The sequence below is a fragment of the Sarcophilus harrisii genome, chromosome 5, assembly GCF_902635505.1.
Source record: "Sarcophilus harrisii chromosome 5, mSarHar1.11, whole genome shotgun sequence".
Lineage (NCBI taxonomy): Eukaryota > Metazoa > Chordata > Mammalia > Dasyuromorphia > Dasyuridae > Sarcophilus > Sarcophilus harrisii.
Window position 1 is genome coordinate 288043167 of NC_045430.1, and position 72089 is coordinate 288115255.

At 39.4% G+C, this 72089-nt stretch overlaps 2 protein-coding genes across 2 annotated transcripts; both read right to left on the reverse strand.

Annotated features, from left to right (window-relative positions):
- Positions 1-14909: 14909 nt before the first annotated feature.
- LOC100918227 (zinc finger protein 420-like) lies at positions 14910-37894 on the reverse strand. The gene is made up of 7 exons (XM_023505504.2): positions 37671-37894; positions 35942-35994; positions 32888-32939; positions 31205-31257; positions 21977-22103; positions 20278-20373; positions 14910-17926 (listed from the first exon to the last, which is right to left on the reverse strand). Exons 2-7 carry the CDS (start codon positions 35972-35974, stop codon positions 15996-15998), a joined length of 2292 nt encoding a protein of 763 aa, XP_023361272.2. The 5' UTR covers positions 35975-35994; positions 37671-37894; the 3' UTR covers positions 14910-15995.
- A 15280-nt stretch (positions 37895-53174) lies between these two features.
- Positions 53175-67305, reverse strand: LOC105750802 (zinc finger protein OZF-like). Its single transcript, XM_031940784.1, has 5 exons — positions 67124-67305; positions 65653-65701; positions 58667-58793; positions 57086-57181; positions 53175-54504 (listed from the first exon to the last, which is right to left on the reverse strand). Exons 2-5 carry the CDS (start codon positions 65680-65682, stop codon positions 53288-53290), a joined length of 1470 nt encoding a protein of 489 aa, XP_031796644.1. The 5' UTR covers positions 65683-65701; positions 67124-67305; the 3' UTR covers positions 53175-53287.
- Between the last annotated feature and the right edge of the window lie 4784 nt (positions 67306-72089).

Sequence of the window (72089 nt, forward strand, 5' to 3'; positions counted from 1 at the left end):
AAAGACAGTGGCAGTTCACCCTATATGGAAAAACTTGGGATTTAAAAGATGCCTTGAGTTGTCTCTTTGGAAAAGGTCACAAAAATCTTATTAGCCTTGGAGAAGAAGCTGCTAAAAGAATGTTGTCCCATTCTGACTAAGTAAGAGAGATCTCAGTATCCAGGGTGCTGGGGTTTAGATGTGTGTTTTTAATATATAAGTGATTTTTATTGGATAGATTGACCATTGATGGTAAAAGTTATAATATTGAATATAAAAAAGTTTGGATGGAAGTTCTACCTTTGAACCACCTTTAGTCTCAGCAGGCCCTGGCCTTGATTCAAAGTGGGTGGAGGTGATGCAATCACCTGGTACTTGACAGGAAGACATAAGAAAGCTGGCGAAACTGCTGTGAGGACCTGAAGACAATAAAGTTTAATTGGATGACATGACTTTACCAACCCTCCAAAAAGTTGGACATGACTGAATGACTCAATAATAGCAACAACAAATGTTCTATAAGCTGACAGCCTCCTTTAAGGTGAGACTAAGCACTGCTGGGGGGCACCACAGTGTCCAGAGCCCTGCCTTTGCACTCAGGAATACTCAATGCCAGAGGTTTAAATCCTGCCTCAGACACTTATCGGGTATGTCAGCCTGGCCAAGTCACTCAAGCTTGTTTGCCTGTTTCCTCATCTGTAAAATGAGCTGGAGAAGGAACCCACAAGCCATTCTTTGTCACCCCAAAAATGCCTGAACCACAAATCACATGATAGCCTGAAGCCCATTGGGTTTAAGGGGACGACGATGGCTTTCATGCGGTACAATATGATCATGTACCACAATTTGTTAGACATCCTTTAACTGAAGAGCATCTATTTTGTTCCTATTTTGCATCTGCCTTTCTCTCCCTCAGTTCCTTCGAGTTTATGCATTGAGTTCTCTGTGGCACATTTGATCACCTTTTAGTAAGTCCTAATAGCAACTGGCTTTTCAGAAGAGTTGGACCAATTCATAGCTACATACATGTATTGCTCCTTAGCCTTCTTGGTCCTGCATCCAAGGTACTTCCTTTTGCTCAGAATAAGAGCTCAATCTTCTCTAGGAACTGGAAGCTCTGAGCAGGAAAATCAGTTAGAGATGAAGATGCAGAGAAGTTTGTAACTTAGGTTTCCTTGGGGAAATGGTGAGGCTCCAGAGCTGCTCCACTTTGTGAATCACCACATTATATACAGACATATCACTCTATATTCACCCATTAGTGCTTTTAAAGAAAATAATCTAAAAGAGAATGTGCCACAATTTTCTGTTGTACAACTTGAGAAAGAGCCAAATGTACTTTCCCCCTCCTCCTATCCTGTTCGACTCCATTCTGGCAGAAATGTCTTTAATATTTCTCAAGTTTCATTCAAACCAAACATTGTTTTACACATTTTTTTCCCCTAAAGTTTTGGAGTTCTAGGCTCTCTCCTTTTTCCCCACCTACTATTCATAAGCCACTTGTGGAGTTCTACAAAATATATTCATAAAAGTCAAGTTGTGAGGGGGAAAGCCCAGATATCTCCCACCTTAATGAAAATAAAACCCCTCAAAAATTAATTAATTTAAAAAGAGAGAGAGAAAGAGAGAGAGTGCTTCAGTCTACATCTAGACAAAATAATTTCTTTCTCTGGGTATGGAAGGAGTTTTCATCATAAGAGTAGCCAGGGATGATTATCCTGCTGAGTTTGGCACAATCCTCCCCAGCTGGTCATCCTGGAACATCAATATTACTTTGTACATGGTATATTTCAGAGAGAGACAGACAAAGACACACACACACACACACACACACACACACACACACACACACACACGGAGTAAGAAAAAGTGAGAAACAGAGATTCTGAAAAATAGGGAGAGACAGAGCAAGAGTCACAGAGAGCCAGAGAGTGAAAAAAGAGAAGGAGAGAGACAGAGTGAGTCAGAGAGGCAAAGAGAAATACAGACACAGAGAAGAGCCATTTTAATTCACTTCTCCAAAGGTGAATGTATTAAATAAAGCTTTTGGCGATTTCCTTTCTGCTGTTACAGATTGTTGCCACCGGAGGGAGAACTTCATTCAGTTTTTGAGTTTTAGCACAGGCCAAAACTCTTAACCCAGAAGGGAGAATCCCGTAGCTTTGTTTTTTTGTTTTTTAAATGTGAGTTTTGGCAGCCACAGAGAGCATGATGGGGACTGAATGTGCATTACAACATAGCATTTCCGCCTTTGTTGATGGTGGTGTTTCCTTGGTGGTGTTTTTTTCCTTCTCTTTTTTCTGCCTTTTTGATCTGATTTTTCTTGTGCTGAAATACCCAGGTGAGAGAAAACAGGGCAGCCAAAATAATGAAGTTTTAAAAGCGTTTATTACTGGCCAGGATGATCCCCCAACACCAAGACTGGAGGGGTCAGTAATGAGTGGCCTCAGGGCCATATATTTATAGAAAGAAGAGAGAGATAACAAAGTGTTTCTTGATACATTTGTCATAATAAAAGAATTTCTATTCTAAACAGGAAACAAAAAGTTATTCCTTTAAGGGGGTCATTCCCAGACAGCAACAGCAGTATTTCTTTAAGCTTATCAGCTTATAGTGTTCTCTTCTTTTTCTAATATATATGATGGTTCTCTGGGAGAGCAGCTTTCCTGGGGAGGTTTTCTGGAGGCAGCCTTAGTTTCAGTTCAGAGTAATAATCACCTCAAATGCAGCCAGGAGTTAAAATCCAAATTTTTATTGTCTCTTCCAAAGTATCCCAGTTAGCTCTCATTGCTAGTCTTTTGCCTCTGCCAGCTTCTGCCTCTAGGTCAATTCCTACTCCTGGCAATCTTCTGACAACTGACCGACTCCACTGACTCAGTTCCTTTTTATGTTCTTTTAGAAGTGTAAACTCAAAGGTTGACTCCTCCTCTGAGAGTGGGATTATGGGAGGTGTGAATTTGGATATCTCATACTGAACCCTGCAATCTCCCAAATGTGTGAACTAATGTGTGAGCTAATGTGTGAACTCTCAAAGGTGTTAACTTAAGCATTGTTTCTATCAATCCTAGTGACTTAACACCTCGTAAGGATTTGCTCTAATGTGTGAACCAATAAGCATTGTATCAATTCCATTGAGTTAACACTAGGATTCTAACAGGCACTGAACCCAGATGAGAATAAAGACTCACCAAGGTTCCAGAGGAACAGTGAGAAGAAACATGCTGCCTGCCACTTAAAGGTAGAAGACTGGTGCAGATTGAGGAGCATTTTGTAGGATATAGTCAATGTGTTCTGTTTTATTTTTCAGATTCATGGTATGTTGCATGCAATGGAATTTGTTTTACTTGTTTTCTCAATGGCGGGGGAGCAGGTGATGTAAAAAAGGGGAATCTTGATTGATACAAATGTGTAAAACAATGTTTGGTTTGAATGAAACTTGAGAAATATTAAAGACATTTCTGCCAGAATGGAGTCGAACAGGATAGGAGGAGGGGGAAAGTACATTTGGCTCTTTCTCAAGTTGTACAACAGAAAATTGTGGCACATTCTCTTTTAGATTATTTTCTTTAAAAGCACTAATGGGTGAATATAGAGTGATATGTCTGTATATAATGTGGTGATTCACAAAGTGGAGCAGCTCTGGAGCCTCACCGTTTCCCCAAGGAGACCTAAGTTACAAATTGCATGTGTGTGTGTGTGTGTGTGTGTGTGTGTGTGTGTGTATAGGTGTATCCACAGGATGTGTACACTCGTATGTATAAAAATTCTGATCAATGTAGTGACCCATCAGTTTCTGAGAACTCAGGATGGCCTGCTGCCTACCTCCTGATAGAGATCTGATTCTCCAGATGTTGCTCAAGCTACAGAGGACCCAGTAGATCAGTTTAAAACACAGAACAGAGGAATGTTGTTCCTACAGTGTTCCATCTAATTCCTCTTTTGTAAAGAAAGGATCCATACGTAAAGCGTTGCCAGCTTCTGTGTCTGTGGAAGTGCTTGTGACTGCTGCTGATGGTCAGATCATGGATGGACTGCACTCCCCTGAGGAAGAGGTCTGACGCTTCCAGAACACATTCCCTCTGGCTCCAGGCTCTCTATGGAGGTAGCAAAGTGTCCAAAGTGACTCCATTTTGTTAAATCCCTCCATCTGGCCCTTGGCCTTTACCTCAGAGACCACTGCGCCCCCCCCCCAATTTATAGGGGAACAAATGAAGCAACAGCTAAAGCTCTTACTAACCATGGTCACAGCTAACTATGGGAGACACCTCTTTGAAAGCCTCTTTGAAAACCAAGAGAAAGTCTTAGAGCTCCTGATGGAGTCCTTCTACTTTCTTACCTCTGCATAGCAAAGCCCATCTTACCTACTCCATCATCTTATCCCTGGGCTGCTTCTCTTGGTGTTCATAGTCTGGGTGACCTCTATTTGGGACCATCAGAATAAAACCGTTCCAATTTCCCTTCAGCATTTGACCCCTGACCAAAAATGACTACTTAGATTCTCAAAGTTCGCTTAGATTAGAAGTTTTATTAAGATCTCTCGAAGCTGGAGGTCTGTTACCTGAGTGCTCAAAGAAAGGATACCAGTTTTACAGAGGCTAAGAAGCAATTAAATAGTCAAAAACCTTGTGGTGTAAAGAAAGGTTTTCAGAAACTATAGGCCCATCCATCTTCTGCTAATCCTCCTAAAATCATTGGCAAACTTGCTCTTTATTCCTTTATTTGTTGGGAATACAGACGGGCTTTTGTGGCACTAGGGTCTTGGTTAAGCAATAAATGTTTCAAAATGTTATTAAGAAAAGGGGTCTGTTGTCCTGCAAAGGTTAATAATCACTTAAGCCAGAGTTGTTAAAGGTTTCTAAAATAACTGAGATTTACCTCAGGCTTTCTCAATCAACAAATAGACCCAGCAGTTTGGAGACCTCTCCAATATCTCCAGGCCATTAAATAATAGTCAGGTTCTTCTCTCAGCAGTGGTTACCTCTTGAATGTTTTCTGCTGGAAGAGCAAGTCTTTGCTCTTCTTTACAGAGCCTAACGATTAACCAGCCCTGGGGCTGAGTCCTATTATTCCGAGAAGTCCTCAGTTTCCCCTTTCACTCATTGCTAAAGTGTTACAAAGTGTTACAAGCTTGTTACAAGCTTACTGCAACCAATGTGGTGGACTTATTACAAATGTCTGCTCAAGCTTAGCTGCTCACAATACTTCAGCTATTTGAAGTTCTTCATCATGATACTTATTCCAAGAAGGCATTTCCCAAACCCATCAATTGGCTTCATACGTTCGAATCGGAATGATGGGTTCAATCTACCTGAGTTACTGATTCTTGTGAGAAACCACACTCAGTCTCTCAATGGCAAGAGGGACCCAAGCCTGGAACCAAGACGCTTGGCAAGAGGGACCCAAGCCTGGAACCAAGACACTTGGCAAGAGGAACCCAAGCCTAGAACAGTGATACATGGCAATTGGGAGACAAGCCTGGAACCAAGACACTTGCCAAGATACCTGGCAAGAGGGACCCAAGCTTAGAGGTCCTGAGGTAACAGAAAATGAGTGATTTGCCAGCTAGAGACAAGAACTCACTCATTAAGGGCTCTAAGCTCTGCATTTGTAAGCCACCTTTGATGGTCAAAGGGAGTTAGGGATGATTCCCCCCAGGAGGATCGCTTCTGAAGTAGGGTCCCAAATCAGTCTCCACACCAGGAACACACTCTGCCTTCAGCTCCAGCTCTTGAAGTCCCTGGTTTCCTTCCAGATTCACTTCAAATTCTGCTGCCAGCAGGAAGCCTTTCCTGCTCCTTCAGTCAATAAGCTTTTATTAAGTAGCTGAAGATGTTCCAGGCCCTGGGGATGTAGATGCTCATGTACTTCCTCCCCAACAATCTGTATTCATTTGCTCTGTGTTTACCTGCCTATGTACCTGCTGAATCCCCAGACAGAATGGAAGCTCCCTTAGAAGAGACCCTCCCTCACCGTTGCCTTTCTAGTCCTAGCCCTTAATCCAGTATCTGACACATAGCACTCTCCAGTACTGAAATGGGCTTTTGAGGTCACGAGGCCTTCCCTCCAGCCTTGAAGATCTGCCCTGCTCAGTGCTGGCTGACTTTATCTGCCATAAAATTATCCTAGAGCATTCTAAAGGGCTGGAGATTTGGCTTTCTGCAAACATTGCAGGAGTGGGGAGTGGTGGGGGGAGGAAGGTAAATGGACACGAACTCCTGCTTACCAGCTATTGCTGTAGAAAACCACAAAGTCACATTCGCTATGTTGGTGTTTTAGTTTTATTTATTTTGTTCAATATTTCCCAGTTACATTTTGGCAGGCAAGAGTTGGCTACTTCTCTTTCACATCATAAGAAACCTTGCTGGAGGATTCTGTTATCTCTTCCTCCCCTATCCTTCCCTCTTCTCCACCCGTCTTACTTTTGCATGCAATTTATTGGTGACCACCATTGCCCCATAACCCTTAGAGTTCCTTGCTAGTTATCTGTCCCAGCCTGCAGGTAGAGTGCTGGGCCTGGAGCAGGAGAGGCCCAAGTTTGGATCTGCCCTCAGGAATTTACTAGCTGTGTGACCCAGAGCAAATCATTTATTCTCTCTCTGCCTCAATTTCCTGAAATGTAAAATGGATCCCCATCTCATAGGGAGGTTCTGAGAATCATTGAGATAGTAAAACACTTAGCACAGTGCTTGGCCTGGGGGGAAGCGCCTCATGAATGCTTGTTCCTGTCCCCTTCCCCATCACACACCTTTCCCTTACCATCCAGGGATTCTCATCTTTAGCTCTTCAGAGGCAGTGGTGTCCCAAGGGTTACTTCCATATAAATAACTCCAGAAAATATCATTGGAGACAAAGTAGATTTCTGCTTTCATGGGGATCTTGAGGTCAGGGAAAGAACTTAGTGATTTTCCCCAGGGCCATCCAGCCTGCTTTCTTCTTCCTTAAACTCTGAAAGATTCTGGAGGCTCTCCATCCAAATGTATATGAAAATCTGAGTTATGGACTTTCTTTGTCTACTTGTTTTTTCTTTGTGGATCTGATGAAGGTAAACCCTGAGACTAGATTGGGGTCTCAGGCTCTGAAAAGTCTGGGGAAAAGTATACCTTCCCAGACAAGCCTTTTCTAAGTGAAGCAGTGTGTGGAAAGGTGAAGAACTTACAGATTAAGCACATATTGATCAGAGACTGTTTACTAAAGTAGATCAGGTCTATAGGCCCCAGTCACGTGATTTTAGATAATACCTGGACTGCATTCCATTGTCCTAAGAAGGGCTTATGTGGCTGAAGCTGTCTATCACCTTGTCTACTTCATTCCACTGACTAAATAGGGGAATAAAGGTTTATGTGACCAATCACAACATAGAGAGGGTGGGATTTTGGAGGTTCTTTGGCTGAAATGTATAAAAGCTGTGAACATTTTCAAGGGAGTGGCTCTTTCCTGCTCTGAATTTGGCTCACAGACCAGGATGGGGTCCGCTTCTCAAGATTCTAATAAATAATTCTGCTTTCTATGAGTGATCTCTGTAGTAGTCACTTTGGGTAGGTCTTTTTGTACCAAACAGCAGTGTCATTCAATTGGAGATGTTGGTCAAGTCACCTTCCATTTGATCCTTTTGTCTGTTGGGGTAGCCCTGATCCTCTTCAGGAAATTCCCAAAGCCTTCAAAATAATTTTATTCAATTGGAGATCTTGGTCTGATAATCAGCTCAAACTGCCCCTGCCCTAGGCCAACATTTCCCCATATAACCAGAGGTCTGTTAAACCACCTTTGCCAAATTCCTAAGGAGGAGTTTTGCCTGCTAAGAAAGCTTCTTCTTAGTGAACAATAAAACTTTTTTTGCCACAGCTTTTTGGATTTTCAAATTCTTTCTCACTGGACCTTGGCCAACCAGAGGGGATTCCCCACCCTCATCTCTTCACATCACTAGCCTCACCTCATCAGATTAAGAGGCTAGGGAGTAATGTAGAGTCCAGCTTCTTAAACTGATGGGGTCCTGCACCTGAATGTGGGAGTCATGAAATTATGGTTAGTGTCAGTAAATGTTAGATCTGAACATCTAGTTTGCCTCTTTTACAGATTAATGTAAAAATTTCTCAAGCCAAAAGGGATTACGTGGAGAAAAAACATTAGGCAGTCCCAATCTAGAGCACCAAGGAATGAATAACGGCTCAGATGACCAAACCTGTGTCCATTACAGATGAGTCACCTGGGATCACTGAATAAGCCTTGACTCACGCAGCCCCTCATATACAGTAATCACAAAATAATTTTGAGATTGATGGGGGGGGCAGTCAATGCTGGGATGAGTGGGGTTTGAAAAAAAAACAACAATACTTGGAGTTTTAAGAGAGGTGGAAGTGAAAAGAGCACATATTCTGGGGAGAGAGGCCAGCCTATGTAAAAAGGTGGAGAGAAAGAAGATGGGAGGCAGGTGGGAAATTGGGAGTGAGAGTAAGTGGGTCAGAACAGCCAGAAGGGGAGTGTATGAAGAAAAGTCTTCTGGGATACATCTGGCAAAGTAGACAGGAGCCAAATTGGGAAGCAAGTGGAAGGCCACACAGAAGTTCATTCCCACCCCCCCACCCCCCAGAAACTGTTAAGAACAACTAGAATGTTTTGATCCCAGAAAAGTTTTTGGAGTGGAAAAGGGAGAAAGAGGAAAATATAAAGACCGAGTTAGCACCCTGGATGCCTTAGAATCAGCCAGAGTCAGGATAAGCAATAGTCCTTGGTCTTTATTCTTGGTCTTTAGGGGTAGAAATGAACAGGATGGATGCAGGATCTCCACGACCTTCCTTTTCTTCATCTTACTCTACCCCCTAATCCTTCCCACAATTCTCTGTATACACCAAAAAGATTGAACTAGCACAGAATAATGGGAAGGGCCATTTTCCAAGCATATGCTAATAGAGTATTGTCCAATCGGTAATTTGCCTTAAGTGCTCAGTTGTCCAACCTCAGTGCATCAACTCAGAGTTGCAGCCCTTTACAGGAAAATAGGTTCAATTGCTTTGGAGCAATTACAAAGCTAAAATATGGTCAAGTCTATACTTTCAGAATTTCATTGGGCAAGCTTGGAGAGGGGAGAGTCAGCCTTCAAGAGGATCCAGTCCTGTTTCTTTGACTCCCAGTAGTAGTCGTGTTCCTGGACCTTCTCTGAAGGACAACTTGTCCTGATCTAAGATTTTAAGGGAGAGTTTTCTAAACTAGAAGAGCTGATTACCTCAGCAGTGCTGGCTTTTCCAGTATACTAGGCAGTATGGGGAGTTTTGCTGGGAAGAGTTGTGACAGTTAGATTGCAGACATTTGTGCAAAGTATTTTGTGCCCCCATTTCAGTGTTTGAATTAAGCCTTCTTCTTAATTGGGCAAGGAAATCTATAACCCGTTGAGGGTGTTGAGGGTCACCTAATGATCCTAAGTGATGGGTCAGTGAATCAAACACTAATATCAGACCATGTCTCTGAATGTTTCTCAATTAGTAAAGGTTTGTGGAATCCTAAGGTTAGGGTAGGTGACACAGTAGAGAGACCTTGAGCAGGAAGACTACTATTTTTGATCTAGAATGTGGCCCCAGGCACTTACTAGCTGTGTTACCCTGGGCAAGTCACTTAACCCTGTTTGCCTCAGCTTCATCAATTGAAAATGATCTGGAAGAAGAAATGGTCAAGCACTCCAGTATCTTTGGCAGGAAAAGTCCAAAGAATGTCACCAAGTGTCATACAAAGCTCAAAAAATGTCTCTTGAAATTAGAGAAGAAATGAGAGTTTGTAAGGGCTTAAACAAGTATAGTAGCTCTGTGAGCAGAGAGAGGAGGATTGAGGCAAGATACCTTCTAAAGTGTTTGTAGTGATAGGAAAGTACTAGAAAGCTGCAGGGCTGCCCATTCATTGGGGATTGGCTGAACAAATTATGATACATGATGCTGAAGGAATCCTACTGTGCTCAATGATATGGGGGGGGAGGGGAACATGGACATACTTTTGTGAAATAATGAGTAAAATGAGCAGAAGCAAGAAAATATTGTGTATGTGTGTGTGTTTTATATATATGTACACAAGTAGTGGTGTTTAATGGCAGGCATCTTTAGGGTGGGTGAGGGGGGGAAATGAAATTTCCCCTTTAGAATTTAATGACATAGTTAAAAGTAATGGGAAGTTGTATATAAAAGACTTACAGTTTCACATACAGTCAGCTTTGTTGTTATAGTGTTATATAGAAATCCTTGTTTTATTTCATAAATTTAAAAATACAATATCTTTTTAAAAGACTTATAATGGAGTTAGAAATGATAAGATTTAGCAACTGCTTATATATCTGGGGTATGTAAAGGTGAGATATCAAAATTAACACTTCAGGTTTCAAATATGAGTGATTAGAAGTATAATGGTGTATATTGTTACAGATCAATGCTGTATAAGAGTGTGTATATTACTGTGGTTCTTTTTGTTTGTTTGTTTGTTTGTTTGTTTTGCTGCTCAGGCAATTGGGATTAAGCGACTTGCCCAGAGTCACACAGCCAGGAGGTGTTAAATGTCCGAGGTAAGATTTGAACTGGGGACCCCCTGACTTCAGGACTGGCGCTCTATTCCCTGCGTCACCTGGCTGCCCCATGTATATTACTGTGACAAAAATAAGAAGTTCAGGAAAGGCCTGCTTTATAGAGAGAAGGATAATGTAATGAGATTAACAATGCTGAATGAAATTCTCTCTCCTCTTCTCCCTCTTTCCAAAGACTCTCTGTTTCTCTTTTACAGTTTCTGTGTTTCTATGTCTCTTTCTGAGTTTTTTACTCCCTCACTTTAGTTTTTTCTAAATCTGTCTCCTGTTTCTTTTTCTTTCTTGCTCTCTTTAACTCTCCTTCTCCTTTTTTACTCTGTTTCTTTCTCTTTATCATTCTATTTTTCACTCTCTGGTTTGCTTTCTGTCTCATTCTTTCCTCTCTTTTTCTCTATTTCTTTCTTTCACTCTTGTTCATTCTCAGGCTATTTTTTTTGCTTACTCTTTGTGCCTTTCCCCATCTCACTCCCCATGTTTCTCTTTTTCTCACTTTCACTCTATTTTTGTTTGCTCTCCTTTTCTGTCTCTTTCATTCTTTCTCTGTCCCTCTGTTCTCTTTCTCTCACTCTCACTATTTCTCTCTTTTTCACTCACACTCTCTGTGTCTGACACTTTTTCTCTCCTTCACTCTCTCTCTCTGGTTTAGTCTCTTGCTGACTGTCTCTATTTTGCTCTGCCCTTGGAATCATCTTTTCTTTCTCACTCTCTTTCTTTATCTGTTCATTTGACTGTCTGAGTCTCTTTCTCTCCGTTTATTTCTTTCTGCCTCTTTTTTATCCTTCCCTCCCCCACAACTATTTGGCTCCCTGTAGTATTCTCTCACACTTTCTGTCTGCCTGCTGGCCTCTTTCTTTCTTTTTCTCAGACCCTTTCTATTCCTCTCTTGTTGTTTTTGACTCTTTTTTCTTCCTATCTTTTTCATTCTCACTCTCTAATAATCTGCCTATCTCTCTCTTTCTGACTCTATTCCTTTGTCTCTTTTTTCTATTTCTCTGTGATCCTCCATTTCTTTTTCTCTTGTTCACTCTCTCCTTTCTGGATCTTTTTTCCTCTGCTTTGTTTCTATCCTCCTCTCTCACTCTGGCTCACTCTCTCTCTCTCTCTCAGTATGTATTTGTCTCAGTCTCTCTTTTTCTCACTCTGTTTCTTTCTTATCACTCCCTGACTTCCCCTCTTTGTTTCTGCCTGTCTTTTTTTTTTTTTTCCCCTCAGATTCTTTTTTTTCTGTCTCTCTGGCTCTGTCATTTCTTTTTGCCTTTCTTCCTGTCTCTCAGAGGGTCCCTCACATCAACAATAAGTTGTCTCTGACATAATTTCTGATGTCCAAACTTGAATTTATAAAACAAACAAGTAAACAAACCCTACATTTAACTAATTTACACATGAGAAGTAAATTAAAAGTTCTCTCTCTGCCTGTTTCTATCTCACTTTTTCAACATCTGGTTCTCTTTGGCTTGCTGTCTCTGTCTCTGTTAGTGTCTCCTCTGTTTCTCTGGTCTTTTGTTTCTTTTTCACCTATTCATTCTCTCTCTCACTATCTGTCTCTCTCTGGCACTTTCTCTCCTTTTTTCTAGCTCTGGCTTGCTTTCTCTGACTTTGTGTCTGTCTCCGAGTGGATCTTTTTCTAAGTCTCTCTCATTTTGGCTCCTCTCTATGTCTCTCTTTGTTTCTTTTTCTCTTTCTGTCTCTCTCTCTTTTCCTCTCTCCTATTGTCACATTCACTCTTTCCCTCTCACTTTGGTTTACTCCAGCTCATTTTCTCTGCCTCTCTCTGTTTCATTCTCTTTCTCTCATCAACTCTGATTCTCTCTGGCCTACTCCCTCTATCTTTCTTACATATTATCTCATTCTTTCTCTCTTTCCCTCCCTCTCTCTCTGAATGTCTTTTTCTTTCTTATTCTCTCTGGCCCATTGTTGCTTTTTCACTCTGGCTCTCTCTTCCTCACACTTTCTTTCTCTCCTTCTCTGACTCACTTTGGCTTGCTATCCTTGACTCTCTCTCTCAGTTGCTCTCACTTTCCATGTATTTTTATGAACATTATCAGCTGGAATAATTACCAATTCTTTCTATTTTCAAAGTCTTTTTCTCCAAGTCTTGGTACAAGTCCATTTACCAAATAACTGAACAATTTACCTTTTAAAGATTTTGTTTTAGTTCACTCATCTGTAGAATTGACTCATTTAATACTTATATTAAAGACATTATACATGCTGTGACACCATTTTTCTTTTTCTGGTTTTTCCTCTTGGTATTGATATTTGTCTCCATCTCTCTCCCTCTGGCACAGTCGGTCTCTCCTTGTCTCTCTAGCTTGCTCTGACTCATTCTCTGACTCAGTTGCTAGCCTGGCACTTTCTTTCAACTTTCCTCCCTCTCACTGTCTCTCTTTAATTCTATTTCTTTCTCACTGTGTATCTTTTTCTCCCTCCTTTTTTCTTTCTCTCAGTCTCTCTTTCCCTCTTACTCTGTTCCTCTCTTTTTCTATTTAAATCTGCCTGACTCTTTTACTTTCTTCTTTTTACTCTTTCACTGTCTGGTTCTCTTTCTCTCTGGCATTTTATCTCCTTTTTCCTCATTCTGGCTTGCTGTCCCCGACTCTGTTTTGATCTCTCTGAATTGCTCCTTTTTTTTTTTTTTTTTCCTGTCTCATTTCCTCATTCTCTGTATCTCACCATAGCTTGCTCTCTCTAGCATTCTCTCACATTTTCTATTAGTCTGTCTTTTTGGCTCTTTCTTTCAGACTCTCTCTCTTTTATTTTTACTACTCATCTCTTTTTAATCTAACCCTAAATCATTGATTATTCATCAACTAATTCACAGAAATGTATGGAAGTGCTACTATGAGAACACTATGTAATATAATGAGGAGGGAGATGGAAAGCTGTATATAAAAAAGTCTGAGAAATGGATAGAGCATTCATGGAAGTTGTGAAGTACTAAGAGTGATACCATGGGTTTAAATAACTGGAATCTAAGAGAGATCATGAAGGAGAAATAAGAAAAGATGTTTTTCAGTTCAAAGGCTTAAGTGATCACTCCAAATTTAAGTTTTGTAGAGATTTTATGGAAGTGCCAGCATTTGGTGTGTTGAATTTTTGATGTGGTTTTCTTGGCATGTCAAATGGTTGACATGTTTTTCCTGAGGTGCCATTTGCATGTTGAATTTTTGACATGGTTTTTTTGGCTTATCATTGGCATGCCAAATTCAGTTTTATAAGCCAAGGGTTTCTCCCTTCTGGTTGAAAATAAGTAACCGTGGAATATGGTAAATATCAAAAAGAAAACAAAACAAAAATACATGAATGTCTCCCTCCTGTGTTAAGCTAAGAGCAACTAAATAGAATTTCCAAAACCGACATTTAATTAATCCACACATGGAGAAGTGAAAATTTATTTCTCTCTGTTTCTGTCCTACTACCTCTCTATTTCTTTCTTACACTATTTTCACTTTCTGGCTCTTTCTGTCACTGTTTCTTTCAATCTCTCTCACTTTTTGTTTACCTCTTTTGCTCTCTCTGGTGACTCCATCATATTGGATGGATCTTCTGTGGTGAACTTAGGTGAGACATAGGTCATGGTCACACAGAATGCATAGACAGACATGCATCTATAATATACTTTTTATACATAAGATATATCTTATCTTAAGATATATCTTATATCTTTATACATATATATATATATATAATTATACAATGTTGGAATCCTTACAAAGTGTTAACTCATTAGAGTTGATAGAGACAATAATTATCTAATTTAGCATGGTACTTAGCAAATTCTCTAACTCACTAATGTACTTAAGTACTCATTGGAGTTCACAAGTATGGGAGATTCACAAAGTTAACTTTGCAACTTTGTGAATTCACACCTCTCTTAATCCCTCCCTCAGAGGAGGAGTCAACCTTTAAGAGATCATATATAAGAAGCTGACAGAGATTCAGTTAGTTAGTTAGTTTGGAACATTACCAAGAGTCAGAGAGGAACACTCTGGGAGAAACAGAAGCCCACAAGCCCTCTCTCGGAGGCAAGACAGATTCATTCCAACTTTCACCTCGGTGCTGGCTTGAGACATTCAGAGTTGAGCTAGAGGCAAAAGACTAGCAACAAGAGCTCTCAGAACCAAGGAAAGCTGAGGCCTCTAAGAAAGCTACCTGGGCCCAAGGAAGGAGAAAATAAACGTTTCAACTTTTATCACCTGGCTGTGTTTGGAGTGATTATTACTTGTAACTGAAATTAAGGCTGCCTCCAGAAAACCTCCTTGAAAGACCTGCTCTCCCCAAGAGAACCATTATATTTTAAAGAAGAGAACACCACAATACAATGTATATTTTTTTCTGCTACAAGAAAAACTAAATAAAACACAAAAAATCCATTTCAATGAATATTTTATTTTGGTTAAAACATTGCTTTCCCTCATTTCCTTAGAGTTTATACTTTTAAGTAGGATGTCAAAGTCGTCACAAAGTATGGAATTTGATCACCTTTGAATAAATCTTAATTCTTAATGACTTTTCAGAACAAATGGACCAATTCATAGCTACATACATTGTATTACTGTCCCTCTAATTTGCCATCCAACAGTATTTCCACCTTTTTGGGGTCATCACTGTCAAACTGATGTATATAAGCTGAAACCTCAGAGTTGAAATCTTTTATTCATAAAAGCATCTTAAAAATTTCATCTGACTAAAACATATTTTCTGCCTGAATAAATATGGCAAGAAATCTATTTTACTAGTTGCACAGTTGTTCATTTAGGAATGATGTACAAGTTTCCTAAATCAACAAAGATCTCAGTTTAGAATTTCCCATATCTTGTTGCCTCTCCAAATGTTGCCAGTCATACTCTAAAGGCTTAGTGAAGCCATTTGATTTATTTGCCCTAATGTGAAGCTGAGGACCCAGGAATAAATGCCATTGTGGGATAGGGTTCATCTTTAAACTCCTTTTTGGCTTCTCAGATCAAGGATTAAAGGATTTAGAACCAGAAGAAACCCTAATCTAACCTAAATGCACTGAGACTCAGTTAAGTTAAATTACTTTCCCAAGACTACAGCAGTACTGGAATTTCAGCCTGTTTTCTGAGTCCAAATGTAGGGATCTTTCCATTATACCATGCTGCCTTGCAAGTAGGTGACCAGGTGGAAAAGAAGGATTGAATATAGCTAAGAAGCTGTCTGCTATCCCTAGTCATCTTTTATTTTTTCTTCCTCACCCTCCATATAAGTGTTATAGCTAAGGAAAAGTAAGCATGGAAGGCATCAGCACTAGCACATCTTGTCCCAATATTCTCTAAGTCATTTTCTTCTTTACTTTATTGCATTTACTCTTCTTCATAGATCCAGTAAGAACCAATCCTATTTTTTATATAAAATCCTTTCCACATTGGTTACATTTATAAGGTTTTTCTCCAGTGTGGATTCTCTGATGTCCAGTAAGAGCTTGCCTAAAAATCTTTCCTCACTGGTTACATTCATAAGGTTTCTCCCCAATGTGGATTCTCTGATGTACAGTAAGAGATTCTTTTTTTGTAAAAGCCTTTCCACATTGGTTACATTCATAAGGTTTCTCTCCAGTGTGGATTCTCCCATGTCCAGTAAGAGCTCCCTTTTGCCTAAAAATCTTTCCACACTGGTTACACTCATAAGGTTTCTCCCCAGTGTGGATTCTCTGATGTACAGTAAGAGATTCCTTTTTTGTAAAAGTCTTTACACATTGGTTACATTCATAAGGTTTCTCTCCAGTGTGGATTCTCCCATGTCCAGTAAGAGCTCCCTTTTTTGTAAAACCTTTTCCACACTCGTTACATTTATAAGGTTTCTCTCCAGTGTGGATTCTCTGATGTATAATTAGAGTTACTTTGTGACTGAAAGTCTTTCCACATTGGTTACATTTATAAGGTTTCTCTCCTGTATGGATTCTCTGATGTTTATGAAGACCTCCGCTTTCTGTAAAAGCCTTTCCACATTGATTACATTTATAAGGTTTTTCTCCAGTGTGGTTTCTTTGATGTATAGTAAGATTTCCTTTATGACTAAAAGCCTTTCCACATTGGTTACATTCATAAGGTTTCTCTCCAGTGTGGATTCTCTGATGTACAGTAAGAGATCCCTTTTTTGTAAATGTCTTTCCACAATGGTTACATTTATAAGGTTTCTCTCCTGTATGGATTTTCTGATGTCCAGTAAGAGCTCCACTTTTTGTAAAAGCCTTTCCACACTGGTTACATTCATAAGGTTTCTCTCCAGTGTGGATTCTCTGATGTCCAGTAAGAGATTCCTTTTTTGTAAAAGTCTTTCCACATTGATCACATTTATAAGGTTTCTCTCCAGTGTGGATTCTCTGATGTCCAGTAAGAGACTGCTTTATTGTAAACGTCTTTCCACATTGATTACACATATAAGGTTTCTCTCCAGTGTGAATTATCTGATGTCTATTAAGACCTCTACTTTCTGTAAAAGCCATTCCACAATGATTACATTCATAAGGTTTCTCTCCAGTGTGGTTTCTCTGATGTATAGTAAGAGTTCCTTTATGACTAAAAGCCTTTCCACATTGGTTACATTCATAAGGTTTTTCTCCAGTGTGAGTTCTCTCATGCACACTCAGAGTTCCACTTTCTATAAAAGCTTTTCCACATTGGTTACATTTATAAGGTTTTACTCCAGTATGGTTTCTCTGATGTATAGTAAGAGATTGCTTTTTTGTGAAAGTCTTTCCACATTGGTTACATTCATAAGGTTTCTCTCCAGTATGTATTCTCTGATGTCCAGTAAGAGATTCCTTTTTTGTGAAAGCCTTTCCACATTGGTTACAATTATAAGGTTTTTCTCCAGTGTGGCTTCTCTGATGTCTAGTAAGAGATTCCTTTTGTGTAAAAGCCTTTCCACATTGGTTACATTTATAAGGTTTCTGTCCTGTATGTATTCTCTGATGTCTATTAAGATTTCCACTTCCTATAAAAGCCTTTCCACACTGGTTACATTCATAAGGTTTCTCTCCAGTGTGGATTCTCTGATGTACAGTAAGAGTTCGTTTATTACTAAAAATCTTTCCACACTGGTTACATTCATAAGGTTTCTGTCCAGCATGGACATTCCAATGTAGAGGAAAACTATTTTTATATTTGAAAGTCTTTACATATTGGTTATATTCAAGAGATGTGTGGATTTTCTTATGTCTAGTAAGAGCCCACCTTTCTATGAAATCTTTTCCATTTTGGTTATGCTCAGAAGATTTCTCTCCAATGTGGATTTTCTCAAGTGTATCACGGATATCTTTCCAAGTGAAGTTACCAGGAGTATCACTGATTATTCTTGGCTTGTGAGTATCTACTACAGAAAGACTTCGCTCTGGAGTACTTTCCTTCATTTCAAGTGTCATTTCTCTTTCTAAAAACAACAACAATAATAAAACAAATACAGACAAGACACTGCCACACATATATATTTATATCTTGTTCACGCTATCAGTAGAATAAAAACTGAGTTAGTTTCTTTTTCACCAGCTAGCCATTAAATGTTCATAAGCAGTTACTTAAAAATGAGATGAGTTCACATCCCAAGGATGATTTAATTATGAGCTTCCTGCACAAATACATTGGAAACCTTACAATACAGAAAGTGCCTTCATTTTCACAATATGCACAACTCGGACTAAAAGCTCAGAATGTTTGAGTGTGTCAAACAAAATCCCAGTAGATAAGACAGGAATTCACCCCCCATGCCTGGGTATGTTCTGACTACAGCTTTTGACAAATTTTCTTTCCTCTTAATTTCCCCCTTTCCTTTCATTGTTTGTACTATATGGTGATCACTTTCAATTTTATTTATTTTTTCTACATTATCTGAGATCACATTAAAAATACTGAGTCATTTTTGAGTTTTTTTATCTGATGCATAACTAATTTTGTTCTGATCTATTACTTTTTTTGAGATAGCCATTACTTATTTCTTAAAAAAAATTATCATCATATCCCTATGCACATTCTTTTAACAAACACAATTTTTTAAAATGTGTGAAATTATCCACATCTAAAAATATGATCTCATGTAGAAATTTGAGTTAATCATCCTGTGGCATTAAAAAGTAGAGCACGCTATTGTACCTCTTTGAGACAGTGACTCAAGGGATTTCACCCCAAAATTTGTGTGTGCTCTTAAATGGTGAATTGTCCTCTAGGACAACAACTCTGTACATATATATATATATATATATATATATATATATATACCTTAAAAACTATCTTTCTCAATGACTATAAAATATCATGATTAGGAATATACTGTTTTTGGGGATTATGCCATGATTTCATCAAACTGTGACTGCTTCTAAGTGCAATATATGGTTTTTCCAGTTTTTCAACTTGACATCAAATTCCAAAATTCCAGCAAGGTTGGATAGTCCTGTACAAATGACCACAGGCAAGAAAAGATCCTCAGTGTCTGTCTCTCATTGCACCAGAATAGTTCTTTCTTTGGTTATCTAGTAATCAGATCTATCAAACTTGTAGCCATCAGATCAAGGTATTATCTGGGTTTCCATTTATACAAAAGTGCTGGCATGGTCACTAGGATTACACAGTAAAGGCCATCATGAAATCATGGAAGAAGACAACCTTTCTACAAAAACAGACCTAGAAATGTCATTCATTAAAATGCTGAGCTGAACTTATCTTCTGGTTATGTTACTACTTTTCTATCTGGCAGTTTCTTAAAAGAATTGGTGGGCAACACAGGTTGGTCCTTAAGTAGGATTTCAGTGATAGTGTAGCCACTTGACCAGTGATAGAAAAAAACAAAGTAATATCTGAAGAAGCACTTTTCATAAGCCAATGGAAATATAACTCTTTTTAATAGCAATTTGCAAACAATTATACTGACTAGAGTATTTAAAAATTGAAATTCCAGTTCTGTAAGAAACGACCAACAGGATGAATACAGAGAGGATTGGCGAGACTTACATGAACTGATGCTGAGTGGAATGAGTAGAACCAGGAGATCATTATATACCTCAACAACGATACTGTATGAGGATGTATTCTGATGGAAGTGGATTTCTTCAACAAAGAGAAGATCTAGCTCAGTTTCAATTGATCAAGGATGGACAGAAGCAGCTACACTCAAAGAAAGAACACTGGGAAATGAATGTAAACTGCTTGCATCTTCCTGGGTTATTTATACCTTCTAAATCCAATTCTCCCTGAGCAACAAGAGAACTGTTCGGTTCTGCACACATATATTGTATCCAAGATCTACTGTAACCTATTTAACATGTATAGAACTGCTTGCCATCTGGGGGAGGGGGTGGAGGGAGGGAGGGGAAAAATCAGAACAGAAGTGAGTGCAAGGGATAATGCTGTAAAAAATTACCCTGGCATGGGTTCTGGCAATAAAAAGTTATTTTTAAAAAGTTGAAATTCCATCTCTCACTGGGTGCTTGTCTTTCTCTTTTCCCCCTCATGCATGTGTGACCATTTTCATGCTATCTGTTTCAGAATCAGAGTAGAACTGGCAGTCCAGTGGAGATAATGTGGATAGGGCCTTGAATCAGAAAGACTTGAATTTTAATCCTGTCTCAGAACCCAAGATCCAGTGACCAGCTCAGGATACCATTGCCAAGGAATATCTGAAAAATAATTCCACGGCTTGTCTTTTTCTCTTAAATGCAGCACTGACTTCAGTGTAACTCCATGAAGCCTGCAGAAACTACAACTTTTACATCCCTGTTGGCACCCACTCACCTGGAGAGCAGCTCCTCAGGCCTTCTTGGTCCAGCATCCATTGTGATTTTCTTTGATTAAAATAAGAGATCACATATGCACTGGGAACTAGAAGTCCTAGAAATGGAAATCCGTTAGGGAAGAAGATGGAGAGAATTTTGTCATTTAGGTCTTCTTAGGGAAATAATGAAGATCCAGAGCTGCCTTCATTCTGAGATTCACCCTTTAGGTTCACATGTAGCAGTCTATACTCATCCATTAGTGCTTGTCAAGCAAATAACTCCAAATAGGATGTGCCCAATTCTAATGTTGTACAACTTGTTCTGAGAAAGAGCCAAATGCTCTCCCCCCACCTTTTCTCCTTTTAAGCTCCATTCTGGTAGAAACTTTTAGCCTGGGTAAAAAGAGTTATTGGGCCTGAGAAGCCTTGAGCCTGATCAATAGGGCCCTTAGGCTTGCCACCCTTTCTTCATAGAAGGACAGACAAATCTTGTATTTTCCATTATCCATTGTCTAGAAATTATCTAAAAATTTAAGGGAGCCAGTAGTAAGTGTGGAGAAAGGCATAGTGTACTTGTTTAAATTAAGCCTTGAACAGTTATTAACTGTATACTCTTTGGAAAGCCAATTAAAACTGCCTGAGTTTCCTCACCTCTTAAGTGGGGATAACAGTATCAACTAACTTGGAAGGTTAATATGACATCAATTTGACATATTCTAGTTTATCTTTAATTTACAAACAACAATTTCTATAACATAGTACAATAAAAAAGATGATTGAACTGTAAATCTACAATGTACAACTTGCTATTTCTTTCAAAGAGAAAACAAAATTATCAAGTAGATTTTTTTTCCCTTCATTTTGCAGGCCTCATGCTTGAGATGGCTACCATTACATAGAAACATGCATAGATATACATACACATCTCTATACATGCAAAAATATAATTATGCATACATATAAATGTATGTAAGTATGTATACACACAAACATATACATGTGTAAAATTTTGCTATATTGTTATTTAATAGCTCTTTATCTGGATGCAAATAGAATACTTTCTTCTTTATCTATAATTTGGGGACTTAGAATAGTTAAAATAGTTCATTTTCTAGAAGTTGTTCTTATATAATATTGTTGAGAATATATCGTAAAGAAAGCAGATGACACAACACCTGGAAATAGTAGTTGAAAAGAAATGCTTATTCCCTTCCGTTCTTTTTCCACCATTTATGATGGAATTTGAGGAGAATAGGAAGGGAGATCAAGGACAAACTTCCTATACTGGGAAGAACTAGGACTTTGGGATGTAAATTGATGCTCATTTGAAAAAAAAATATTCCAAATGCTAGAACCATCCCAAAGAGGAATGGGTTGTAAGAAAAACCTGCTTGAGCAACTTTCAGAGCTTTGTAAATAAATTCATGTCCAAGTAGAGGTTAGACAAAATAACCTCTGAGATTAGTTCCATGTCTGTGATGCTTCTACACTAATTTAATCTTTGACTTGAAGCTCCCTAAAATTGGTTAATAAACAGCTTCAGGAGAAACAAAGGATACCCTCGGTTTCCTATCATACAATGCATAAAAAATACAGGAGGCTGTTGTCTGTTGGACAGAGACCAGCACTTTCCATATTCTAATTGATTACCCTAAAACCGTGGATCCAAAGATATTCCCTTTGATTGCATATTCAGAGTTACCCAGGGAAATGCCTTACCCAGGGAGAACAGGTTCCAGGCATTCTCCAACATGACCTCTTTGTACAGCTCCTTCTGAGGATCATCCAAAAGGCCCCACTCCTCCTGGGTAAAGTCCACAGCAACATCTCTGAATGTCAGCAACTCCTAAACCAACAAAAATCATGAAATATGGAGCCAAAATTCCCTTCAGAATTCAGGAATCCAATCCTCTTCAATTTCCAGAAGGGAACTGAAGTACAGAGGAGGGATTTACTCAAAGGTCACACCATTTTTAAGTGTCAGAGTCAGCTCCTGGAACCGTGGTCATTAAATCTTCTTGAATTTTGAGAAAAGCATTTTATAGGATCAGTCAGGAAAAAAACAAACTGAGAAATGTTTTGGTGAGGAATGCATCTCCTTGTGGAATGAGGAAGAATGTTTGTGTTTTATATGAGAAATAGATGGATCTGAGGAGAACAAAAGGGTGATGGAAAATTTCTTCCTCAGCAGAACCGATTCCAGTGATATATTCTAAAGAAAATTCTGCACAGTGTTTGTGAGAAGCTGGCAAGTACAGCTTGCTATGGGAGAAAAAAACATTTTATGTGATCATTTAAAAGAGAACAGAATTAAAGAAAAGATGTATTTTGCTTTTTGAGAAGCCAGAATAAAGTCTTATCTGATGAAAAATGAGGTTTCTGAAGAGATACTCATGAGGATCTGCACTGCACTAAGTGATAGGTGACAATTTCCAGTGAAGTCAAGTAGAATTACATCTTGTTATATTGAAAGCCTGTGGTCACTCTGGGTATGAATTGTCATGGGCAAAACAGGTCACATTTGTAATTATTTGCAATTGCTTTCATTTGTTTAAAGCATTTATTCTGTAATTATAATATTTCATTAGAGAAAACCAAGAATAACTAGAAGAAATACTTCTTTCATTAATTAAAAACCAATTCATGGGGACAATATTGCCAGATTCTTTATGAGAAACAAATATTTTAAAGAGATGCCTGGAAATCTATCAACTTGGGGAAATAAGAATCACAAAATTGCGTTAAAAAGCCAACTGATGGACGAGATATTGGGAAGGACGGACAGATCTGAGAACATCCTTCTGCTTGGCAAGGCTTGTCTATATTCCCAGCCTGCTACATGGACACTATTAGATTCTGATGGCTTTCTGTTAAGGACCATGCCTTAGTAAGGAGGCAGGTCAATACTCAGAGAGCCTCCACAGCTGTGAATCATAACACTTGACGGAGTTGCAAAGCAACCTTTACTAATGCACATGTTCCCTGTGGGTTGGGAATGAAATAAATTGGAGGCAAGAGGGAAGAGGAGAGAGGTCAGAGAAGGCAACTGCCTCTCAGTCTCCTTGTATCATAGTCATCGTCCTCCCCCATGAAGAGATCCATTCTACAAGTCTGAGTTAGACCTCCAGCAGCCACTGGCAGGTGACTCCCATATTGCAACAGTTTTCCATTTCATTTTCTTCCCTTTCTGTTGATGTGATCTATGATGTGGGGTTTGTCACCCAATGATGGCAGGCACCATAAGTTGGGGTTCAGTGACATGAAGAATTCACACTGGACACATACTTTGACAAAAGATAGATTTATTTGAGGAATAGGTTACAGGCACAATGAAGGGATACAGCAGACACCAGGAATGGTGAAAATGAAATAAAGTTGGCAGAACATATGAAAGAGTTTTTCAGAGGAACTCACAGTTACCTAATAGAAAGGGAGAATCCCTTGATTTGGATATGGGAGCAAGCCTGCAAATTCTTTTGAGACATCTTGCGACATGGTCTGTGATGCTCAAACTTTTTGAGTCCCCTTCTGAACCTCAACACCATGAAGTTGGGGCATTCTCTTAGCTGCCAGGCTAAATCCTGAAAGGGCCTTAGCACCCTAAAAGAGTTACTTAGCTGCAAGGAGGAGAAGTGGGGTTGAGAAGCACAGTGGAGTTAGGTGAGAGACCATATAGCATGGGGAAAGGGGAAAGACACTCCAAGGCAGAATGCCATGAAGGGCCGACCCAAAGGAAGGTAGCAGCCATGGTGTGGGGGTTTAGGAGACTCCAAAAGATTGGGGTCACAAACCACTGTCATGAAGGGACTAATAAAAATTTGCAGATTTGAACCCATATCCAGTCAAGGGACAAAATGTATTGTGATGTCAATCTAATTACTTTACTAAACTCCTTTATGTCTGTAAGCTGTCCAATATTTCTTTAATGGAAAAATGATAAGCAACCCCAAAATCCCATACTCTGGAGTCAGCTCTCTAGATGGGTCTCTACATTTCCTATTCCCCCAGAGTCTGAAAACTCTCCTCAGGGGACTCTGGATTCCATAAAAGGGTATTGTTAATTTCTACGTGGTTTGGTGAAATCGAGGGAAATGCATTTTACACTTTAAATCTTTTCCACTTCCCAATACAGCAGTTCATATTGGGAGGAGTGCAAAATTTAGGGGGCAGATAGAAGCCAATTCTATTTTGTACCTAGGGCTCTGTGTCTGCACCTCAGGTCTCAAGTAGGCTGCTAACATTTCAAAGATTTTGGGCAGTCTAGGAGAATGGAGTTTTTGATGTGCAAGAGTTTTCTTTCAAAAATGTGACCTGCATTACTGTGATTTAAATTTAAATTGCATATGATAGAATTACTTTCAATTGATGCATTTGGGAATAAAATTTTAGAAATATGTGTGCATTCATAGTAAAATATTGCTACTAGAAGTTTAAAACTGTATTTGATTTGATTTTAAGTAAAAAAAAACATGGTTATTAAAACTAAGTTCTCTGGTAGCATACCTAAAAAGGTCTATGTTTGTACCTCCTAATTAGATGAAATATGTCACTTTCTAAATTGCTTGTTGGGTAATTTGTGAAAATTATGAGCAATGCTTTAAAATTTTGACAGCTTTGCTGGACATGTGTATAAGGTTTATGAAAGTTGGTCCAAAATTATTTAGAGATAACCTATATTATGAATCGTAAAAGTTTTTTTTTTTTTTTTTTTTTAAGGTGGTTTTAAAAACAAGGGACAAGAAAGATTGATTTGCAAAAGCAATTAATAGTTTGAATGGAACATCCAGTTAGAATCTCACAAGCTAAAGTATGGATTTTTACAAAAACTTTTTTTTTCCCAATTGGTGTGCACATTAAAATTGGAAACTCAGCTGTAAATCACATGAGCTTCCTGCCCATCTTCATGACAGGCTATGTTCTATCTGGCTATCACTTGGGAAAATTGTGAGGTTGCTAATTAAGTTATTTGGGGCTATTGTTGTAATATTGAAACCTAAAATTGATAAGTACTATTGATGTAGGTTATGATGTTGGGCACAGAAAGGAACAGGATATTGGACACAGAGAGTGGAGTGGGATGTTGGGCAGGCACCCAATGATGTGGGTGACATAGACACCAGATGATGACAGACACCAAAACTTGGGGTTCAGCCACATGAAGAATAATGTTGGTAATAGGTATAGATCTCTCAGGAACATTTGGAAACAAGTTAAGAATTTAAGGCAAGTGATAAACCCCAGTACTTGGGTAGAACTAGTAAAGTGCTCTGTACAGAGTCTGAATAAAAAACAGTTCCTATGTTTGTGCTGATGGTTGCCTCTTGCCCAAATAGTATCATTCTCTTTGGGTATGGAAAAAATATGAGAGTAAATTCTTCCCGTTATGAAAATACCATTCCTCGGAAGAATTGCAGTGCTCTGTGCTAGTCCCTCAGCAATGGGAATCACTCAGCTTGCCCCTCATGGCAGGGTGAAAGATTTCAAAATCTGGGAATTGTAGAGGCAAATATCTGAGTGGGGAATATATCTGAAGTTAACTCTGACAATTACTCAGAGATGAGCATAGCCCAAGAAAAGTTGGGTGGTACTGGAGAGGCTGTACTCTCCAACCTGCTTTCCCTGGGATCTCAGTCAGTACCTGTGCACCAACACAATTGTCTATTCCTTTTACCCTGGCATTCGATGAAGAAAGTAAGGCTGAATCTGAAAGAATTAAGTTAAGGATAGTAACTGACGAATTCAAAGCTAGGAATCTAGTTCTAGATTTGAGTCATTGCTACTCTAGTGAGTAAATATTACTGGATAAGTTAGATGAGAGGGGGAGTAAAGGGAACTGCAGAGTAAAGAGATACAAGTGGAATAATTCTAGAAAGGTAATTGGCAAAAAGGAGGAAACATGTTTCACTCCTACTACAGCCTTCTCAGAAGAATGAGTAGAGAATTCAAGGATAAATTATCCATCCTGTGTAAGGAGATCTGTGGAGAGGTTAATGGACTTTTATAAAGTGGGATGTAAAAAAAGAAAATAGCCAAATTTGAGAAAAGGATGTGAAAAGCAAATTATTTAAAAAAAAAAAAAAAAAGAAAAAAGGGGGAAATTCTGAGAAAAGGATGGGCATTTAAGTTCCAGTTATGAAAATTAAATTGAAAAATGAAATTTAAAACATTGAAAGCTACAAGGCCAAAGAAAACAACAGGTGAAGGTCATCTTCCCCCAAAATAATGTAAGCTTCTTTGGGGACAGGGCTTGACTTTTACAATTAGGGGCAGTGGCCTGAGATTTGAAAAGAATACCTTGGTCTTTGCCCCCAGTCCTCAATAATTACCTTCCCTTTCTAGAACGTAAGATCCTTTGAGGCTGTGTATAGGAGATACATGTCCTTTAAGTTCTGTAACATCCAATTAATAGAAAATCATGGGAGGTATTGGGCTTCAGGATAAGAAATAAAATGCTGCCTTTGAAGTCTCAAAGGTGTATCTAATCCATTCTTTTGAGAAGGTAAAATAAATGTTCCCTGCATTCATCAGAGAATCAGTGGAGTTTTTGGTAAGAGACTGTTTGTTCTATTCCCTAATAAAAGAAGAATGGAAATTGATACAGGGATCACCAACAAAAGATGCAAACCTAAATGGAGATTTACCAGTGACATTTTAATGACTGAATCAGAAATCAAGGTTTCAGGGATGTCAGAAATGATAACATTGTGAAAGAAAATGAGAACAATTAAACAATACCCCCAAATTTCTGAGAATCAGTTAAAATAGTCCTCGGGGGGGAAACACAGATTTATAGCCACACAATAATAATAGTTAATAGGTTATGGAAAGTTGCAGGATACACAATGAATTCTCCTAAGTTAAGGACATTTCTAGGAAACAGTAACAAAGTACATGCAGGAATAATTGAGAGAGAAATCCCATTCTAATCCCATTCATAAAAACATTTATCTAAAACTAAAAGCATCACATGAAATGGGGTTATATTAGAAACTTTCCCAATAAATGCAGAAGTAAAGCAAGGATGATTACTCCCCCCACTCTTCTAGAAATGCTAGCAATAACAATGACACAAGAGAAAGGAAAGAAAGTACTAAAGACGGGTAAAGAACTACTCTAACTATCCCTGTTTGCTGATGAGAGGATGCTTTACTTGGACAAACCAAGGGAGTCAGCAGAGACATCAACTGAAATAATTAATAGTTTATGCAATACTGCATGATACAGAGTGAATCCCCCTAAGTTAAAAACGTTTCTAGGAAATAGTAAAAAAGTACATGAATAATTGAGAGAAATCCCATCCAAATATATAAATTATGATACAGTATCTAGGAATTAAGAGTTGTAGAAATTCAATTGCAAAGCAATCCTTAAAGAAATGTAGGACAACCTTAAAGTTAGAGGAAACTTCAGTGCTCATGACTAGGTACTATCAACATAATAAAAATAACAAATACTACCAAATATAATTTAAACCTTTACTGATATACCAATGGTTTGATTGAAATTTTAGAAAGAGGGTGATCTTGGGGAAGACCTTAGCTTACAAGAAGCCTCAAGACCCTTAATGGCTGTGTGACCCTGGGCAAACTCCTACACATCTGTCTCAGTTTTCTCAACTCATGTAAACTTAAGAACATGAGCACAACGCTTTGGGGGTAGCTAAGCCAGGATGGCAGAGGGAGAAGGGGGAGGGAATTGAAGGGGGAGCAATGTAGTGAAGTCTTTTTCTAAGACTCCTAAGAGATCTGGACAGTGTCACTGAGTGATTGGGTTTTGATGAGGTAACTCAGAAAAATCAAAGTCCTTCATCCAGTTTGGCTCAGGGAAGGGGAGTAGGGAGACAAGGGAGGCTTGTAAAACCTGGGGAAAAGTCTGGTGAGGAAGACACCTTACAGGGAGTATTCTAGCAGTCAGAATCTGTGTAATAGGGCAGCAAGACTCAGATCCACATTAGGAAGCTGAAACAGGATGCTTTGTTGCCCTTGATTCACATAATCACCCCAGTCACATAATCAGGGTCAAGGGAATCTGTCCTAGGGAGAGAGGCCCTGGGGCAGGAAGCCAGGAAGTTAGGGTTAGCAGAAGCAGGGCCATGTCTCAGGCTTGGGCTGCAAGGAAGGATCTTCACTCCAGCCGAGTCAGGAATGGAAGAACTAGGGAAGGACTCTCAGAAAAAAGGGGAACCCACAATTCTGCCCCTGAGGGGGCCAGCAGGGACAGAGTCCAGCAGTAATCTGCTCTCCTCACACCCAGTCACAACCACAGACCTCAGGGTAGGAGGAATGAGCAGACCGCTTTGGGTATAGGCCCCCTTGCTGCCCATAGGGAAGAGGCTGTGATAAAACAACACTCAGCACCCCAAGAAAGCAGCAACAAGAGCAGCCCAGACCTTCCCTCCAGGACTGCTGCAGAGCCCAGCTCAACCTTCAAATCTGACCTAAAGAAATGGGCTAGAACGGGCGAACCAAGGAGCAAACAGACCCTCCCCATGATCAGCACTGTTGTTATCTGAGACACTGAGGCAGAAATGCAGAGGAGGGACTCCTGTCTCCAAGCCCTGCCCCTTTGTTTGGCCATAAACCCAAGCAGCTTTTTAGAAAAGGAAGAGCAGGAGGAGACATGGTGATGAAGCAATGAAGAAAGAATCCAGGAGTTCCTAAGACTTTGCCCACACATCAAAATCTCTACAGATTTGTAGGGGCCAAAGGGCAGCCATGAGGCCAGGACACATACTGAGGCAAATTCAGGAGACTTTAAAAGGGAAGACAATAAAGGGAAGGCTTCTCAGAGGGAAAACAAGTCAGCCAGAAGAGACCAAGACCAAACTTCCCTATCACCAGACCGTGAGAACGCCATTAAAAAGCAGCCAAGACACAAGACTGAAAGTTTTAGTCCCCACATACTTGTTATTATTTGCTTTTGGTGAGGCAGCTGGGGTTAAGTGACACAGCTAGCAAGTGTTAAATATTTGAGGCCAGATTTGAACTCGGGTCCTCCTGACTTCAGGGCTGGTGCTGTCCACTGTACCACCTAACTGCCTCCCTTTTCCTTCCACCTCTTCGCGCCCTCCCCTTCCCCCCATAATATCTTCTAGAGAGAATAAAGTAGAAATAAAGAAACCTCAGATCACTGCCATGAGACAGGCCTTGAATTTTGCCTCAGAAAGTGCTTTCAGCTGCTCTTCCCAGAACCTTGTAGAGTCAAAAGAACTTTCCTTTCCCAGATAAAGTCCAGGAACAACAGTCTTAGGGGTCACAGGAGACCACGTCCTGGATCCCTCTCCTGCCCCAGGAGCCTTGGGAAAGTGCCAGAATGTCCCAGGATGGGCAACCTCCTCTGCTCTCCCGCCTTGCTTGCCTTTCCCATGACTGGCCTCTGTGCTTTTATGTGAATAGAGCTCCTGATGGCCAAGAAAACACAGATCACTTCCTGAAAGAGAGCCTGGAATGAAAACTCCCAGAAACGTCACAGTCAGAATGCAGGGCTTCCAGGTCAGGGAGAAAAACCCTGCAAGGTGCAGGAAAGAAATTCCAGTGCAATTCAGGTACCAAGTAGCCACCCTTAGGACCACACAAAATTTGACAGCAACATTGTTAAGAAGCACAGAACTTGGAAGAGGAGATGCCAGAAAGCAAAGGATGTGAATCCATGAAATAAAACTGAATATAATGCTATGGGGGAAAAGGATCTTTAGTGAAAGTCCCTACAAGCATTTCTGATAAAAAGAAAAAAAGATTCTAAATGGAGAAACCCTTCAAGGACAAGTGAAGAGAAATATCAAAAAAGTAATCCAGGATGAACTAGCCTCAGGGACTCAAAATAAAAGGACAAATTAGTTACAGTCAATTATGGTGAGATGATGTGTCCCCTGGGATCCCTATTGGGGCTCACAGAGGGAATCAAAGAGGAGTAAAGATGGGAGGGCTTCTGTTATGTCTTGATGATCTTAAGGAAAGACTGGAAAGAAGGAAAGAGGAATTTCCTAAGGTGGTGGAGAGAAAGGAGGGCTGGGAAATGTTATCTGAGATAAGGAAGGTCTACAATTACATATTTTTGCAAACAAGAAGAATGGATGGGGACATCTGCTGTCTGAACTTCACTCATCTATAGATACAAAGGTATAGATCACACATAATATAGAGATGAATAGAGAAATACATTATACTCACCAGTGAAAAGGGGGTCAGAAGAAAACAGGGGGGGGAACTAGAAGGAGGATGGACTAAATGAGGGATTAATCCTAAGAAAAACAAAATCAAAGAATGTAAAGGAATATGTACTATTCTTTTGAGGTGATAGGGGAATCTGGGGGATTAGCCACAAAAATACTGGAATACTATTACACTAAATGCAGATGAGCAGAAAGATCTAGTGAGATTCCAGAGGGACAGTGAGAATGAAACATGCCGCCTGCCACTTAAAGGTGGAAAACTGGTCTGGACTGAGGAGCATTTTGTAGGATATAGTCACTGTGTTCTGTTTTACTTTTCAGATTCATGGTATGTTGCATGTAATGGAGTTTGTTTTACTTGTTTTGTCAATGGGGGGGGAGCAGGTGATGTAATGAAAAGGGGACTCTTGATTGATACAAATGTGCATGTATGTGTGTGTATGTACAGGTGTATCCATAGGATGTGTACACCTATATGTATAAAAATTCTGATCACTGCAGTGACCCATCAGTTCCTGAGAACTCAGGATGACCTGCTGCCTACCTCCTGATAGAGATCTGATTCTCCAGATGTTGCTCAAGATGCCAAAGACCCAATGGGTCAGTTTAAAACACAGAGCAGAGGAGTGTTGTTCCTACAGTGTTCCACCTAATTCCTCTTTTCTAAAGAAAGGATCCATACATAAAGCGTTGCCAGCTTCACTGTCCATCTTCCGTGTCTGTGGAAGTGCTTGCGACTGCTGATGGTGCTCAGATCATAGATGGACTCCACTCACCTGAGGATGAGGTCTGAGGCTTCCAGGACACATTCCCTCTGGCTCCAGGTACCCTATGGAGGTAGCAAAGTATCCAAAGTGACTCCATTTTGTCAAGCTCCTCCATCTGTTCCCTGGCCTTTATCTCAGAGACCACTGCCCCCCTCCCCCCAACTTTTATAGGGCCACAAATGAAGCAACAGCTAAAGCTCTTACTAACCATGGTCACAACTAAATGTGGGAGACTTTAATTCTAAGCCTCTTTGAAAATTAAGAGAAAGTCCTAGAGCTCCTGGCAGGGTCCTTCCACTTTCTTACCTCTGCATAGAAAAGCCCACCTTACCCACTCCATCATTTTAGTCTCAGGTTGCTTGTCTAGATTGTTTGGGACCCTCATAATAAAACCTTTCTAACTTCCCTCCAATTTTGGTGTCTATATTTGTTCCAGTACTTAATTGGGCCAGGTCTTGGTCCCCTGAAGACTGAACTGGAGAGGGAGAACCATCCCAGAAGGGGAAAGGGGTTTCCATAGGCAGGAAGCAAATCTCCAGAGACTTACAGGGGGTGAGACTGGTCCTGGCTTCAGGGAAAAGACATGCAGCAGGCAGGGTAGGAACAGGATGGAAAATGAAGATGGTCTGAACAGGAAAACACATCCCTTCCCTCTCTTACTCCTCTTCTTCGCCCTATTCTCTCTGTCCCCAGAGATACAAGGGTCTTGGGGTCCCAAGTGGGAGGAGACCAGTGTGTCAATGGCTCCTGAGCCAGAGCTCTCCCCCTCCACTTGGCCCTCTATCCTCCCTATATCCCCTCTCCCCAACTAACACACACATAATTCTAGATAATAAAGTGACAGCTTGAGATAGGAGGGAGGGATGCCAGGGAAGATGGGGATGAGGAGGGCTGTGGAATGAAACCACCAGGGAATGATTGAGGTAAACCTGAGACAGGAAGATAAAATCCTGAAAAATAAAGTCCCGAAGGCTCTGAAAGAAGAGGGGCCAGAGAAGCAAGAGGTCGGCGAATCCAGGGTAGTATCTGGGAGGTAAGATGGATGAATATAAGTCATGGTAAGGAAGTCAAGGATATTGGAGTGACAAAAGTGCTCCAGAGGGGCAGCTGATCTTGGGAAAGAAAGGGCACTGTGTTCTAGGGACTAACAAGGAAAGCTGGGACCCTCTGTTGGAGCCTGGGCTTGGAGTCCCTAAAGGGAAAGCAGAGACAGAGAGCCAATGAACTTGATAGGGAACTAGCCCAAGAGCCGGTTCAGTTAAAGGGGAGCAGGAAAGAGCTTTGGTCACTGTGTCCAGAGTGGGGTCCTGACAGTAGGAAGATGAGACGCAAGGATCTTTAAAGAGTAATGGATCTGAAGGAAGACATCTGAATCTCTAAGCAAGAGGTGGGGACAGACATACAGGATCCCTGTACCCTAATCAGAAGACTGAAATCATCACTTTTGGATTACTATGAGAAAAATCTGAAGTAGGGAAGGCACATCCAGGCAGAGTGAGCCAGTAAGTTGTGCAAGGAGTTGGGAGTCTGGAAAAGGTTTAGGGGAGCTCATCAAGAGGAAGGCTTGTAGAAAGGGATGTTCCTAGTAGACCTGGAGGACACTCACCACTAAGTCAGAAGAGGAGAATGAGACCTAACGGCAAGGGCAGTCAACAGAAGCAGGAAATATGGAGGATGCTGGCTCAGACCTACCTGGGAGCTGCAAGCACAGGTGTGGCTTCCAGACGACCAAGTGATCATATCTCTGAGAGAACAAAGGAGAGAGATCTGAATTACAGGGAAGAGAGATGAATCTCAGCTCAGAGACTTCCTAGTCCCAGGAGCTCTTCCCCCAGGATGGTTGAGTACTTTCATCCAATCACAACCAGGGGCAGGATTTAAGGATTCTCATTGCCTCTCATGCTTCATTGCTGCTCTGCTCCCTCATCACACAAAACTCCTCCCTGGCCACCAAACTCCACCTTGGCCCTCACCCCTGGCTGGTGGTTTCTGAGAGCTCCTCCTTCATAGAGCCTCCAGCAGCTTCTTCCCTCCCAGAATCATTTCCTCCTCTTGAGCAGAAAGACTACCTTGCTAAAACTGCAGACTGAGCCAAAACAGTAGATTCTGTACTCTGAGCAACTAGAAGCAAATGGCTTTTAGGAAAACGGGGATGCTAGACATTATTTGTAAATGTAACTCCAGATTGGATTGCACGGATTCTCCCAATTCCTTTGTGATCTTTGACCCTTTACAAGCATACCAGGCTTTAAGGCATAATACCCTTAAAATAGAATATTAAAGCAATATGAGGAGGAACTGTAAGAATGAAAGGACATTGATCAGAATTACTCTCTCCTCCTCTGCATGCAATCAGTCTAGAGAGTCAAATTGAGAGATGCTGACGATTATTCTATGTAGAATATTCAAAATATTTAACTCAATGCAGAAAGGCATTGAATGAAATTGATGTCATTTGACAATTTTCTTTTATGTTATATATCAATCACATTGTTTCTGGTGTTATTTCTCTTCTATTTTTCTGATAGTGGAATGTTTGGGAAATCTTTGTATAAGAAATGATATCAGGATAACAATGTAATTGTAGCCTTAGAATTTTTAAATTTTCGTTTAAATGGTTTTAAATGCGAAACAGAGGGCTTTATATCTTATCCCAGAAGCAATAAAGAGTTATATTACACTGCATCCCATAAATATCTGGTATGCTGCCTCATTGCTGTAATTTTTAAATGAAATTATTTTTCCTATGACTTGCTCTTTGACCTACCCAGTTTCTAATTGTTTTTGGTGCTATCATTCTTTTCCCCACTGATTAATTATATAAATATTTTGCTATTACATGTAAAGATAGGTTTCAGCTTTCACCTTTGTAAGATGTTTTTTCCTTCTTCTCTCCTTCCATCCCTCACCAAGGTGACAAGCAATTTGATATAGATAATACATATAGAATCATCTTACACATTTTCCCACATTAGTTATATTGTGAAAGAAAAATCGGAATAGGAAAAAAAAAAACAGGAGAAAGCAAAAAAAAACCAAGAAAAAGTGAACAGTCTGCTTTGAACTGCATTCAGATTTCATGGTTTTATCTTTGGATCTGGACAGCATTTTCCATCTTGAATATTTTGAGAATAACTAAGGCTATCATAGTTAATCACTGCACAGCATGTTGCTGTGACTGTGTACAATGTTCTCCTGGTTCTACTCACTTCACTCAGCATTAGTTATGTAAGTCTTTCCAGGATTTTTTCTGCAATCCACTTATTCATTTGCTACAGAACAAGAATTCCACCCTTGACTCAACTCAGAGTGGTGAATAATTAGTGAGGAGGCAGATATGTAACTATTTGGATGATCATGAAATTTGACCTTGTATAGGTAGGACAGACCTGAATAAAAAATATGCTTAAATTTCATGAGAATGATAGAATTAAAAATGCCAAAGTAAGATATAACATTGTATAATTGGATCCAAAGTCTGCTATGCTGGTCACTGAATGCAATCCATCCAGGGTGTGCAATTGATTGTTATATAGTGATTTTTTAAAATGTAACACAATTTGGAAATACCTTTAACTGAACTGATGTCATTTGTCAATTACTGTATTTCATACTATAAATCTATGATAACATTTATTATCTTCTATTTTCCTTGTATTGGGATTTTAGGGAAACCCTTGCATATGAAATGTTGCTATTGAACAATTATTCCTAGAAGGTGATGCAATAATATCCTTTCTACCTATGTGGAAAGACATGGGATTTAACAAATGCCTTGGGATCTTCTCTTTGGAAAAGGTCACAAAAATTTTATTAGGCTTGGAGAAGAGGTCACTAAAAGAATGTTGTCCCATTCTGAGAGACCTCAGTATCCACGGTGCTGGAGTTTAGATGTATATTTTTAATATATAAGTGATTTTTATCAGATAGATTGACCATTGATGGCAAAAATTATAAAATTGAATCTGGAAAAGTTTGTATGGAAATTCTACTTTTGAGCCACCTTTAGTCTCATTAGACCCAATCTTGATTCAAAGGGAGTGGAGTTGATACAATCACCTGGCAGTTGACACTAACAAATCAGGTGAAACTGCAGTGAGGACCTGAAGACCATCAGGTTTAAGTGGATGACAATGGCTTTCATGCAGTCCAATATGTTCATGTACCAGTTTGTTAGATATCCTTCAATTGAAGAGCATCTATTTTGTTTCTCTTTTGCATCTACCTTTCTCTCCCTCAGTGCCTTCGAGTTTATGCATTGCACTGGGGTCTCTGTGGCACATTTGATCACCTTTTAGTAAATCCTAATACCAACTGGCTTTTCAGTTGATTTCAATTACTACATTGAAAAAGCTACATACATTGCAGAGCTGAAATGTCATTATTGAAAGCATCTTAATAAAACATTTTATGCCTGAATAAATATGGCAAGAAACCTGCTTCCCTAGTTGCACAGAAAGAGCTGCTTATTTAGGAATGATGTGCAAGTTTGCTAATGCAACAGAGGTCTAGGTTTAGAATTTTTCCTATCTTGTTGCCTCTCCCAAGTGCCAATCACATCCAGAAGTCTGCCTCCCTCTTTCCTCCACCCCCACCTCCCACTCCATCTACATTACATGTAATTCCTCTTTTGATAAAGAAAGCATCCATGCCTAAAGCGTTGCCAGCTTCACTGTCCATCTTCTGTGTCTGTGGAAGTGCTTGTGACTGCTGATGGTGCTCAGATCATGGATAGACTGCACTCACCTGAGGAAGAGGCCTGAGGCTTCCAGAACACATTCCCTCTGGCTCCAGGCTCCCTATGGAGGTAGCAAAGTATCCAAAGTGACTCCATTTTGTCAAGTTCCTCCATCTTGTCCCTGGCCTTTACCTCAGAGACCACTGCCCCCACCCTTTATAGGGGCACAAATGAAGCAAAAGTTAAAGCTCTTACTAATCATGGTCACAGCTAACTGGGGGAGACTTCAATTCTAAGCCTCTTTGAAAACCAAGTGAAAGTCCTAGAGCTTCTGGCAGAGTCCTTCCATTTTCTTACCTCTGCATAGAAAAGCCCATCTTACCCCCTCTATCACCTTAGTCCCAGGATGCTTCTCTTTGGTGTTCCCAGTCTGGGTGACCTCTATTTGGGACCCTCATAATAAAACCGTTTCAATTTCCCTCCAATTTTGGTGTCTACATTTGTCCCAGTAATTACTTGGGCCAGGCCTTGGTCCCCTGAATTCTGAACTGGAGAGGGAGAACCATCCCAGAAAGGGAAAGGGGTTTCCATAGGCAGGAAGCAAATCTCCAGAGACTTACAGGGGGTGAGACTGGTCCTGGCTTCAGGGAAAAGACATGCAGCAGGCAGGGTAGGAACAGGATGGAAAATGAAGATGGTCTGAACAGGAAAACCCATCCCCTCCCTCTCTTTCTCCTTTTCTTCTCCCTCCTCTTTCTGTCCTCTTACAGAAACCCCAGAGATACAGGGGGCTTGGGATCCCAGGTAGGAGAAGACCAGTCTGTGTCTCAATGGTTCCTGAGTCAGAGCTCTCCCTCCACTTGGCCCTCTGTCCTCCCGGTATCCCCTCTCCCCAACTAACAAACATATAATTCTGGATAATAAGAGTAACTCTTTGATGTAGGAGGCAAGGATGCCAGGGAAGGTGGGGATGGGGAGGGCTGTGGAATGGAGCTACCAAGGAATGACCAGGGTAAGCCTGAGACAGGAAGACAAAATCCAATCTGGGATTCAGCCCCGAAGGCTCTGAAAGAGGAGCGAGAGAAGGAAGAGGTCTGGGAAGTGAGGGTAGTACTTGGGAGGTAAGATGGATGAATCTAAGTCATGGCTGGGAAGTCGAGGATACTGGAGTGACAAAAGTGCTTCAGGGTGACAGCTGATCCTGGGAAAGCAGGGAGATTATGTTCCAAGGACTAACAAGGAGCTAGGGAGGAAAGCTAGGACCCTCTCTTGGAGTCCTTAAAGGGAAAACAGACAGGGAGACACATGCCTGCGACCTAATAGGAAACTAGCCCCAAAGCCATGGGTTCAGTTAAAGAGGAGCAGCAAAGAGTTTTGGTCACTGTTTCCAGCGAAGGGGCCTGAGGGCAGAAAGATGGGACTCAAGGCTCCCTAAGGAGGATTGGGTCTGAAGGAGGACATCTGAATCTCTAAGCAAGAGGTGGGGACGGGGATTCACAGGACCCCCGTGCCCTAATCAGAAGATTGAAATCTGCATTCCTGGATTCCTATGAACAAAGTCTGAAGTCTGGAAGGCAAATGCAGGCAGGGTGAGCCAGGAAGCTGTGCAAGGGGTTGGGAGTCTGGAAAAGGTTTAGGGGTGGGGAACTCATCAAAAGGAAGGCTTGGTAGAAAGGGATGTTCCTAGTAGACCTGGAGGACACTCACCATGAGGTCAGAAGAGAATGAGACCCAATGGCAAAAGCAGTCAACAGAAGCCTGGAAATACAAATACGGGGGATGTTGGCTCAGACCTACCTGGTTGCTGCAAGCACAGGGGTGGCTTCCAGAAGACAAAGGGCTTGTAGCTCGGAGAGAAAAAAGGAGAGAGATCTGAATTACAGGGAAGAGAGCCGGATCTCTGATCAGAGACTTCCTGCTTCCTGCCAACACAGTCTGGGAGGGATTTCCTAGTCCCAGGAGCTCCTCCCCAGCATGGTTGAGCATTTTCATCCAATCACAACCAGGGGCAGGATTTAAGGATTCTCACTGTCTCTTCTGCTGCATGTCTGTGCCGCCCCCTCATCACACAAAACTCCTCCCAGCCTTCAAAATTCTTCCCTGGCCTCCAAAGTCCATCCCAGGCTCACGCTCCACCTGGACTGTCACCCCCAGGCTAATCATCTCTGAGAGCTCCTCCTTCCCAGCCTCTCTAACAGCTCCTTCCCTCCCAGACTCACCTCCTCCTCCTCTTGTGCAGAAAGACTGCCCTGCTAAAACTGCAGACTGAGCCAAAGCAATAGATTATTTACTCTGAGCAACTAGAAGCAAATGGATTTGGGAAAATGGGGATGCTAGCACCATTTATAACTGTAAGTCCAGAATGAATTGTACCGGTTCTCACATTTGATCTTTGACCCTCTACAATCATACCAGACTTTTTAAAGCAATATAAAGAGGAATTATAAAAATGAAAGGACATTGATCAGAATTACTCTCTCCTCCTCTGCATGCAATCAGTTTAGAGACTCAAACTGAGAACTGCTGACTTGATTATTCTATGTAAGATAATTCAGAACTGCATTGAGTAGAATTGATGTCAATTTATGACAATTTTCTTTCATGTTTTAAATCAATAACATTGTTTATGCAGTTATTTCTCTTCTATTTTTCTGATACTGGAATGTTTGGGAAACCATTGTATAAGAAATTATTTCAGGATAATGATGCCATTGTAGCCTTAGAATTTTTTTATTTTAATTTAATTTCATTTAAATGATTTTAAATTCCAAAAAAAAAAAAATTCTATTTTATCCCAGAGGCAATAAAGAGTTATATTACACTGCATCCTATAAATTTCCGGTGTGCCGTCTCATTGTTGTGATTTTTAAATGAAATTATTTTTTCTTTGATTTGCTCTTTGAGAAAACTCAAAAGAGTTTCTAGTTATTTTTAGTGTGATCATTCCTTTCCCCCCAGCTTAATAGTATTATTTTTTACAATTATATGTAAAGATAGGTTTCAATGTTCATCTTTGTAAGATATTTTTTTCTTTCTCTCCTTACATCCCCTCACCAAGATGACAAGCAATTTGATATAGGTTATACATGTAGAATCATCTTACACATTTTTCCACATTAGTTATGTTGTGAAAGAAGAATCAGAACAAAAGGAAAAAAAAAAAACACAAGAAAATAATAAAAAAAAAAAAACAAGAAAAAGTGAAAATAGTCTGCTTCGATCTGCATTTAGATTCCATGGTTCTATGTCTGGATGTGGATGGCATTTTCCATCATGAATCTTTTGGAATTATCTTGGATCATTGTATTGCTGAGAAGAACTAAATCTATCATAGTTAATCATTGTATCATGTTGCTGTTACTGTGCACAATGTTCTCTTGGTTCTGCCACTTCATTCAGCATTAGTTATGTAAGTTTTCCCAGGATTTTTTCTGCAGTCCTCTTACTCATCATTTCCTATAGAACAAGAATACCACTCCTGACTCAACTAAGAGTAGTGAATAATTAGTGAGGAAGTAGATATGTAGCTATTAGGATAATTGTGAAATTTTGCCTTATATAGATAGGGTAGACTTGAATGCAAAATATGCTTAAAATTTTATGAGGCTGATAGTTAAAATGTCAAAGTAAGATATAAAACAGTGTAATTGGATCTAAATTCTGTTACACTTGTCACTGAATACAATCCATCCAGGGTATCCAATTGATTGATGCACGGTGGGTTTTTTTTTTTTTTTAATGTAACACAATTTGGAAATACCTTCAACTGAATTGATGTCATCTGTCAATCACTTTATTTTATACTATAAATCTATGATAACATTTATTATCTTCTAATTTTTCTTGTATTGGAATTTTAGGGAAACCCTTGCATATGCAATGTTGCTATTGACCAGTTGTTTTGAGAAGGTGATGCAATAAGACCATTACTCCTTTTTGGAACTAAATGCTAAATGATGAATATTCAAGAGTGGAGTAAGCCACTACACTAATTGAGCATGTTTTGTTTTTTTAAAAAAATGGTACCTTAAAGTTTGGGAAAAGTACAAAAGACCTTGATAACTCTACCTATGTGGAAAGACCTGGGATTTAACGGTGCCTTGGGGTCTTCTCTTTGGAAAAGGTCACAAAAATCTTATTAGCCTTGGAGAAGAGGTCTCTAAAGGAATATTCTTCAATTCTGACTAAGAGAGACCTCAGTATCCACAATTCTGGGGTTTAGATGTATGTTTTTAATATATAAATTGTTGATTAAATAAGTGATTTTTATCGGATAGATTTACACTGATGGTAAAAATTATAACATTGAATCTGGAAAAGTTTGAATGGAAGTTCTATCTTTGAGCCACCTTTAGTCTCAGCAGGCTCTGGTCTTGATTCAAAGTGGGTGGAGTTGATACAATCACCTGGCAGTTAATAGGATGACAGGAGAAATCAGGTGAAACTGCTATGAGCACCTGAAGACAATAAGGTGTAATTGCAGGACATCTTTACCAACTCCAAAGAGTTGGACATGACTGAATAATAACAACAAATGTTCTATAAGCTTACAGCCTCCTTTAAGGTGAGAGTAAGAACTGCTGGGGGCGCCACAGCGTCCAGAGCCCTGGCTTTGGAATCAGGAACTTGAGAGGTTGAAATCCTGCCTCAGACACTTATCGGATGTGTCAGCCTGGCCAAGTCACTCAAGCCTGTTTGCCTGTTTCCTCATCTGTAAAATGAGCTGGAGAGGGAACCCACAAACCACTCTAGCAGCTTTGTCACCACAGAAATGACTGAACCACAAATCACATGAAACTGCTGTGATGGCCTGGAGACCATCGGGTTTAAGTGGATGATGATGGCTTTCATGCAGTCCAACATGTTCATGTACCACAGTTTGTTAGACATCCTTCAACTGAAGAGCATCTATTTTGTTTCTCTTTTGCATCTACCTTTCTCTCCCTCAATTCCTTTGAATTTGTGCATTTTACTGGGGTCTCTGAGGCACATTTGATCACCTTTTAGTAAATCCTAATAGCAACTAGCTTTTCAGAAAAGTTGGACCAATTCATAGCTACATACATTGTATGTTACCGTGCCTCTGATTCTCTAGCTCCCAAACAATATTTCATTTTTTCGCGTCATCACTGTCAGTCTCATGGATGTAAGCTGTAGCCTCAGAGTTGAAATATTTCATCAGTGAAAGCATCTTAATAAACATTTTCTGCCTGAATAAATATGGCAAGAAACCTATTTCCCTAGTTGCACAGAAAGACCTGCTCATTTAGGAAGGACGTTAAAGTTTCCTAATTCAACAAAGACCTAGGTTTACAATTTCCCATATCTTGCTGCCTCTCCCAAATGCCAATCACATCCAGAAGGCTAAGTGAGTTCATCTAAACTATAAGCTCAAATCTGAAGCTGAGGACCCAGCAGGAAGTGACTTTGAGGATTTACCTTCAAGTTCCTCTTTGGCTTCTCAGATCCATAGGATAAAATGTTTAGAACTAGATGACACCTTAACCCTCATCTAAATGCAATGAGAGCCAGTTAATTGAAATTACTTGTCCAAGGCCAGAGAGGCACAGAACCAGGATTTCTACCCATGTCCTCTTACTCAAAATCTAGTGATCTTTCCCTTGCACCATACTGTCTTTTCTATAGGTATCTAAGTAGAAAAGAAGGATCCCACATGCTTGAGAAACTATCTGCTATCTCTAGTTATCTTTTCTTTTCCCTCCTTCAGGCTCCCATTAGGGTTATGACAAGAGAAGGCTAAGGATAGATGGCAGGAACAGCACCACTTTTCTCCCAATGTTCTCTAATTCATTTTCCTCCTTATTTTAATGGTTTCAACTTTTTTTTTTTTATTAAAGCTTTTTATTTTTCCAATCCTATGCTAGGAGAATTATTCAACATTAGCCTTTGCAAAACCTTGTGTTTCAATTCCCCGCCCCCCTCACGTCATCCCCTGCATGGCAAATAGTCCAATATATGTTAAACATAGTAGAAATGTTAATGTTAAATCCAATATATGCATATATATTTATACAATTATCATGCCTCACAAGAAAAATCAAATCAAACCAGTTTAAAAAAAAAAAGAAGCAAAAGAAAGTGCAAGCAAACAACAACAGAGTGAAAATGCTTTGTTGTGAACCACACTCAGTTCCCACTGGCCTCTCTTTGGCTATAGATGGCTCTTCATCCCTGAATATTTGGAACTGGTTTGAATCATCTCATTGTTGAAGAGAGCCATGGCCATAATGATTTTAACTTTACTCACAGATCTTGCAATAACTAATCAGATTCATGTAAACATATATTGTATTTAACTTATACTTTAACATATTTAACATATATTGGTCAACCTGCCATCTGGGGGAAGAGGTGGGGGGAAGGAGGGAAAAAGTTGGAACAAAAGGATTTGCAACTGTCAATGCTGAAAAATTACCTATGCATGTATCTTGTAAATGAAAAGGTATATAAAAAAAGAAATAAAATAGTACCTCTCACAAAAGATACAATCAATGAAAATCTGCATATGAATTGAAAAAAAAATAACTAATCAGATTTTTATAAAACCCTTTCCACATTGGTTACATTCACAAAGTTTCTCTCCAGTCTGGATTCTCTGATGTAATGTAAGAGATTCCCCTTTTTAAAAAGCCTTTCCCCAATGATTAAATTCATGAGGTTTCTCTCCAGTGAGGATTCTCTGATGTACAGAAAGATTTTCTGTAAAAGTTTTTCCACATTGATTACAGTTGTAAAGGTTCTCTCCCATATGGATTCTCTGATGTAGAATAAGACTATTGTAATCTTTAAAAGCTTTTCCTTATTGGTTATATTCATAAAGATACTTTCCAGTCTGAATTTTCTAATGTGTAGTAAGAGCTCCCTTATGTCTAAGTCTTTCCACATTGCTTTCATTCATGATGGTTTTCTCCAGTGCAGATTCTCTGATTACAGTAAGAGGTCCCCTATGTCTAAAAGTCTTTCCACACCAGTTATATCCATAAAGTTTCTTTTCAGTTTGGATTCTCTGATGTAGAATAAGAACTTTCTTTTTTTTTTTCTTTTTGCAATTCTTCTTCTCTTTTCCACCTCATACATGTGTGAGCATTTTTATCATATCTGTTTCAAAAACACAATACAACTGATGGTACAGTGGCTTGCCCATGGATAGAGCCTTCAGTCAGGAAGACCTGAGTTTTAATCCCATGTCAGAAACGTGCTAGTCAAGCTTTAGGACCTCTGTTTCCCTCAGTTTCTTCATCTGTAAAATGGATGTAATAATAACAACTAAGTCCTGTGTTCTCTTGTGAATAAAATGAGATAATATTTATACAGTGCATGATACTTAGCAGGTGCTATATAAATGCTAGCTATTTTATTTCATTTTGACTATTTCCTCCTCAGTTGTGTTCTCCTTCTGAAACTATTATTAAACTCACAAATTAATGATTTGGTGAGGCACTAAATTTATCCAGTTTGTATGCTCCATAATGGGTTTCTACATAGTTGTTGGTGTATTTTGTGATAACAGTCTATGATCTCCAGAGAGCTCCTGGCGCTTAGCCCATGGTCTGACATATCACAGGCACTTAAATGTTTGCTGAGTTAGTTCTAGCTCATCTTGGATCACCTGGTCCCTTTGGGCAATTTCAGGAGAATTCCATTAACCAAAATCCCAAATAGAGGCATCTTATAGTGTGAAGACCGAGTTAGCACCATGGATACTTTAAAATCAGCCGGACTCAGGATAAACAAAAGTCCTTGATCTTTATTCTTTGTCAAAGTGAGAGAAATGGACACAGGAATCTCCACATCTGTCTTCTTCCTCTCTCAGCAGCCAAAAGTGACTCTCACTTGTCTTAATCCACCCTCTAATCTCCTCTCACGATACTCTGTATACACCAACAGATAAAGCCAGCACAGGATAGTGGGGCGGGCCATTTTCCAAGCATATGCTAATATTGTCCAATAAGTAATTAGCCTTAAGTGCTCAGCTGTCCAAGTGTATCTGCTCAGTTTCAGCCCATTATATTATAGAATCACGGATGATCACTGGAAGGGACCTACAAGGCCATGGAGTGCACCCCCTAATTTTCTAGATGGGGAAATTTAGTTTCAGGACCCCACTGCCAAGAAATATCTGAAAAAGAATTCCAAGGCAGGTACTTGCCTGGCACTTACTTCATGGTAACTCCATGAAGCCTCTTGTAAGCACAACTCACATATCTCTGGAGGAGAGTTCCTCAGGCCTTCTTGGTTCCGCATCCATGGTACTACCTTTTGCTCAAAATAAGAGACTATATCTTTTCTGGGAACTGGAAGACCTGGGGAGGAAAATCCATTAGGGATGTAGATGGAGAGAAGTTTGGGGAAAGGGTGAGGATCCAGAACTGCTCCATTTTGTGACTTATACATATCAGTCTGTACTTGTAAAGCAAGTAATCCCAAATAAAATGTGCCGCAATTCTGTTGTACAACCTCTGGGAAAGAGCCAAATGTTCTTTCCCCCTCCTTTTTTCCCGTTAGTCACCATTCTGGCAGAAAGGTCTTTTTTAGAAGTTTTATTTATTTAATATTTGCCCAGTTACATTGAAACCAAAATTGTTTTTCATATTTTTTTCTAAAATTTTTAAGTTCTAGGTTCTCTTCCTTATCCTCACCTACAATTCATAAACCATTGTTGAAGTTCTGCAAAATATTTTCATAAAAATCAAATTGTGGGGAAAAGCCCAGATCTCCCACCCTAATGAGAATAAAAACCCTTAAGAAAAATTAAGTTTAAAAAAAAGAGAGAGAGAAGAGAGAGAGTGCTTCAGTCTACATCCAGACAAAATCATTTTCTTGTCTGGGTATGGAAGGAGTTTTCATCAGAAGAGTAGCCAGGGATGATTGTCCTGTTGAGTTTGGCACAATCATTCCCAGCTGGTCATCCTGCTACATCGATATTACTTTGTATATGGTATATTTCAGAGAGAAACAGAGAAACACACACACACACACACACACACACACACACACACACACACACACAAGTGTGTAGGAAACAGAGATTCAGAAAAACGGAGAGTGAGAGTCAGAGAGAGAAAGTAAACCAGAGAGGGCCAGAGAGTAAAAAATACAGTGAAGAAGAGAAAAAGAGAGTGAGTCAGAGAGGCAAAAAGAAATACAAACACAGAGAGACATTTTAATTCACTTCTCCAAATGTGAATGAATTAAATGTAGGTTTTGGCAATTTCCTTTCTGCTATTACAGATTATTGCCACCAGAGGGAGAACTTCATTCAGTTTTTGATTTTTAGCACAAGCCAAAGATCTTAAACCAGAAGGCAGAATCTGGTGATTTTGTTATTTGTTTTTTAAATTTGAGTTTTGGCAGCCACAGAGAGGCTATAGGGACTGAATGTGGATCACAACATAACATTTCCACCTTTGTTGGTGGTAGTGTTTCCTTGCTTGTTTTTTTTTTTCTCTCTCCCCGCTCCCCTACCTTTGATCTGATTTTTCTTGTGCAGAATCATATATGTGGAAAGAGATTTACCAGAACTGAACCGGTATTGGATTACTTGGTGTCTAGGGGAGCAGGAGGAGAGGAGAGAGAGAGAAAAATCTGGAACACAAGGTTTTGCAAGAGTAAATGTAGAAAAGTCACTTTGAATGTATTTTGAAATATATAAAAACATAAGAAAGAGAGAGAAAAAGAGGCAGAAAGACAGAAACAGTGAGAGAGGAAGCCAACAGATTGAGAGAGAAGCAAAGACATGATTAAAAGAAATAGAGTGAAAAAAAGACAGAGATAGAACCAGAGACAGAGAGAGCAAGACAAATGAACAGGAAAGATAAAGATAGTGCCAGATGGAGAGGGAGAAAGAGAAAGAGAAAGAGAGAGGGCTGGGGGAGGGAGAAGGGGGGAAGAGAGACAGAGAGAGAGACAGAAAGAGAAAGAGATACAGACAGAGAGAGATGTAGACAGTGAGATAGAAAGAAAGATAAAGAGACAGAAACAGTGAGACAGAGAGAGACAGAACCAGAGCTAGAGAGATAAGAGTGAAGAAAAAAGAGAAAGGAAAGAAAGGAAGTGCCAGATAGAGAAGGAGGGAGGAGGGGAGAGACACAGAGAGAGAAAGAGAAAGAGCCAGAGCCAGAGAGATAGTGAGATAGCCAGAAAGACAGACAATGAGAGAGACAGAGACAGAACCAGAACTAGACAGAGCAAGACAGAGTGAAGAAGAAAGAGAAAGGAGAGAAAGGAATTTCCAGATGGAGAGGGAGAGAGGGGGGGAGAGAGGGGCAGGGGAAAAAAGACATGAAATTCTTGCATACCAACTCATTCTTACAACTCTCTTTCTCCCTCCCATTATTCCCCAAATAAAGGAGGCAAGACCATTACCCCTTAGCTACTTCTCTGAAATACACACAGGAGCTGATGCATTGTTATAAGAACTGAGCCAGAGTGAAGTAAGCAGAACCAGAATATCTTGATATCAAGATGATAAAAATGAACATTTTGAAAATTTGTATATATTGATGAATAATGAAATGTGGAATTTATACCAGATAGTAATTTATACACTAACAATAATAAGAGATAGCTAGGTGGTGCAGTGGAAAGAGTTCTGAGTCTGGACTCAGGAAGATTCATCTATGTGAGTTCAAATTCGGCCTCAGATATTTAGGAGTTGTGAGACTTTAGATAAGACACTTTTAACCCTATTTACCTCAGTTTCCTCATCTATACAATGAGCTAGAGAAGGATTCCAGTCCAGTATCTTTGTGAAGAAATCCCCACATGGGATCATGAAGAGTCAGACAAAACTGAAGAAGCAACAATGCTGCGAAAGCAAACAATTTTGAAGGCTATAAAAATTCTGATTGACAACTGGTAATTCCAGGGGACAAATTACAAAAAGATGATGGATTTAAGGGAGAGAGAGGAGAGAGAGAGAGCACGAGGTATAAGTGAGAGAGAGAGAGCACTTAAAATAGGTTTCTGTTCATTTTTGTTTATGATAAAAAGGTGGTGATGTGCTCCAGATGTGATACATCGTTTGCTCTTTCAAACAAGATCATTGAGTTATTACTTTCACTTACCTGTTTCACGCATAAAACATTTACAATAATCTGTAAATATAGAGAGAAAACATCAATAAAACTTATAAAAACATAATTTTGGGCGAGGCCAGTACCTGGTACAAAAGGGATAAGATTACACAGCATAATTTATTCCCTCAATGACCCACACTGGGTGAGGTCGTTTGATAGCACCCACTTTGGAGACCACTTGTAGCATAAATGGTGACTTGGAGGAACACCCAAGGATCCACACTTTGGTAAACTGAAACAGAATGACTAAAACTAATGTGAATAAGAAACTCTATGCAAATGCCTTATAGTCATCAAAGAATATATGTCAGAACTTGATAAATAATATAAAAATGATTTTTAAATCCATCATTAGGCACATCTTGGTTTAGTGTAATGAGTCACAATAGACAAGAGTTCTTCCTCTTCATAACAAGAGGCTGTTATCTGAGAATAGGCTAGGAATAATTATCCCAAATCAGAGGTCCCTTTGCTTCTCAAGAAATGTTTCATTTTTTTGAACACACATAAAGTGCAAAGCAAAATTCATTTTACATTTATAGACAAGGAGGTTCCCAGTGACATTATCTCTATGAAGGATATACATGAGTAGTCAGAACTCATGGTGCCTGGGGCTTTGCTCAAGAGTATTAAATGTAGGGGACAGGTAGGTGATACAGTGAGTAGAGTGCTTGGCCTAGGGTCAGAGAGACTGCTTACTGTGTGACCCTGGGCAAAATATCTAATCCTGCTTGCCTCAGTTTTTTCATCTGTAAAATGAACTGGAGAAAGAAATTGAACATGATTGAAATGACTGAATAAACAATATTTAATTTACATGATGCTGACAGCTTTTGCTGTCTTTCAGCAAACTAGAAACAACAATTTAACGCCTGGTTAGTAAGAATAGTTAAAATTGATAGGTACTAGATGGCATGGGCAAGCTCACCTTTTAATAAATCATAATTCCAAGTGATTTTTCAAAATAGTTGGACCAATTCATACCTAAATATATTGCTTTATTATGCCTCTAATTCCATAGCTCCCTAACAATATTTCTAACTTTTGGGGTCATCATTGCCAATTTAATGGATGTCAAGTGTAATTTCAGAGTTGAAATCTTTCATTCTTAATAGCATCTTAAAAAAAAAAATTCTGCCTGAATAAAAACGGGAAGAAACCTATTTTATTAGTTGCACAGAAAAAAGCTGTTCATTTAGGAATGGCATGCAAGTTTCCTAATTCAACAAAAAGATTTAGATTTAGAATTTCCCATTTCTTGCCAATCACACCCAGAAGGCTTAGAGAAATCATCTCAGTTAATCTGAATTTGAGGCTGAGGACCCAGCAAGAAGTGACATTGGCGGGTGGGGTTCATCTTCAAGTCCTTATTTGGTTTCTCACATCCACAGGATCTTTACAGGATTTAGAACTGGGAAAGACCCTACACTTAGCCTAAATGTACTGAGACCCAGTAAATTTAAATCACTTTTTCAAGACCAGTGGTACAGAATCAGAAATTCAACTCATGTCCCGACTCCAATTCAAGTGAACTTTCCACTCCATCATGTTGCCTTTCAAGTAGGTGACCAGGTGAAAAAGGATCCAATATGCTAAAGAAGCTATTGGTGATCCCTCCCCTCCTCCCATTGTCCCTTCCCCCAATAGGGCTGTGGCTAGAGAAGGCTAAGTATAAAAGTCAGCAACAGCACATCTTATCCCAATGTTTTCTACTTAATTTTCCTCTTTAATGCTTTTACCTTTCTTCACAGATCTGGGAATAAGTAATCAGATTTTTATAAAAGCCTTTTCACAATTGTTAATATTCATAAAGTTTCTACTCAGTGTGAATTCTCTATTGTCTACTAAGAACTGGCTTATGTTTAAAAGGTTTTTTTTTTTTTTTTTTTTTTTTTTAACACTGGTTACATTCATAAAGTTTCTCCTCAATGGAGCTTCTGTGATGTCCACTGAGAGCTCTACTTTTTCTAAAAACCTTTCCAGAATGGTTATATTCATAAGGCTTCTCTCCACTGTGGATTTTCTGATGCTAAAAACTTCCCTTTTTTTGTTAAAAGAAAAAAAATTAAAGTTTTTTTTTTATTTTCAAAAAATATACATAATTTTCAGTATTAACCTTTGTAATATCTTGTGTTTCAAATTTTTTCCCTCTTCCCCCCAACCCTCTCTCCTAAATGGCAAATAATCCAATTTCACTTAGCATCAGTTCATGTAAGCCTCTCTAAAATTATCCTGTTGATCATTTCTTATAGAACAATAATATTCCATAATGTTCATATGCCATAACTTCTTCAGCCATTCTCCAACTGTTGGGCATCTGTAGAGGGCTGAAACTGTGAAAAGGTGTACTTAAGATTAATTACCTATTCGATGTGAGATAATGGTTTTATTTACATATATTTAGATGAGATGGTGATGTGATGGCTCCCCTCACCATTGGTGCTTGCTGAATGTGTGGTGGTGAGGTAATCATAGACAAGGGCTGGAGGGTGGAGGGAGAGAGTCAGAATTGCTCTTCTGAAGGACAAGGAGGAGAGAGATCTCAGGCTCCAAACTCCAGGGTTCAGGATTCATTTTTGGCAAGCTGTGTGGCAGCTTGCCCGACTCCTTCACTTCTCCCCCTGGAGACCAAGGACTTTGATTAATCCTGAGATCCTCCAGAGGGGTTCCAGAGAGCTAGCCCAGACATTATAGGCATCCATTCAAAAACTTCCCTTTTTAAAAATACTTTCCACATTACTTACATTCATAAGGTTTCTCTCCAGTGAGGATTCTCTGATGCTCAATAAGACTTTTCTTTTTTTTTTTTTTAATAGCCTTTTATTTACAGGATATATACATGGGTAACTTTACAGCATTAACAATTGCCAAACCTCTTGTTCCAATTTTTCACCTCTTACCCCCCCACCCCCTCCAGGCCTTTCTGAAATTATCCTGTTGGTCATTTCTTTTTTTTTTTTTTTTTCTTTTTTTATTTAATAGCCTTTTACTTACAGGATATATGCATGGGTAACTTTACAGCATTAACAATTGCCAAACCTCTTGTTCCAATTTTTCACCTCTTACCCCCCCCCTCCCCTAGATGGCAGGATGACCAGTAGATGTTAAATATATTAAAATATAACTTAGATACACAATAAGTATACATGACCAAAACATTATTTTGCTGTACAAAAAGAATCAGACTCTGAATTATTGTACAATTAGCTTGTGAAGGAAATCAAAAATGCATGTGGGCATAAATATAGGGATTGGGAATTCAATGTAATGGTTTTTAGTCATCTCCCAGAGTTCTTTTTCTGGGCATAGCTAGTTCAGTTCATTACTGCTCCATTAGAAATGATTTGGTTAATCTCGTTGCTTAGGATGGCCTGATCCATCAGAACTGGTCATCATCTAGTATTGTTGTTGAAGTATATAATGATCTCCAGGTCCTGCTCATTTCACTCAGCATCAGTTCGTGTAAGTCTCTCCAGGCCTTTCTGAAATCATCCTGTTGGTCATTTCTTACAGAACAGTAATATTCCATAATTTTCATATACCACAATTTATTCAACCATTCTCCAACTGATGGACATCCATTCAGTTTCCAGTTTTTAGCCACTGCAAAAAGGGCTGCCACAAACATTCGTGCACATACAGGTCCCTTTCCCTTCTTTATAATCTCTTTGGGATATAATCCCAGTAGTAACACTGCTGGATCAAAGGGTATGCACAGTTTGATAACTTTTTGAGCATAGTTCCAAACTGCTCTCCAAAATGGTTGGATTCGTTCACAACTCCACCAACAATGCATCAATGTCCCAGTTTTCCCGCATCCCCTCCAACAATCATCATTATTTTTTCCTGTCATCTTAGCCAATCTGACAGGTGTGTAGTGGTATCTTAGAGTTGTCTTAATTTGCATTTCTCTGATTAATAATGACTTGGAGCATCTTTTTATATGACTAGAAATAGTTTCAATTTCTTCATCTGAGAATTGTCTGTTCATATCCTTTGACCATTTTTCAATTGGAGAATGGCTTGATTTTTTATAAATTAGAGTTAATTCTCTCTATATTTTGGAAATGAGGCCTTTATCAGAACCTTTGGCTGTAAAAATATTTTCCCAGTTTATTGCTTCCCTTCTAATCTTGTCTGCATTAGTTTTGTTTGTACAAAAACTTTTCAGTTTGGTAGAATCGAAATTTTCTATTTTGTGATCAGTAATGATCTCTAGTTCTGCTTTGGTCATAAAGACCTTCCCCTTCCACAGGTCTGAGAGGTAAACTATCCTATGTTCCTCTAATTTATTAATAATTTCATTCTTTATGCCTAGGTCATGAACCCATTTTGACCTTATCTTAGTGTACGACGTTAAGTATGGATCAATGCCTAGTTTCTGCCATATTAGTTTCCAATTTTCCCAGCAATTTTTTTCAAACAGTAAGTTCTTATCCCAAAAGCTGGGATTTTTGGGTTTGTCAAAGACTAGGTTGCTATATTTGTTGACTGTTTTATCCCTTGAACCTAATCTATTCCACTGATCAACTTATCTATTCCTTAGCCAATACCAAATAGTTTTGGTAACTGCTGCTCTATAATATAATTTTAGATCTGGTCAGCTAAGCCACCATCATTTGATTTTTTTTTCATTAATTCCCTTGAAATTCTTGACCTTTTGTTTTTCCATATGAACTTTGTTGTTATTTTTTCTAGGTCATTAAAATAGTTTTTGGGAGTCTGATTGGTATAGCGCTAAATAAATAGATTAGTTTAGGTAATATTGTCATCTTTATTATATTTGCTCGCCCTATCCAAGAGCATTTAATATTTTTCCAATTGGTTAGATCAGACTTAATTTTGTGAAAAGTGGTCTGTAATTTTGCTCATAAAGTTTCTGATTTTCCTTTGGCAGATAGATTCCTAAATATTTTATATTATCAGTAGTTACTTTAAATGGAATTTCTCTTTGTAACTCTGACTGTTGGATTTTGTTAGTGATATATAAGAATGCTGATGACTTATGTGGGTTTATTTTATAACCAGCAACTTTGCTAAAGTTGTGGATTATTTCTAATAACTTTTTAGCAGAATCTCTTGGGTTCTCTAAGTATACCATCATGTCATCGGCAAAGAGTGATAATTTGGCTTCCTCATTGCCTATTCTTATTCCTTTAATCTCTTTCTCAGCTCTTATTGCTATAGCTAGCGTTTCTAATACAATATTAAATAGTAATGGTGATAGTGGGCAACCTTGTTTCACTCCAGATCTTATTGGGAATGGTTGCAGTTTGTCTCCATTACATATGATGCTTACTGATGGTTTTAAATAGATGCTGCTGATTATTTTAAGGAAAAGTCCATTTATTCCTATACTCTCAAGTGTTTTTAATAGGAATGGATGTTGGATTTTATCAAATGCTTTTTCTGTATCTATTGAGATGATCATATGGTTTTTGTTAATTTGGTTATTAACATGGCCAATTATATTGATAGTTTTCCTAATATTGAACCAGCCCTGCATTCCTGGTATAAATCTACTTGATCATAGTGTATTATCCTGGAGATGACTTTCTGTAGTCTTTTTGCTAATATCTTATTTAAGATTTTAGCATCAATATTCATTAGGGAGATTGGTCTATAATTTTCTTTCTCTGTTTTCAGCCTACCTGGTTTAGGTATCAGTACCATGTCTGTGTCATAGAAGGAATTTGGTAGGACTCCTTCATTCCCTATTTTAATCAAATAATTTATATAGCATTGGGGCCAATTGTTCTTTAAATGTTTGGTAAAATTCACATGTAAATCCATCTGGTCCTGGGGATTTTTTTCTTAGGGAGTTGTTTAATTGCCTGTTCTATTTCTTTTTCTGAAATGGGACTATTCAAGCAATTTACTTCCTCCTCTGTTAGTCTGGGAAGTCTGTATTTTTGGAGGTAGTCATCCATTTCACTTAGGTTATCAAATTTATTGGCATAAAGCTGAGCAAAATAACTCCTTATTATTTCTCTAATTTCCTCTTCATTGGTGGAAAGTTCTCCCTTTTCATTTTTAAGACTACTAATTTCATTTTCCTCCCTCTTTTTTCTAATCAGATTTACCAAAGGCTTATCTATTTTATTGGCTTTTTCATAGAACCAACTCTTAGTTTTATTAATTAGTTCAATAGCTTTTTTACTTTCAATATTTTTAATTTCTCCTTTTAATTTTAGAATTTCCAATTTAGTATTTGATTGGGGGTTTTTAATTTGGTCTTTTTTTAGTTTTTTTAGTTGCAAGCCCAATTCTCAATAAGACTTTTCTTATGTTTACAAGTCTCCACACTGGTTACATTCATGAGGTTTCTCTGATATCAGCAAGGGATTTCCTTTGACTAAAATCCTTGCCACAATTCTTTCCAATGTGGATTTTCTGATGTACAGTAAGACTGTTTTTATGTCTGTAACTCTTTCCACACTGGTTGCATTCATAAGGTTTCTCTCCAGTGTGGGAACTCTGATGTCCAATAAGAGCTAACTTTTGTCTAAAAACCTTTCCACATTGGGTACATTCATAAGGTTTCTCTCCAGTGTGGATTCTCTGATGTACAGTAAGACTTTGCTTATATCTAAAAACTTTTCCACATTGGTTACATTCATAAGGTACCTGTCCAGTGTGGATTCTCTGATGCTCAATAAGACTTCTCTTATGTCCATAAGTCTTTCCACACTGATTACATGCATAAGGTTTCTCTCCAGTGTGGATACTTTGATGTCCAATAAGAGCTATCTTTTCTCTAAAAGCCTTTCCACATTGGGTACATTCATAAGGTTTCTGTCCAGTGTGGATTCGCTGATGTTTCCTAAGAGTTCCTCTAACTTTAAAAGCCTTTCCACATTGGTTACATTCATAAGGTGTCTCTCCAGTGTGGTTTCTCTGATGTTCAATCAGAGCTTTCCTTTGACTAAAATCCTTGCTACATTGGTTACATACATATCGCTTCTGTCCAGTGTGGATTGTCTGATGTACATTAAGACTTTGCTTATGTCTAAAAGCCTTTCTACACCAGTTACATTCATAAGGTTTCTCTCCAGTGTGGATTCTCTGATGATCAATAAAAGCTCTCATTTGTCTAAAAGCCTTTTCACACCGGTTACATTCATAAGGTTTCTCTCCTGTGTGGATTCTCTGATGTGTACTAAGAGTTCCTCTATCTTTAAAAGCCTTTCCACAGTGATTACATTCATAAGGTTTCTCTCCAGTGTGAATCCTCTGATGTACAATAAGATTGCCCTTTTCTCTAAAAGACTTTCCACAGTGGTTACATTCATAAGGTTTCTCTCCATTGTGGATTCTTTGATGTACAATAAGATTTTCCTTTTTTATAAAACCTTTTCCACATTGGTTACATTCATAATGTCTTTCTCGAAGCTGGATTCTCTTATGAGTTGAACAGATTTCTCTCCAAGTAAAGTCACAAGGACTGTCACTCATGAATCTTTGCTTGTGAGTGTCTACCACAAAAAGGCTTAACTTTGCAGTAGTTTCTTTCATTTTAAGTCTGAGCTTTCCTTCAAAAAAAAAAAGAAAAAAAGAAATAAACAAAGAAAAGCCTAACAAACAGTAAAATAGATAGAGACATGATGCAGGCACATATATAGATTTACATCCCCTTCTATCCATCAGAAGAGAAACTCAGTTTTTTGTGTCTTTTTCTAGGCAAACAGAAAAATCTTAAATGGGCAGAGCCAATCATTTTAAGTTCCATTAGTTTACAGCCCAAATATAATTTAATTTCTATGGAGCTTCATGCACAGTTACACTGGAACTTTATAATAAACCTGTGACAACAGAGGAAGTGCTTTCATTCTCATTAGGTCCACAACTCAGGTCATCAGCTGAAAATGGCCAAGTGACTTGACCCAAATCTCAGCAGCTGAGATTAGAATTTATACCCTGTGAAGGGGCATGCTCTGTCTACAGTAGGTGACAAACTATTTGTATTCTCAATTTTTCCTTTTCATTATCTACACTTTCAATTCTTTAAATTTTTAAAATAGATATGTCATTTGGTACATATATACTAAATATTCAAATTATTTCATGCTCTATCCTGTCTGTAAATATACATTTTCATGATGATTACTTTTAATTTTTTTCTATTACATTATCTGAGGTCATTACATTAAATTATTCAGAAGGCTAAAACAGTTGCTTTTTGTATTTACTTGAGGTATAACTGATTTTGTTCTGACCCATTACCTGTTTTGAAATAGCTATTAGTTATTTCTTTTTTCAAAAAAATCCTAAGAAACAAAATTTTCAAAAAATGTGTGAAATTATCAACATCTGAAAATGTCTCCTATAGAAAATTTGAGTTCATCATCCTGTGATATGGAAGGGAGCTCCACTATTTTAATCCTTTCATAAACCCCTGGAAGGACTAAGATAATGATCCAATGGATCTGATCTAAAAATGTGTTAGTGGCACCTTAAGTGTTAAATAAATGTCTGATTTGGTTATAAAGGTAGCTGCCCTCTGGGACAACACAGATGTGCTTATTTCCACCTTAATAGCTCTTTCTGCAGTGATTTCAGTCTATCTTGATCACCAATACAATGCTGTGGAGGACTGTGCAGTGCTCCATCAAACTCTGGCTGCTTCTAAGTGCAACGTAGTCTTGTAGCTTCTCAACTTGACATCAGATTGTTTCCAGTATTCCAGGAAGATTGGACATTTGTGTACAAATGACCACAGGAGTACAAAGTACTTCAAGGGCTGTCTCTCCCTGGACCAGTTCTCTCCCTCCTGAGTTACCTAGCAACTCTATCAAATCATATCTCTAATAGTTTGATCAAGATGTTACCTGGGTCTACTTTTTTGCAGCAGTGTAGGAGCCATGATCAGGAGGCAGGAACAGGAGAAGCAATCATGAAATCATCATGGAAATCCACAACCTTTCTAGAAAAGCAGATCTTAAAGTGCTGCTCATTGAAATGTGAAAGGTTGCTTTCTAATTTGTACTTATCTGCTGTTTATATTGCTCTTCTTCTATCTGGCAGTTTCCCAAAGGAATTGGCTGGCTACATGGGTTGGTCATTCAGTAGGGTTTCAGTTGTCCTTTCAAAGGTTGTGATTACATAAATAGTATTAAAAACAACATAAAGCAATATTTGTAATTGACCCTTGAGTACATTTGTCATTTGGTGCAATATTTGTCATGAGCCAATAGAAATGTGCAATTTCTTTTGACTGGCTAGAGTTTTAAAAAAATGAATTTCCATGTTTTACCAGGAGCTTGTGCAATTCTCCTGTTATTTTCTATCTCATACAGGTATGACTATTTACATCATATATGGATGGAATGTGGAAAGGGCCTTGAATCAGGAAGACAGAGGTTTTAATCCCACCTCAGAAACTTGCTGTTATAGGACCTCTGTTTGATTCCTTTTCTTTGTCTGTAATATATGCATAATAATAGCAGCTAAGTCCTCAGATTCTCATGAGGATAAAATAAGACAATGCAGAGTATGACACATAGAGCTGTATAAATGCTAGCTATTTTACTTCAGTTTGTTTCCTCTCCAGTTGTATTCTCCTTAAACCATTATTATCCTCGTCAATTAATAATGCAGTGAGGCACTCAATTAATTTAGTTTATCTGATTCACAGTGGGCTTCTCCATAGCTGCTGGCATATTGTCTGCCCTGCCATTCTGTGACCTTCAGGAGAGTGGAGGATGTCCCTTAGACTCTTTATGTTCCTGGTATTCAGCCCAGAACTGCCATGTAGAAGGCACTTAAGTGTTTACTGACTAGAAGAAGTTCTAAGAAATGGCTCATGTAGCAGAACCTAATCCCTTTTGGCACTTGCAGGAGAATTCCATTGCCCCAAATCCCAAACAATGACTTGGTATAGCATCCCAGATGAGCACTAGAAGGGACCTACAGGTCCATGGAGTGCAACCTTCTCCTTTCATAGATGGAAAAATGAGATTCACTGACTAGCTCAGGATGCTGCTGCTAAGAAGTATTTGATAAAGAATTCCAAGTTTGGTCTTTCTCCCCCAAACTGAGCATTTACTTCAGGGTAACTCCTAGAAGCCTCTTGTAACGCCAGCTCTCTCATATACCTGTTTTCACCTCACTCACCTGGAGAGCAGCTCCTCAGGCCTTCTGAGTCCAGCATCCAGGATGCTTCCCTTTGCTCAAAATAAGAGATCACCTCTTCGCTGGGAACTGGAAGCCCTGGGCATGGAAATAAATTAGCAATGAAGATGGAGAGAAGTTTTTTATTTAATTCTTCTTAGGGGAAGGATGAGGATCCAGAGTTGCTCCATGATGAAAATCAGCTCCTTATGTTCATACATATCCGTCTATATGCAACCACTAGTGCTTGTAAAGCAAGTGACCTAAATTAGGATGTGCCCCATTATTTGTACAACTTCTGAGAAAGAGCAAATGCTATTCTTCCTACTTCGTGCCCTATGAGGCTCCCTTCTGGCAGAAGCCTGAGTAAAAAGTTATTGGGCTGGAGCAGCCTCAAGCCTGATCAATAGGGACTTGGACTTGATACACTTTCTTTACAGAAGGATAGACTCATTCCATAGTTTCCATTATCCAGAAATTAAAGGGAGCCAGTAGTACAGTGCAGAGTTCTGGGCATATCTTCAGGTATACCCGAGTTTGAATTAAGCCTTGGACAGTTACTGTGTACCTCTGGGCAAGTCAATTAAACTCTGTTAGTTTGTCTCAGTTTCCTCAACTGAGGAATAACAATATAACCTAACTTGGAAAGTTAAGATGAGGATAAAGTGATACAATATTTCATTTTACTTTTAATTTATAAACAAACATTTTCATATCAAAGCAAGATGATTGCACATGAAATTGTAAATCTATAACGCACAACTTGCTATTCCTTTCAAACAGACAACAAATTTATCAAGTACATTTTTTTCCCTTTCACTTTGCCTGCCCCCCACCCTAGAAATGGCTGCCATTACATAGAAATATATATACATATATAAATAATAAATACACACGTATGTAAAATTAGGCTATCCATATTTTGATTTATCAGTTTTTTCCTCTGGATGCAAATAGCATCTTTGTTGATTTGGCCTTTATAGTTAATTTAGGTATTTAGTGTAGTCAAAATAACTTATTTGCTAGAAGTTGTTCTTAAACAATTGTTGTTTACTGTATTATTACTGTATTGTAAAGAAGGCATATGGCACAGCACCTGGCAAATAGCAGGCAAAAATAAATGCTTATCCTCTTCCATTGCTTTACCATCACTTGTGCTCAAATTTGTGGTCACTACAAAGAAACATTAAGGAGAAACTCCTATACTAAGTGCTTTAGACTACAAGTTAATGCTTGTTAAAAAGAATATTCCAAATACTAAACCCATCCCAAAAAGGAATGAGTTGAAAGGAAAAGCTGCTTGAGCAATTTTCAGAGCTTTGGCAGGCAAAATTCATGTTCTGGTAGAGGTTAACCTCTAAAATTAGTTCCACATTTGAGATTCATTCATACTGATTTAATCTTTGATCTGAGAATTAGTAAGAGAGAGTTTCAGGAGCAACAAAGAACATCTCCAAGTCCTATCATACGATGCAAAGACCAGCCCTTTTCCTTCTTTTCCCCTACTCCCAAATCCTGCACATTGGGCAATGAGGATATTCCCTTTGACTGCAGACTTGCAATTATCAGGGGAAGTGTCCTTACCCAGAGAGAGCAGGTTCTGAGCAGTCTCCACCATGACCTCCTTGTACAGCTCCTTCTGAGAGGGGTCCAAGAGCCTCCACTCCTCCTGAGTGAAGTGCACAGCCACGTCCTTGAAGGTCACCATCTCCTAAACCATCAAAAGTGAGAAGACATGGGGCTGAAAGCCCCTTTAGAAGTAAAGAGTCCAACCCCCTTAAGTTTATAGGAGGAAAGTGAAACACAGAGATGGGATTTGCCAAATTTGCCTTTATGAGTGTTAGTCAACTCTTGAAACTGTGGTCATTAAGAGATTGACTAAATTTAAGATCTGTTGAAATAAAGCTCAGAAATGACTTATTATGGAATGCATATACTGAAGGGTACCCTTGGGCTACATGACATATTTCTTTAATGAATTCTTCCACACTATTTTCCTTGGTAACCCTATGGCTCTCCCAACTCCATTTTTTGAAATTGACAAGGAGAAGACCACATGGGGAGTCATGGAGGGTAGAAAGTTGGAAAAGGTAGATCAAGCAGGGGGTCTGACTTTGAAGATGAGTTATAGGAGACAGAGGGGTTTATTGCCTGAAAAATCTACTTGTCTTGGGGTTGGGAGAGTTGTCACTCTCCTTGGGGGAAACTAGCACTTGGAGGAGTAGAAGAGCATGGACACAAGGACGACATTTCTAGAAGAATGTGGAAGAAAAATGAAAAGACAAGAGAGGATGAATATGTGGAGGGGATGTCCCCTGATATGAAGCAGTGTTTCCTGCTGACATCTGCCCTGATACAGTGTTCTGAAAAGAAGGCATCTGTGAGGTTGGTGTACAAGCAGTGGCAGAAAGCTCCTACAGCATAGCCTCAGAATGGGGACCTTGGTGCCTTTGATTGCATGAAGTGTCATGGAAAAAAGATCCAGTGAGCAGAGGAGCTATGTGACAGAGAATGAGAATCTAGGCAAAACAGCAAAGGAAGATGGACAATGAGGAGAAGGAGAGAAATCCTTGTTAGAAAGGGGAAGGAAAATGGATGAAATTAGAAAACTAATGAACAGGACTAGTTGAAGGGCAAGAGAGGGAGGGGATTTTACAACAAAACTAGGAGGGAAAGGGGGATGAAGAAGTGCAGAATGAGATAGAGTAGAAGAGATGAACAACTGTCTAGAGGAACTTGAAATAAAAGACTTCTAAATGGGACAAAAGAAGAATATGCAAATTTCTTTTCAACACACGGTACTTTTACAGAAATTAACCACTGGGATACAGAGATCCTCCACACAGATGAAAAAAATCAGAAATAATCCATATACTCTATACTCTTTCATTCCCTAATGAATTAAGAATGAAAATTAGTTGAAAGATCACCAACAAAAAATACAAACTTAAAAGGAGATTTACCTGTGACATATGACATAATAATTGAATTACATAACAAATCTTAGAAGTGATAATGTAAAAGAAAATGATTAAACAATAACCCAAAATTTCTTGGGTTGAGCTAAAGCAGTCCTCAGAGGGAGAAACAGATTTACTATCACACATTAAGAAAAAAGAAAGAGATTAATTAAATATGCACTATAAAAAACTAGAAAAATAAATGAGTAAATACAAAATAAGTACAAAAGACAAGATATTAAAATTAGAAGGAAAATAGAAAAATTGGAAATAAAAAAATAAAAATGAGAAATGGAACTAAAAATGGCTTCTTTGAAATGATTCGTAAAATGGAGAAAACCCTTAGCTAATCTGATCAAAAGGAAGAGAGCACAAAATCCCAGTCACTGAAATAACATGGTAGAAGTGAAATTACAAGAAAACTAAAAGAAATAAAAGTGGATAAGCAATATATAATATACAGTTTTATGGTAAAAAAAAATTGATGAGAAAGCTAAGAAGAAATTTGTCAATAGCCCAAAATATTCAAATTATTAGAAGGTAGGAAAATACTATCAAATTTATAATGAACAGCTAGTATTCACTTACCCACTAATGTCTCCAAACAAGAAAGTATCCTTAAAAGAATTATTTTTAAGAGTCAAATAAAGACCTAAAACTGAAACCAAGGAAAGTCCAGAGACAGAAAATTACAAGTCAAAGAATAAATATTGTCTCCTCACTCCAATTTTAAACAAAGTCCTATCAAACAACCACAATAAATTATCTAAGAAACCATTTATTATAATCAAATGGGATTTCTACCAGGTATGGAAGAATATTTCAACATTAGGAAAAAATGAATATAATTAATCACATTCTTTTTTTTTTTTTTATTAGAGAGAAAACATTTTTATTTAGCTCTGGACTAGTTATATGCAGGAAGACACTAACTTTGATCCATACATTTGTTGTTTTTGTTCAACCATTTTCAAACACATCTGACTCTATCAACCATTTTCAAACACATCTGATTCTTCATTTCTCCATTGGGGGTTTTCATTTTTTTTTTTTTTTTAATAACCTTTTATTGCCAGAACCCATGCCAGGGTAATTTTTTTTACAACATTATCCCTTGCATTCACTTCTGTTCTGATTTTCCCCCTCCCTCCCTCCACCCCCTCCCCCAGATGGCAAGCAGTCCTATACATATTAAAGAGGTTACAGTATATCTGAGATACAATATATGTATGCAGAACCAAACAGTTCTCTTGTTGCTCAGGGAGAATTGGATTCAGAAGGTATAAATAGACTGGGAGGAAAAACAAAAATGCAAGTAGTTTACATTCATTTCCTAGTGTTCTTTCTTTGGGTGTAGCTGCTTCTGTCCATGCTTGATCAATTGAAACTGAGTTAGATCTTCTCTTTGTTGATGAAATCCACTTCCATCAGAATACATCCTCATACAGTAATTAATCACATTCTAAACCCAAACATGCAAAACCACACAGTCAATTCAATAGATAAAGAGAATGATTTGGATAAAGTACAACACTTTGGTAGTGCACAATTAATTAGAAGTATAAGACTAATGGGACCAGAATTTTTGAAAGGGTAAGAGTTAGAGTTAGACATGTTTATGAATGGAATAAGAATACTTGAGGGGAAAGTAAATGGAAAAGAAATAAGTTTTGTGAAAAAAATCAAGCTCATAAAATTTTGCCCATACATCAAACTCTCTAAACATTTAGAGACCCATTGGAAGCCACAAGGCAATGACAAATATTAAATCAAATTCAATACACTTTAAAAAAGAAAAGAAAATGTAAAACACCTCAAAGAAATAGTTACTTAAAAAAGGGAGCAAGGCAAAACTAAAGTATCATTGTTCTATCAGAATGCCTTTAAAAAATCAGCCTAGACCCAAGACTTCAAGAAATCATTTAAGTCTCCACATATCTCCTAAAGAAAGAAACCACAGGTCACTTTGATGAGACAGGCCCTGAAATTTTTTCCCAGAAATGTGCTTTCAGCTGTTCTTATCATAATCTTCCATGGTCAAAAGCACATTTCTTTCCCAGGTAAAATCCTTAGAGAAATGATCTTACAGATCACAGAAGACGACTTCCTTGACCCCTTTCCAGCTCCAGGAGCCTTGGCAAAGTGCCAGAATTTCCATAGCCCTGGTAGTTTCTCCCATAACCAGCCTGTATGTTTTTATGTGAATAGAGCTCCTGGTGGCCAAGAGAAAACATCTCTGATTTCTTTCTGCATCTCAAACCACTATGAAATTCATGTAGAATTCATGTAGAGCTTCCAAGTCAATGAGAAAAATCCCGCAAGCCACGGTAAAGAAAGCCCAATACAATTCAAGTACCAAGAAGCCACCATTAGAACCAGACACAATTTGGCAACGATTTTTATTAAGGAGCAAAGAACTTGGAAAAAGATCTGACATAAGGCAAAGGACCGGATCTTAGGACCAAGAGTGAACTGTGAAGCAATTTCAGGAGAAAAGAACCTTTAATGAAAGTCCTTCCAAGCATTCCTAAGAAAAAGACCATAAATGTAGAAAATTTTAGAAGTTCAAACACAAGTGAAGAGAAATTAAAAAAAAAAAATCCAGAATGAACTAGCCTCAGTGACTCAAAAGGATTAAGTAATTATATTTAATTATGGTGAGATGTCACATGTCCCCTCAGATCCCTATTTGGGCTCACAGGGGGAATCAAAATAGTGCAAAGCTGGAAGTGATTCTGTTATGTCTTGATGATCTTAAGGAGAAAATGGAAAGAGGAGAAAAAGGATACATTAAGGTGGGTGGAGAGAAAGGAGGACTAGGAAACGTTCTCTCTCGCAATGAGGGTCCACAAGCAGACATCTCTACAAACAAATGGGTGGAGACATCTGAATCTCAGTCATCTAATCAAAGGAAGAATACACACAACACAGGGAGATGAATGGAGAAAGAGTTTACTCTCCAATGAAAAGGGAAGAAGGAAATGGGGAAGGAAGTCAGAGGGAGAATGGATGAAGAGAGGGATTAGTCCTAAGCAAAACAAATTCAAAGATGTACGAGAATATATGTTGTTCTTTTTGAGGTGGTAAAGGGAATCTAAGGGATGGATCAGTTGCTGTGAACATACACATGTGTCCTGCAGGTGTGTCACACATGTATATATGTGTGTTGAATGGGGAAAGCATGAATAAGTAAGGGCCCCAGGTGTAATGGAATGGTACCACAGTGAACTAGGATTAGCATAAGGACCAATCAGCATTACTGAGGAACAATGATGTCTAACAACTAACCCTAAATGCTGTTGCCTCCCCCTTAAAGACACTGATGCAGAATGAGAAATATGCTTTAGGACATCAGCAAGTGGATGGTTTTATTTTTCAAACTGACCATATATTGTGTGAAGGTTTGGTTTTATTCATGTTCTCAGTGGAGGAGCAGGAGAAAAAAAAATGAGACAGTGGATTTTGGGTGATATAAATGTGTGTGTACACATGCATGTATACACACATAGGAACACTGATCAATCAGTTTCTGAGGACTCATGATCATGTTTCCTGCCCCTTGAGACATATTGCTTATTCATAACCAATGAGAAAATGTGTGTACATGCATGCAACTTAGACACATGTGAACATGTGCACACATATCTGCAAATACACGTGGGAACACACACATATGTACATACATAGCTACTGAGCAATTCAACGACCAATAAATTCCTGAGGCGCATTATGACACACTGCTTACCCTCCTGATCGAGAAGTGATGCTCAGACATCAGATTGAGATATAATATTCTTTCGATTTGAATAATAAGAAATTTTGTTTAGCTTGATTACATACATTCTTGGAAAAGAAGGTTAGTTTTTCTGGTTTTCTCAATGGGAGGGCATGGTAGAAAGGAAAATGAGAAGGCTAATTTATGTTATAAAAAACCAAAATTTTCATTAAAAAAAAAAATAAACCAGTAATCCTCCCTCCTCCCAGATCTTCCTGATGACACCAGTAAAAAAAATAAAATAGGGATAATAATATTTACTTAACAGGTTTGGTATGAGGACATGGGGAGCTACTGATAAGGTGCTTTAAACAAGTCTGGCACTTAGTAGGTGCCTTATAATAGATGCCAGTTTTTTCTTTCAATTGGTCTTGAAGTTAGATTGATGACTCATTTGAAGGCTCTCAAAGGCAGTACCCTCCCCACTGAGCTTATCAGCCATGGTGAAAGAGCCACTATTTCCTGCAGTTCTGTCTTTCCCTTGTGACATGGTTGGGTCAATTTTGTTACTTATGCTAAAAGGTGACAAAGCTGCCCAGGACCAGATTTACATAGTGGGCAAAGGCTCCATGTGCCTCCCTTCAAGCAGTATTCTGAGGGCCTCTGGACAAATTAGTGTGGCTGCCTGGGAACCTAAAGGCCTACAAGTTTACCATTATGAAAGAAGGCTCCCTCAGATATAACAGATTTCAGAGTCTGGCACACGGACATCCCTTGCTCTGTGGACCAGAGGAGCTTCCCCATGAAAACAAGAGGAGCTGTGTCTACTGAAGCTAAATAACGCAATGCTGAGTCCATACTTCATGCCCTTTCTAGGCTATACTCAAGTAAACCTCCTTTCACTTGTAGAATGAATAAGAGTATCTGATGTTTGTTGAATATTTAAATCGAGCATTAACTGAGTCAGTCCTATCCATTATACTCTTCCAGTCAGCCAAGACCTGCTGCAGCCTAGAGCAGTCATAATTTCCAAGGACCTGGGGTACCATGACACACTAATGTAACCCTTTTAATCCTTCCTTTTCTCCCAGTTGTTTTCATGGTCTTGGCCAGTGCCTGGCACTCTGCACAGGGGAGCCCAAATTAAACCACCAGGAAACCAGTTTGTATAAAACTTGAGGTCCAGGAACAACAGAGGCAAGGATGAGAATCCGGGCAGCCTCTTTTAGACAGGAGAGATCGGTCCCTGTGCCAGGGCAGGTCTTAGAAGCCCCAGAGCAACAAGATGGCCCAGAGCTCTGTGTACTGGAACTCCCAAGCTTGGACCCAGGGCCTTTCTCAGTGCTTATTGGCTGGAGCCAAGGAATGGTCAAGGGGAGAGATTCAGGAGACCTGGGAAGGCTTGGGGGACCTGAGGCAGAAGGATTGGAGCACCCCAGGGGGACAGTTTCTGCTCTGATGACCAATACAGGAGCTGGGGAAGATTCTGGGCTCAGTTCCCAGGCTGTCCAGAACAAACTCTGTGTGAAGGGTTTTCCAGGAGCTTCAGGGGAGCTTGGCCACAGGATATCAAGAGGAAGGGGGAGAGCTTTTGTAGAGGAAGGGGTGCTGGGCAGGCCCAAAGAAAGGAGATCAGATCCCTCTGGAATGAAGATTCATGATAAAATGGTGAACCTCATCAGTCTGTTGTAATAAGGAAAAAAAAAACACATAGGATTACGGCACATGGGGTGTATCTGGGTGCCCAAGATGCCAAGGGCCCAAACAATCAGCTGGGCAGGGCAGTGTTGCGGCTGTGTTCTGCCTGATGCCAGTTTTTGTGAAGAAATGACCCATCCACAAGGCCCTCCACAGCTCACTCAGGTTGGTCGGGTTTGTGGATGGACTGCACTCACCTGAGGAGGTCCGAGGCTCCCAGGGCCCATTCCCTTGGTTCCAGGCTCCCTGTGGAGGTAGCAAAGCAATCAAAGTGACTCCACTTTTTCAAGTTCCTTCCTCAGGTCTCTGCTATTTATTTTTCTCAGGGTCCCACTGACCTTGACCCTAAATGTACACCCCCTGACTCTAACAGCTAACTCTAAGCAGAGGTCACATCCAATCCTGGGGGGCTTTAATTCTGAGCCTCTCTGAAAACCAAGAGAAAGGCCAGTAGCTCAGAGAGGGACTCCTTCTTCCCTCTGCATAGAAAAGCCCAGCTTCCCCTCATCCTAGTCCCAGGCAGACTGCTTTTATGTTCATAGCCTGGGACAATGCTATTCGGGGCCCTCATTAGAAATTGTTCTAATTTTATGCCATTTTTGGTGTCTGCCTTTGACCCAATACCTGCTTGGCCCAGGCCTTGGTCTGTTTTTCTAAGCAGGAGGCAAGGCTGAAGGGATTCCCAGTAGAGGGGGAAGTCCTCCAGGAGTTACAAAGGCCCTGACCCTGCCCTGGGAGGAGAGACTTCACCCTACAGAACAATGCTGGGAGAGTCAGATTGGAAAGGAAGGTGGTCTGAAGAGGAAGACTGCTCCCCTCCTTCTTTTACTCCTCTTCCCAATTTCCTACAGAGAACTTAGAGGTACAAGGGACTTTGGGGTCCCAGATGGGAGGAGACCAGTCAGCCTCCATGGCTCCTGAGTCAGAGCTCTCCCTTGCCACAGTCCTCTGCCTCCCTGTCTCCCCTCTCTCCAACCAACACACACATTATCATTCTAGACAACAGACTGATAGGTTTGGGTAGGAGAGAGGGAAAGTAATGATGGGGAGGGCTCTGGAATGGAGCCCCCAGGAAATGACCAGGGGAAGCCTGAGCCTGAGAGACAAAAATCGAGTCTGGGATTCAACACTGAGGGCTGAAAGAGAAGAAGGGCCAGGAAAGCAGGAGGTCTGGGGAACAGGGGTAAGGTCATGGAGGTCAGGGCCATTAGAGTGAGAGAAGTGGTCCCAGTGGACTACTGAGGCTGGGAAAGCAGGAAGACTGTGTCCCGAGGTCTACTGAGGAGCTGGGGAGGAATGCTGGGGCCTTCTGGTATAGCTTAGTCTTGTCTCAAGGCAGGACAGCTGAATCTCTAACAAAGAGATGGGATGGGGAGACGGGACAGTGGGGGTGCTGGTCAGAAGGCTGAAATTAGGTCTCTGGGATTTCTATGGACAAAGTCTGAAGTCTGGGAAAGTGTGACCCAGCGGGGAATCTGAATAAATCTGGAAAGCGATTGGAAATCTGGAAAAGGTTTAGGGGTGGGGAGCTCATTCAACAGGAAGCCTTGGCAGAAAGGTGTGCTCCTGATAGAGCTGGAGGTCGCTTACCACAAGGTCACAAGAGAGCCAAAATCAAGGGCAGCCAGTGGCAGCCAGGAAATATGGGGGAGGCTGGCTCAGACCTACCTGGGAGCTGCAAGCACAGAATTCAAAGTGATTTGAGGTCCAAGGGAACAAAGGGGAGAAATCTGAACCCGCCAGGAAGGCAGAGCTGTTTCTGCTGCAGGGAAGGATCACGGAGCGGGAAAGCAGAGGGATCCCAGCTCAAAGACTTCCTGTTTCTCACCAGCCCCGTCTGGGAGGGTCTTCCTCATCCCAAGAGCCCCACCCTCTGAGTCCTTTCCTCCAATCACACCCAGGGCCAGGACAGCAGGACTCTCAGTGCCTGTCCTCCTTTAGTCCTGCCCCCCATTCTGCCTCAAACTCCTCCCAGGCCTCCAAAGTCCACCATAATGCTCAAATCCCTTCGGGACCAACCCTCCCCCCCTCTCCCCCCCTCCCAGGCTGGTCCCCTCTTCCCCAAGGCCTTCATCATCTTTCTCCCTCTCTGACTCACCTCTTCCTCCTTCTGAACAGAAAGACTGCCGGGCTGAAACCGCAGCACCGGACTAACACACATTAATGGACCCCATGCTCTGAACAACTGGAAGCAAATGGCTTTTGGGAAAATCGGGGCGCTATACACCATTTGTAACCATAAATTCTGACTGGATTGCATTGAATTCTCCTTTTATAATTATGATCTTTGATCCTCTAAAAGCAGACCAGACTTTAAAGCAAAATACTCTTAAAATTCAGGATTAAAGCAATTTGATGAGGAATAAGACTAAGGAAGAATAAAAATTAAATATCATTGGATCATAATTACTCTGTCCTACTCTATAGGCATTACTCATTACTTTAGCTATTACTTTTATTAGATTTTGACTTACTTCCTCCAAAATTCTGTTCTCCTTAAACCATTATTATTCTCACTAGTTAGTGATTTAATAAATCACTAGATTTAGTTCCAATTTATTCAGTCCACAGTGGAGTCCACATTGAGTTTCTACCTCATTGTTGGTGTATTGTCTACCCCACCAATCTGTGAACTCCATAGGAAGGGGTGTCACTTGCATCTCCTTTTGATCCTGATGCTTAGCCCAGGGCCTGGCATTTCCTAGGCACTTAAATATTTGCTGACTTGAAGAAATAAACTCATCTTGGATCTCCTAATCCCTTATGGCACTTTCAGGAGAATTTCATGCCTCAAGTCCCAAACAGTGACATCCTATAGGATCATAGATGATCACTGGAAAGGACCTACTAGGCCATAGAGTGCAACCCCCTCATTTTACAGATAGGGAAATTTAGATCCATTGACCAGTCTAGGATACATTGCAAAAAAAAAAAAAAAAATTGAAAAAGAATTCCTAGGCAGTTCTTTCCAAAGCCTACCCCTTACTTCTTGGTAATCCTAGAAGCCTCTTGTAACCACAGCTCTCTTACACCTGCTTTCACCTCTCCTAGAGAGCAGCTTCTCAGTCTTTCTTGGTCCAGCATCCATGATGCTTCCCTTTGCTCAAAATGAGAGATCATGTCTTCTCTGGGGACTGGAAGCCCTGGAACCCTTGGAACCCTTTAGAGATGAAGAAGGAGAGAAACTTATAATTTACTTCTCTTTAGGGAAAGAGATGAGGATCCAGAGCAACTCCATTTTGAGATTCACACAATTATGTTTGCACTTGTGAGTCTCTATACGTATGTATTCATTAGTGTTTGTTTAACCCAAAATAGAGTATGCCATATTATTGTTATACAATTATTTTTTAATAATAGCTTTTTATTTTCAAAAGATATGCAAAGATAGTTTTCAACACTCACCCTTGCAAAACCTTGTGTTTCAAATTTTTCTTCCTTTCTTCCCCACCACCTCTTCTTGAAGCAAGTAATCCAATATATGTTAAACATATGTAATTCTTTTATACATATTTTCACACTTATCATGCTGCAAAAGAAAAAAAAACAATAAAAAGAAGAAAAAAGAGAAAGGAAAAAAAAAGCAAGCAAGCAAACAACAACAAAAATGTGAAAATACTATACTTTGATCCACATTCAATCCAAATGGATCTCTCTGGATATACATGGTCCTCTCAATCACAAGTCTGTTGGAACTGGCCTGAATCATCTCCTTGCTGAAAAGAGCCATGTCCATCAGAGTTGATTGGTAAATAATCTTGTTGTTGCCGTGTACAAGGTTCTCTTGTACACGACTTTTTCTGAGACAAAGCCAAACCTGTTTTCCCAACTCCTGCCTCCTATCCTGTTAAGTTATATTCTGGAAGAAACTATTAACCCTACACCTGGACAAGAGAAGGTAATTAGGCCAGAGCAGTCTCAAGCCTGACCAATAGGGATCTTTGTATTGAGCACCTTCTTCATAGAAGGATAGACTCATCCTAAGGTTTCCATTATCCAGAAGGGGAGATGGTAGTATAATAAAGAGAAACCCAGGCCTAGAATCAGAAGTGCTTGAGTTGAAATCAAGCTTCAGACAATTTCTAGCTCTGTACCCCTTGGCACATATTTAAAGTCTCTTTGCCTTAGTTTCCTCGACTCTTAAATGGAGAGAATAATATCAATTAAATTGGAAGGTTATTATGAAGACAAGGTAACATAATATTTAGTTTTCTTTTTAACTTATGGAAAAGAAACACTTATGGAACACATTGTTTTACTCTGCTTGATGCTTCTTGCCGTGATACCCCATACAATCTCTGGAGAGACCTGGTAGACAGATACAAATGCTCATGGGCTTTTGATGCTTGATCTAGAGGACAAAGGAGGATACTTTGTGTAAGCAGACCTGCCACCATTTTATTCCTTTTGAATGTAGGCCCCAGCCCATAAATATGAAGACGGACATGTAGAATGTAAAAAGGATGGGCTCTCATTACAGTCACTTCTTGTCCCTCCTGTGTGGAAAAGTGAAGAACTTACAGATTAAGCACATATTGATCAGAGAGTGTTAACTAAAGTAGATCAGGCCTATAGGCCCCAGTCACGTGATTTTAGATGAGCCCTGGACTGCATTCCATTGTCCAAAGAAGGAATTAATTGGCCAAAGCTGTCTATCACCTTTTTCACTGCATTTCACTGACCAAATAGGGAGATAAAGGTTTATGGAACCAATCACAACCTATAGAGGGTGGGATTTTGGGGCTTCTTTGTCTGAAATGTATAAAAGTTGTAAGCATCTTCAAGTGAATGACTCTCCTCTTGTGGGTATCCTCGCTGTCCTTTCGGGCCCACAGGCCAGGACTGTCTGCTTCTGGAGATTCTAATAAATTCTTTCTGTACATCATTTGGAGTGACTCCTGAGTAGTCAGTTTGGGTAGGTATAATTGCCCTGAAACAATGAGAATCTAGGTCCTGTTTGACCTTTTATATATGCTGTCTCTATTCTCTGGACCATCCCAACTGTTTAGTGGATATCTGAAATAATATGGATAGGTTTGTCTATTCTCAATGCCTGTATAATGGCAGACAGCTCATTGTGTGTGTGTGTGTGTGTGTGTGTGTGTGTGTGTGTGTTATCTGCTTTATGTTATTGATGACTTTAGGTGTCCATATCCTGCTGGAATCTAATTGAGGATTGCCCTCTAGCATTTTATACAAAGGAAAAATCAGAGTGTTGTGTATACAGGATTGCCTTGGATAAACTGTTAAATGAATGAGCTGGCACTGTCGCATGTGTTGACTAGACAAACATTTTTTAAAAGAATTAGAAAATCCAGTTAGAGTACTAGTAGTAGAGATCTTAGAACAAATCCATAAGTACTGTGTGGAAAAAATATAAGAATGCTCCATTGTCATGTAATGCCAAAAGAAACTGAGCAAGACAGAGATTAGAGACCAATTCAATAGTTTATTAAATGGAGAGAAATACTGGGACCAATGGATCCCAGGGCTAGACGAGACTATCATCTCAAAGAGTCTAGCCCAGAGTATCGGAACAGCAAGCCTTTTATGGAATAACAAGAACAATGACATAATGCAGAGACCTAGGTGGGGATAGCCTCATAGATGGAGGTTACTGATATTCTAATAACATTAAGGAATATCTATAACACCTTTATCTCCACCATTAAGAGGGGACAGTCATGATCTTAAGGCAGAATTATGAAATAGGACAAATGGAGGAACTGGTCACCCCATTAAAAGTGACCTTTGGCATTACATTCCCTCCTTTTTCTCTTGGAACTATTCAAATCTTTGAATTACCTTCCTCTAGAAGGCCTTAGCACTATAATTTGAACAATCCTATGTGAAGTAAATCAAAATAAAGCTAGACCAATGCAAGGGCAAATCTCTCCCTGATAACCCCAGAATTAATCAGCAATACACAAAGTTCCTTATTTTAATTATTTCTGACAATCAATTGTCAGATCCTCTGCAGTTGGGGAGCATATGGACAGCTGTGGTCATTTGTGCATGACTCGGCCTCTGCTTACGGACAGCAGCAGGCTCAAGGCAGTTGTGTTGCCCATTCAGAGGGGCAGCCGGCTCCAGGGGAGGAGGGTGAGGCTTGGAGTAGCCCCACCTGTCCCACCCAGAGGAACAAACAGGGCTGCCACTAGAATACAGATTTCTGAGCAGATTATGCAGTTAGACCAAGGCAGGCAACCCCAAACTTTTTAGAGGCCTCAATATCAACAAGGTCCTTTTAAGTACGCTGAAATACCAATTAAGGACCTGGGGTAACAGGAATGGAGAAACAGATCAGAGAGACTGCCATTTCCAAGACAGGTATCCAATTTCTGGTTGTTTCTAAAAAATAATCCCCAAAACTGAGTCTGCCAGGGCAATTCCTACAGAATAAGGGATTTCCAAGTTAAAGCACAACCAGCAAATCGTAGTCTAGTAAATTTAAGCAAGGAGTAAAGGACTTCCAACTAAATCTGAACTAGCAAGATACCAGTTTTCCCAACTTCCAAATAAATCTGAACTAGCAAGGTACCAGTTTTCCCAATTTCCTATTTATTCTCCTCCTCCCTTTTTTTTTTTTTTTGGAAAGGAATTATCAAATGACCATCCCATATATAAATCATAC

What these genes read in the sequence shown, in the direction of transcription:
- LOC100918227 (XM_023505504.2), bottom strand. Translation starts at nt 35,974, where the DNA reads ATGTGTTCTGGAAGCCTCAGGCCTCTTCCTCAG. An exon ending in GCCTCAGACCTCATCCTCAG is followed by an intron (nt 22,104 to 31,204) that starts GTGAGTGGAGTC and finishes TTGTTGGTTTAG; the next exon opens with GAGTTGCTGACATTCAGAGA. An exon ending in CCTGAGGAGCTGCTCTCCAG is followed by an intron (nt 17,927 to 20,277) that starts GTGAGTGGGTGC and finishes TGTTGTTTTTAG; the next exon opens with AAAGAGAAATGACACTTGAA.
- LOC105750802 (XM_031940784.1), bottom strand. Translation starts at nt 65,682, where the DNA reads ATGGGCCCTGGGAGCCTCGGACCTCCTCAG. An exon ending in GGAGCCTCGGACCTCCTCAG is followed by an intron (nt 58,794 to 65,652) that starts GTGAGTGCAGTC and finishes TTGATGGTTTAG; the next exon opens with GAGATGGTGACCTTCAAGGA. An exon ending in CCTGAGGAGCTGCTCTCCAG is followed by an intron (nt 54,505 to 57,085) that starts GTGAGTGAGGTG and finishes TTTTTTTTGAAG; the next exon opens with GAAAGCTCAGACTTAAAATG.